At 53.5% G+C, this 58730-nt stretch overlaps 5 protein-coding genes across 5 annotated transcripts; all 5 read right to left on the bottom strand.

The window, feature by feature from the left end:
- Window positions 1-5322: 5322 nt before the first annotated feature.
- On the bottom strand, window positions 5323-10207 carry MMP15 (matrix metallopeptidase 15). The gene is made up of 10 exons (XM_061375950.1): window positions 10049-10207; window positions 8859-9007; window positions 8525-8647; window positions 8102-8409; window positions 7750-7911; window positions 7407-7630; window positions 7143-7281; window positions 6756-6906; window positions 6527-6642; window positions 5323-6300 (listed from the first exon to the last, which is right to left on the bottom strand). Exons 1-10 carry the CDS (start codon window positions 10154-10156, stop codon window positions 5858-5860), a joined length of 1923 nt encoding a protein of 640 aa, XP_061231934.1. The 5' UTR covers window positions 10157-10207; the 3' UTR covers window positions 5323-5857.
- A 1912-nt stretch (window positions 10208-12119) lies between these two features.
- Window positions 12120-18600, bottom strand: SLC38A7 (solute carrier family 38 member 7). The gene is made up of 10 exons (XM_061375879.1): window positions 17952-18600; window positions 17543-17741; window positions 17308-17452; window positions 16506-16604; window positions 15367-15424; window positions 15094-15208; window positions 14498-14645; window positions 14214-14413; window positions 13907-13961; window positions 12120-13816 (listed from the first exon to the last, which is right to left on the bottom strand). The coding sequence occupies exons 1-10, from the start codon at window positions 18216-18218 to the stop codon at window positions 13714-13716; spliced, it is 1389 nt and encodes a 462-aa protein (XP_061231863.1). The 5' UTR covers window positions 18219-18600; the 3' UTR covers window positions 12120-13713.
- A 1996-nt stretch (window positions 18601-20596) lies between these two features.
- On the bottom strand, window positions 20597-32139 carry GOT2 (glutamic-oxaloacetic transaminase 2). The gene is made up of 10 exons (XM_061375946.1): window positions 31994-32139; window positions 26787-26943; window positions 25467-25595; window positions 25048-25107; window positions 24796-24957; window positions 24479-24583; window positions 23455-23605; window positions 23052-23217; window positions 22076-22226; window positions 20597-21409 (listed from the first exon to the last, which is right to left on the bottom strand). Exons 1-10 carry the CDS (start codon window positions 32059-32061, stop codon window positions 21287-21289), a joined length of 1272 nt encoding a protein of 423 aa, XP_061231930.1. The 5' UTR covers window positions 32062-32139; the 3' UTR covers window positions 20597-21286.
- Window positions 32140-34714: 2575 nt separating this feature from the next.
- CALB2 (calbindin 2) lies at window positions 34715-40396 on the bottom strand. Its single transcript, XM_061375940.1, has 11 exons — window positions 40274-40396; window positions 37964-38040; window positions 37692-37781; window positions 37486-37566; window positions 36621-36677; window positions 36439-36516; window positions 36285-36340; window positions 35790-35829; window positions 35606-35659; window positions 35332-35403; window positions 34715-34910 (listed from the first exon to the last, which is right to left on the bottom strand). The coding sequence occupies exons 1-11, from the start codon at window positions 40362-40364 to the stop codon at window positions 34794-34796; spliced, it is 813 nt and encodes a 270-aa protein (XP_061231924.1). The 5' UTR covers window positions 40365-40396; the 3' UTR covers window positions 34715-34793.
- Window positions 40397-46888: 6492 nt separating this feature from the next.
- Window positions 46889-56348, bottom strand: PNP (purine nucleoside phosphorylase). The gene is made up of 6 exons (XM_061375915.1): window positions 56206-56348; window positions 53169-53338; window positions 52782-52885; window positions 51447-51622; window positions 47838-48028; window positions 46889-47407 (listed from the first exon to the last, which is right to left on the bottom strand). The coding sequence occupies exons 1-6, from the start codon at window positions 56226-56228 to the stop codon at window positions 47190-47192; spliced, it is 882 nt and encodes a 293-aa protein (XP_061231899.1). The 5' UTR covers window positions 56229-56348; the 3' UTR covers window positions 46889-47189.
- Between the last annotated feature and the right edge of the window lie 2382 nt (window positions 56349-58730).

Here is a 58730-nt window from a genome sequence, read left to right as displayed (position 1 = left end):
AATCTGCCTTTGTTGTGGAAAGGCTTTCAGAGGGGAAGCTGCAGCCCTCCTCCAGTAATGGAGAGCCTGGGAGCAGCTGGTGCCTTTCGTCCCTGGACGAGGCTCCCACAGCTACTCTGGGGGGTAGGTACACAAGGCAGGTCCTGATCCTTCCCTGGTGCTGGGCTGTGCAGTTATTTGGGAAGGTCTCTCCCAGGAGGAAGAGAGCCTGTTGTGGGACATCTGGGCTTAATCCTGACCACTGACTCTCCACCTGGTTTAAAGTTTTGGTATGTCTGTACCCTTACAATCAGCAGCTCCTCTGTATGCATCCTGCTTTATCTCTGTGGCACCTTTAAACCTAGATGTGCTGCCGTGTGATGCTGAGTTGCACTTGCAGAAGGCTTTCTGGAGGAGACCCTTCCCATTTTTATAGCAGCTGAATAGCGTGGTGGCTCTAAGGAGCCAAGCCAGGGAAGCCCACGTGGGAAGGCACCATACATCTTGCTTTGACATCTGTCAAGGCTTGGCTGGATTTGAGATTAAGTTGGATGGAATTGCATGGTGCTGTGTGCCAAGGATTGGCCTTAATGAAGCCCATGGCAAGGTTTTCCTGCCACATTTGCAAAGCTTGCCAGGGCTGGGACAGCTGCTGAGGGAATCCATTAGATCCCAGCAGCTTTCCCACAAGCCCTTGCTCAGGAGTGGGTGTTCCTGGCAGTCAGTGGTGGCCAAGCACTCGCCAGGAGCTGCCGCTGCCTTTCCCTGCCCCGCTGGGGTCTGCTGGAGTCACTCCTGGTCCTCGAGGAGCTGGCCTTGCTCTGAGCGAGTGACCCTAATGCGTTAAAGAGGAACTGTGCTCTCGGGGGCCCTGAGCTGGCTGCCTCCATGGAGAGATTAGATGAGCCCTACTGCCAATTCCTGCCCAGCCTCTAGGAGCTGTGCCAGCAGATTTGCTGGAGTGAACTCCTAGCCACAAACCCTTGCATCCATGGGGACCCTCTGTCTATTTTCTAATAGGAAACAAAATACTGAACCTTCCTGTTTACTTGCTGCACAAAGTGGACCATCATCACATACTGGCTCTTTCGTTCAGGGCCAGACTGTGGTGGATTTATGTGGTGGCTCATAAAGAAATCTTCCTCTCCTATTTGCCATCTCCCATCAAAACTCTAACTATCTTGCTGAAGGTGAGTGAAGTTTGGATGTTCTTCCTGCGGGGAGAAAAGGATGCTGCTTGGTGGAGAGGCCAGAAAGTCACAGGCCTCCTGTCCACAGCTGTTTCCAGAGTAAATGAACACGAGCAGAATTGCTGTAATGAAGCACCCTGTTTCTTGCTGCTTTGGTCATAGCTCTTGCCCTGACTGGGACACAACATCCTCCTCCGTGGGAAGAGTGGGGGAAGCAGGAAGGACGTGGGTGCGGAGATGGGAGGCTGCCCAATGGTGGGTACTGCCTATGTGCTCTGGGCCTGCCGAAGCATGGTATGGGTTGAGCAGAGGGGCAGTCCTGGTTGGGTGCAGGCAGCCTGTAGGGAACAAGTCTTAAATATCAACTTGTTCACCTTTCTGTGGGTGGCCTGCTCTTTCCTTCCTGCCTGTGACCTTATTGCAGCTCATGTCTAGTGGGAGAGAAAGGAACCTTTCTTTGTGGGGAGCACTGGATTCAAGCTGGGGCCTGCCCAAAGATGGGCTTTCCTTGCCTTTGCTGGCTTTTCACCTTCCTCTTCCATTGGCTGGGGCAAGGTCCTTCACTTAGGCGCTTTGATCAGGAACTCAGTGCTGGGAGCCTGCTTTCTACATCAAAGGCAAAGCTTATCTTTGAAATCCGGGCTGCTGCAGGGCCTCGGAGCAAGGCACGGGCTCAGACCAAGCTGGGGCAGCTGATGGGCACTGTGCAGGGTGATTCAAGGCTGGGGCATCCTTCGGCACTGGTGGCTCTGCTGTGCAGGTGACAGGGAGCAGACATGGTTTTCCTGGAGAGCTTCCTGCCTGTTCGCTCCATGCTGGGGCAGGAGTGGTCTGGGTGAGAGTCAGACCTTGATACAGGCTGCTGTCCCTGCCTGTGGCTGTTCTCTCACTGTCTCTCCTTCCTACCAAGTGGATCCTGACACAAAGCACGGAGCTTTGATCACAGAGGTAATAGGCAGGGATCAAAAAATATCTGAGCCCAACCGCTCCTTGCCCTCTCTGCCTCCCATCCTGCATCTCCATGGATGGCTGGGGACAGATGTGGTCACCTGTGTCGAGGGACTGCACCTCTAGGTTGATGCTGATCCTCTGTGTGGTGCAGGCACTGCTGGCTGCAATGGAAAACACTGAGTTTGAGTTTTGCCATTGGCCACTGCCCAGGAAAAGAGTGACCATAGTGGGGACTTTGGCCCTCTCTGCATGCCGGGAGGGGCAGTCTGGTGCCTGCAGAGAGAGGTGAAGCTTCCCCTGACAGCCTGCAAAACAGGATCACTCAGACCAGGTTTTATGTGGATGAGGGAGGGTAGTGTGCTGAGGGGTGCCCTGGGATGGGGTGGGGAAAGACTCAGAGCCACTAGAGGTAAGATGATGGATGCTGTGTTTTACTGAGGCAGACCTGCAGAGCATCTGCTCCACTGCACCCTGTGCTGGCCCTGAGGCCCCAGGAATTACTTTCCTCCCTGTGGGACGAGAAGGAGGCTGTGGCTGCCCCAGAGATGCACAGGGATGTGCCAGGCTTTCTGTGCCAGGCTTGGTGCCAGGCGTGTTCCCCCGCAGCAGGGCTGTGCTGACACCGGCTCCTGCCCAGCAGCACCAGCACCTCGGCTGTGCTGCAGCAGGCACAGGCAGCAGGGCTGAGCCCTGCCGGGGCCCCACTGCTCTTTGCTCCATCCCCACGGTGTTTCCTCCGGCCTTGAGGCTGCCGGTGGCTGCTTGGCGTAGCCCAGCCTGCTCTTCCTCTGCACAGAGCCCGGCTTCCTCCTTGCTTTCCGGGTCCTCTCCTCCGATGAGCACAGGGATTGTGCCCTGGCTTGCAGAGGAAGAGGAGGAGGAGGAGGAGGAAGCGCATTTTCTCCTGTGATGGGATCGAGCAGGCAGAGAGAGCCCCCACCAGCCCTGGTCACACCATCGCTCACGCTCCAGTGATGGGCGGAGCCCCATTCTGCATGGAAGCCCCTGGCTCTTTTCCAAGGGTCTTTTCCAGGTTTGGCTGCTGCAGCCTATTTTTGAGAAGCTGGGAGCTGGGGGTGGATCTGAGAGGGCTGCCAGGGTCAGGCTGAGAGGGACTGGCACGCCCCTGAGCCACCAACAGTGCTGTGCCCTGCTGTAGGTGCATCCCTGCCCTTGGGATGCTGCACCCATGGGTGCCAGAGGTGACCCCGCTGTGGGCAGAGCGGGAGCCTGCAGCGCTGTCCCAGTGCTGGGCTGTCTCCTGCAGGATCCCTCGCTGCTGTCCATGAGTGATTCCAGATGGCCCTGAAGCTCCTGGCACTGCTGCAGCATCCGGGCAACAGCAGGAGGGGTGGGAAGTGATGTCCCCACTCACCCAACCCCGGCAGCCCAGGCCTCTGCTCCCAACCCCTGCCCAGGGACGGGGCTGCCACATGTGAGGAGTGAGGCACCCTGTGAGCCCTGCGCCCTGCTGAGCCCGGCACCGGCAGGAGGCAGGGAAAACAGAGCTGCCGTGGGAAATGGAGCTGCTGCTGGAAATGCATGTGCCTGGGAAGTGCATCTGGTGTGGGAAATGCATGTGCTGTGGGAAATGCACTCGAGCTCCAGTGAGGGGGTTGGGATGTCACATCCTGGCCATGCTTTTCCTCTGGCTTTACCTCGTGGCCACGTCTGTGCCGTCCGGTTGCTTCCAGTGCTGGCTGTGGGGCTGCCCCATGGCAGGGCTATTGGGGGTTACCCACCTGGCACAAATAGGGGCAGAATGGTCAAACCTGGAGTGCGTTAAGAGCCAAGGGATGTGAAGCAGCACAGCCAGGCTGATGAACACAATCCAGATGGAGACCTGGAGACCTCCCCCATGATTCTTCAGGGTTTGTCTGTCCCTGGCTTTGCCTCTGGCTTGGCTTCAGTGATGTGCCGAGTCAGAGCCAAGCGTGTTTCCCAGGAAGTCCGCTAGCGGCTGGAATTGCTGCCCAGGGTGGGGAGGGAGGGTGGCCAGGGCAGCAGATGCATGGCCCAGGCCATGGGGTGCCCCCAGTGCCAGCAGCTCCGGGAAAGGCAGGAGGTGGGATCGATCCTTTCCTTTTACAGTGATTAGCAGTTGATGAGTGGCTCAGGGTGATTTAGTGCTGGGAAGTGGCTGCAGCTCAGTCGGGCACTGAGCCAGCAGCTCTGGATCATGGAGGGCGAAGGACGGAGAGGGGCAGGAAGGATTCATCTGACCCTCGAAGGGGAGGATCCTCTGGCATGAGGCTGGCAGTGCGGGGACGGCAGAGGAGCAGCCAGAGCCGCAGGGGGCGGGAGGAGCAGGTCACAGAAGCCCAGACTGGTTTGGGTTGGAAGCGTCCTTACAGCTCCTTCAGTTCCAACCCTTGCCACGGGCAGGGACCCCTTCCACTGGAGCAGGTTGCTCCAAGCCCCTGTGTCCAACCTGGCCTTGAGCACTGCCAGGGATGGGGCAGCCACAGCTCCTCTGGGCAAAGCCATGTCAGGTTCTTGCACCAAGCCACGTGGGGAGGTGGGGCTAGGCTTGGGTACCGGCTCCATCCTGCTGAAGAAGCCTGAGGAAGAGGACGGTGGCTGGAACCCAGTCCCATCAGGACACGCACCCCCTCCATGGGTCAGACCCACATCACCCATGTACCAACTGCCCACCCCAGAGCTGCCCCATGGCTCCAGAGCCCCAGCCCTGCTCACCACCCTGGTGAGCACCAGCAGAGCCAGGGAAGCAGATCTCCATCACCACCACAGGCCTCTGCAGTTTGGTTTTCCACCCTGCTAAAGCTGAGCCACATTTTTCCCTGGATAAAGCCAACTCCCTACCCCCGCCTCCCACTCGGTCTGATCTTTCCCACTCCGCTGCTCATTCCCAGTGTCCGCAGCTGCAGGAGCACCCAGTGGAACCGCTGGAGAAGGGGCTGCGCACTGTGCGCTGCGCAGGGAATGGCCGTGGCCACCCCGGGGCTGGGGCACCCGGCGGGGGGAGAACAAGGCGAGCTGTGTTCCAGCAGCATTCCCGCTGCCGTGGGAGCCGCTGAAAGGCGGCTCTGTTCCCTGCGGGGGGAGCTGCTCCCACCGACTGCCCCAGCAGTGGCAGCTCCACAGTGGGTGCTGCTGCACGGACACCACTGGCCTCTGTCCCGTATCTCCCAACGGCACCCAGGCCCCCCCCGATTGCCCCCAGAAAGGATGCACCACAGTCTCCACACACCCAACCCATTTAATACACGTACAAGGCGGCCATGCCCACAGGACCCAGTGTCCTGGCAGGGCCCAGGATGAGCTGAGCCCAAAGAGGAGCTGCAGAGGTGGCATCCTGCCCCCCTCACGACATCTTCAGGCACATTCCTGTATCCCCATGGTTCAAGAAGAAACACGCCCGCGAGCTCGGCATCCCCCCTCCCCTCGCGATTCCCGGCCAGTGCAGTGCGGGCAGCTGAGACCTGCCAGCTCGCAGCACGTGTGATCAGCCCCAGCCTGCTCCCCCCATGCGGCACAGCCACGGCATGACGGGGGCAACCTGAGGGGCACAGGCAAGCGGATGGCCTCCAGCCCCACCATGACCATCCCCTGTTCCCAACCCGGAGGAGGACACGACACATCCCCTTTTGAGAGGCTGGAGGAGCATCAAGCAACAAAGGGGCAGCGGGACCGAGGCCATGGGGAAGCACAAGGGGAGGGGAGGTCAGGTTCATTGTTAGCACCATGGTGGTGGGGAGGTCTGGGGAGGAGCGGGGTCAGACCCACTCCTGCAGGGAGCGCTTGCAGTACAAGAGCATCCGCGGGGTGCCCTTCCTCTGCATCTGGACGATGACGTAGATGAGGCCGAGGATGCAGAGCAGCAGCACCAGCAGCACCAGCACCATGACCACACTCATGGTGCGTGTGTACTCGTCGATCTGCACCACCACATCCACGTCCCGACCCGGCTGGTGGCCACCCTCACCATAATCCTCTTCCTCCTCCTCCTCCTCGTCCTCGTTGCCTTCGGCCCGCCCGTCCCCATCAGGGTTGAAGGGGGGCTGGTCCCCGTCAGGCCAGTGGGGATGGGGGTCTGGGACCAGCTCTGTGTGACAGCCCATGAAGTCCCGCAGGATGGATTTGGGATAACCCGGCTCCGTCTTGAGCCGCTCGTTATCGAATTTCCAGTACTTTGTGCCTCTGTAGAAGTAGGTGGAGGCTGGGAGGGGGAAGAAGATGCAGATGAGGGCTAAATGAGCAGGTTCAGGGCAGGTTCACCCCTGCAGATGCCCAGGACAGCAGGTTTTGCTCTGGTACCACTGAAACCCTTCTGCAAGGGCTGATTCCCAGGCACCCTCCCAAGCCTCCAACTCTCAAGGTCAGGCCACCAAAGGGGTGATCACATCCCCTCTCGTCCCATCCCACCCCTCTTCTCCTCTACTTACAGGCATCCGGGCTGAGGAAGGCGCCCTTGGGGGAGGGAGGTATGCCCACCCAGACAGAGATGGGCTTCGGGTACCCGGGATCCACGGCACGGGTGTCCTCGTTAAAGCGCCAGTACCTGGGGAGGTTGGTGGTGAGACGGGCAGGAGCACAGGGCCCTGCAACACCTCCATGAGCACCCCTGCCGGGGCCTGGACCCAGCAGAGCAGGGAACACCCCACGGACACTGACCTGTCCCCACGGAAGAAGAAGGTGTGGCCTGTGGGTTCCCACCACACGGCTGTGTCAATGCTGTTGTAGGGGATGCCCTGTCCGTAGGTGACCAGGGGCTGCGGGTACCCGGGCTCCAGGTTGGCTTCTCGGAAGAGCCAGTACTGGTCACCTGGATTGGGAGGAGATGGAAAAGGGAAGAGTGAGACAGCAAAGCCCTGCAGGTACACACAGAGATAGGGATGGGGATATTATGCCTGTGGCCACCCTCTAGGACCAGGCAGCAGCTCTGGCTGGGTATGTGGGTCAGGATGGGGTGAAGAGAACCTGCTCTAAGCAGCTTGGGGACGGGGAGCACTGGGTTCTCCCCCTCTCCACCTTTGCCCTCCCACACCACTCCCTGCTCACCTTTAAAGAAGACGAACCTCCCATCGTGCCTCTCGTAGGCGGCATCAATGTCCCCAGGGAGGCCCCGCCAGAAGTGCCCGATGGGCATGGGGTAGTTGTCCAGCACCCGGTTGTGCCGGACTCTCCAGAACCACCGTCCCTGGCAGGAAACAAGTGTGTTGGCAGAGAATGGGGAGGACACAGGGCCCAGCCCCAGGGCCTTTGTCCCACCCAGGGATCCCCAGCATCCCCAGGGGAGGGGAAGTCGTGGATCCTGGCAGGTACCTTGAATACAAACATTTCCCCACGCAGCACCGCCACCGTGTCGAAGTTCCCATCGCAGATGTCAGGGCCGTACTGGTCAGGCCGGTCTGGGCTGCCAGGCCTGGGGGGTCGGTCCGGTTTCCCGGGGGGGGGCGGCCTGGGGGGTCTCTGGTCTGGCCTGCCAGGTCTCCGTGGCGTCACGGTAGGCAAAGGTTTGGTGGGCTGAGGGTGCCCGTCCGTGGTACCTGGATGGGGTGGGTGAAAGAAGGGTTGGGGTGATGCAGACCAGCAGCATCCTGCCTCAGTTTCTCCACACATGGGCCCAGCATCCCACCCCTGAGCCGATCACCACCCAGCTCCTCACCGTAGAGCTGCTGGATGCCCTTGAGGTCATCCTCGGGCAGCTGGAAGTTCTCCGTGTCCATCCACTGGTAGAAGGGGGCCATGATTGCACTGGGGTTGCTGGAGTGCTCCAAGCCCAGCGAGTGCCCCAGCTCATGCACGGCCACCAAGAAAAGGTTGTTCCCTAAAGAGAAAGGCAACATCAGCACCATGAGGCGGAGGACACAAGGTGTGGGGTGGGTCCTTGGCCCAGCACCTTGCAATGAGGGTGTTCTGGTGGGAGCTGTTCTCCTGCCCATACCAGGGCATACACCCCCCTGCCCTCAAACAGGCTCCTCCAGTTGCCTTCACCACCTCCTCGGCCCTCAGCTCACCAGATACATCCGTGTTCTCCAGCGTCCAGGGCTCGTCCAAGTCAAAATGCGTGTCCCCCCCCATGCCAGGGCCCGGAAAGTAGGCGTGAGCCAAAAACCCCCCGATGCCATCAAAGGGGGAGCTGTCTCCGTGGAAGCCGGAGGCGAAGAGCACCATGATGTCGGCCTCCTTCTTCCGCTTCTGCCGGATGTCCTCATAGGGCACCTCCCGGAAAGCCAGCGGCGTGGCCTGCTCCCACACCCGGAATGCTCGGCGGACAGCCTCGTACGAGTGGTACCGACCCAGCTTCTCCGTGTAGTTTTGGATGCTGGGGGTACAGAGCTCACTGTGGGCTGGCGCGCGACAGTGCTCACTCCCGGAGGGGGCCCATGGCATTCCACGGACTGGGGGAGTGGGAAGCCCTGCCTGGAAAAGCTTGGTACCTGAAGGTGAGATGAGTCTGGCTCCAGCGCCGCCCTGTCAGCGCGTACCGCTTCCGCCGCATGTTGGACTTCATCCGCGCTCCAAACTGGTCCGGGACCCCACAGCGGGGACGTTTCATCCACCTGCCAGGAGAGCATCAACCAGGGTGAGCCCACCGTGGCCACGGAGGGCAAGGGGGTGTCCTGGCTGCAGGGGAGCAGCCCCCACAAGTGTCCCAGTTCCCACAGGAGATGGCACCCACTTTTCCGGAGGCAGGCAATGCTCTGGGGAAGAGCCAAAGGGCCCGGAGCAGAGCTGCCTGCTGACAGAGCAGGAGGACATGGAGAAACTCACGCCTTGGTCTCCTCATCCAGGACGCCGGTGACGGTGATGCCGTAGAACTTCTGCATCTCAGTGAGGGCCGCAGAGAAGGTCTGAGCCGAGCGCATGGTGGACATGTGCCGGCTGGGCTGTGGCAGGTACCCATAGAGCCGTAGCCATGCCTGCGCCAGGGAGTGAGCAGGAAGGGGGGACATGGGGACACACAGCTCCTTCAGACCCTGGCGGGGCAGCACCTCACCCATTCCCCCCCACCGTGGACCATCTGTGCCTGCACCCAGGCAGGCAGCACAGGCAAGCCAGAGCACGCAAGCAGCAGCTGGGAAACAGGGAAGAGCCCCAACCCTGTTTCATGTAATAGTGGGGGAGATCCTCCAGTTTCAGGGGGGTGCAGAAAGCAGCTGGCAGTGGCCAGAACCCCCAGGTCAACCCAGAATGCCCCTCTATTATGTGGGACAGACCGGTCTGGACTCTTCCTTCCTGCACAACCCCTGCCTCCTCCTGCCTGCTTTAACGTCTCTTTTAAAAACACCACTTTTAATTATTGTATTTTATTTTTTCCATTATTTTTTTCCAAATTTTCCCTTTTTCCCCCTTTTAATTATTTTAAAATATTTTTCCTAATTCTCACTTCATTTTTCATTTTCAAATTTATTCTCTTTTAATTCTTACATTTTATTATTTAATTCTTAATATTTTAATTCTTACATTTTATTTTTTCCTTTTTTTGCAATTATGGTATTTCCCCCTTTAATATTAAAATCTTTTTATTATTATTTTTTCTAAATCCTGCTTAATTTCTCGTTTCCTGATTTATTCTTTTGAATCTTGAATGCTTTCTTTCTGATTTTTTTTCTTTATAATCTTTTACTCATTCATTCTTTTACCCCCATCCCCAGGAGGGGTGGCAGGGCACTGACTTTTATCAAAGGCCCTTTCACCCCCTTCCCCCTACAGCGGCACAAAACTCTTCCTCTCACTTGTCGGATGCTACCCGCTGCCTCCGGGGTGACCCGGACAAGCCTCCTTCCATCCTTCCTTGCCTACACCCAGCCAGCATCCCTGCCTGCACCTGTAAATGACGGCGCTGTGTGCCCGCGCGGTCAGAGGCAGACAGCGCCGTCACCCGCAGGTGCAGGCAGGGATGCAGGCAGGATACAGGCAGGAATGGGGTATCCCACGGGATCTCCCCGCGCCCCTCTCACCTCCGCATCGATGTCCTCTCCAGCCGCCGTCAGCAGCAGCACCAGCAGCACCAGGACCGGCGGGGGGCGCCCGCCCGTCCAGCAGGGGGCGCCGCCACCTCCTGCCATATCGACGCCGGTTCGAGGCTGACCCCCCCCCCCACCGCCACCACCTCGCTACAGACGGCCGCGCGAGGCCAGGCCGGGCCGGGCGGGGCCCCGCGCGGCGGTATCGGAGCTACGCTGCCTTCATAGTCCGTGGCTGGGAGGCTGCGCACGGTGCAGCGGCAGGCGGCTCGGCTGCTCGGCCCTGCGGAGAAGAGCGGGCGCGGCGCGGCTCCGCTCGGCGGGGGGGGGCGCGGCTAATGGCAAGGGGCGTGGCCTATGCAGCGAGGGGCGGGGCTTGGCGCTCTCACATCGACACCTGCTCCCCCGCCCGCCCTCAGCCTCCATCCGGCCCCGCGCCGGCTCTTGCCCGCCCCCTGCTGGACGTTGTCCCCGCCGCTCCGCGCCCCGCTGCAGGCCCCGGCTGAGCATTGACTGGGGAGAAACCGGTTGTGGCCGCGCTGCTTCCGCTGGGCGCGCCCTGGGGACAGACAAAGCTGCCGCTGGGAGAGTGTCCCTTCCCCAGCAGAGAACTCGGGGGTATCCGTGCTCCTTCTCACGGGACCCGCAGTCAGCAACCGGCACAACTTTAACCTGCGGTGCAGACCCCCCCGTGTGCGGGGCTGCACCCCCGGAGCGTGAGCAGGAGGTGGAGGGAGGGGATGCTGCTCCTCTGCTGCTCTCTGGGGGGAACCCCCCTGCAGGCCTGCATCCAGCTCTGCGGTGGGTCTCAGAAAGCTCCAGGAGCAAGGTCCCCAACAGTCTCAAGCTGACAAGCAGGTACTCTGTATTGCGGGGGATAGCTCCTCCTGACGTGTGTCCCCGTATTGCCATGCAGGCCATCCCTATATGGTCACTGGGCACATTACATCATTTTACAGAGAGTTCCCCAGGAGCGTACAAAACCGTGGTGGTGGTCTCTGGGGGTCGTTTACTTCTCCCAACAATCTCCATCAGTGCTGCCAGCCAGCCTTTGACCACCAGCTTCATTAACACTACAGACACAGCAGTCATGCTGTCCTTCCGCTTATCAGCTGGTTTATCTGTGCCCACCCTGGACATCTGCTAGTCCCAGATACTCCCCATCCCCAGGTCCTGTTTTTCTATTCTGCTTTTCTTACACCTTTTGTACTAAGGTCCTAAGGACCTGAAACTATGTCAACTACCTTCAAGCACCGCAGTTATTTTCCATTACAAAGCCATCACACTTAACATTACTTAGAACTGATTACATTTTGTGCTTTTGTGCCTCCTTGTCTCGGGGACAACACGAGAGGGACGTGGAGCTGTTGGAGCGAGTGCAGAGGAGGCCATGGAGATGCTGTGAGGGCTGGAGCAGCTCTGCTCTGGAGCCAGGCTGAGAGAGCTGGGCTGGGGCAGCCTGGAGAAGAGAAGGCTCCTGAAGGGGAGACCTGAGAGCAGCTCCAGTGCCTAAAGGGGAAACCTGGAGAGGGGCTTTGGACAAGGGCCTGTAGGGACAGGACAAGGGGGAATGGCTTTAACCTGACAGAGGGGACACTGAGCTGAGCTCTTAGGCAGAAGCTCTTCCCTGTGAGGGTGCTGAGGCGCTGGCACAGGGTGCCCAGAGAAGCTGTGGCTGCCCCATCCCTGGCAGTGCTCAGGGCCAGGTTGGACACAGGGGCTTGGAGCAACCTGGTCTGGTGGAAGGGGTCCCTGCCTGTGGCAGGGGGTTGGAACTGGGTGAGCAGTTCCACACAAACCAGGCTGGGATTCTGTGATTCTTTCTCCCTTAGCCCCACAGAAACCACCCTGTGCTCAGCTGGTGCACCACAACATCACGTTTATTGAGTCGAGGTCCCTCCGCTTTCTGCACATATAAAATACATTATAAAATGCCATTGTCTGTAAACAGTGAGGGGAGCAGAAAGGCAGGGAAACAGCCACAGCACCTCTGTACCCCTCTGCCTCAGAGGGACTGAGGAGTCCAGTGGCTCCCAGGGTGACAGCCGAAGCTGTGGGACTCCACTTCAGACACAGGACCAAAAGCCAGAGCCACAGAACCCACCAGCTAACAAACACCACTCTATCTTGACAGAGGATGGGCACTGAAAGGCACTGTGCACTGGCAGCTGCTGCTGGTCGCTATGGGAGGTGGTGCTCTGTTCCCCATGACCAGGACGAGTAGTCTGCAGGTGGGGTGCGCACCCTCTTATTCTGCCATCCAGAGGGAGCTGGTCAGGCTGGAGAGGTGGGACAGCACAGACTTCATGGAGTTCAACAGTGCCAAATGCACAGTCGTACACTGAGTCAGGGCAATCCCAAGCACAAACACAGGCTGAGGGAGACTGGACTGAGAGCAGCCCAGAGGAGAAGGACTCAGCGGTGTTGGGTGACAAGAAGCCTGCAGCCTTCACAGCATCCCTCAAACACTCATGCTGTGCTTGCGGCTTTTCTTCCTCTTTCTCCAAGGAAGGGCCACGCCAGGTTTTGCACTGAGATGAGCTGGACCCTCATCACAGATGCAGCAGTAGATACACATGAATTCCTTGCTCCCCCAGGGTTTTAGAAGCCAAGCAAGAAACAAGGAAACTTAAAAGACTGAAAAAGAATCGTTTGCTGTTGAGGTTTAACTCCCCCAGCTGAGCCTTCAGCTGGAGGAACTGCTCAACTCAGCAAAAGCAGTTGTGAAACTATCATCCAGACAGGCAACGGAGGGACAGCTCAGAGCAACACCAGCCACAGAGAGTATAAACCACCAATGGAACGATATAAAATGAATTAATACTGAATTCTTTATCCCCAAAGCATCCCTTAAAACCTACACATGGCCCAGTGCCATTCCCTGGACACCTCCTGGAAGAACAGGATTGGAAATCTGGTGAAGAGCTTTTGCTCTTGCATAGTATCTTTAGTAGGTCCATACAGCAACAGCACCTTCTCCAGCGAGTGAGCAACCCCTGCCAAGGAGAACATTGCACTGGCATGTCCAGGATTGTCCTGATCCCCCAAGAAAGATTCAGGCTGAAGGCAACATCCCACTTAGTAACAGAAAGTGCAGCCCAGGAGGAGGGAGATACAAGAGTAAGGGCAGGAGATGGGCAAGGTGGGCCACAGGGAAGCAGAGTTCCAACCAAGCACTGCACACAAGAGGACTAGGGGAGTGGTGCCCTGTCTGACAAACATGGCTACTAGCTCCATTTATGAAGACACAAGGTCTCCCTCCAGTGTTGGGAGGAGTTGAAGCTGCGGAGAGGAGCCTCACCAGCACGGGGGTACACGGAGGAGGGCAGCACGCCTTGGCAAACCCCAACCGTGGCCCCTTAGTGATGTCTCAGGTAGTGATATCTACCCCGAAGGGCTTGATCTGGACTCCAGGTCTCCTTGTAGTGGTGCTCCGGCTTCACCAGGGAGTCAGGCCTGAGAGGAAGAGTCTGACAGCCTGGTGTGCTAAGATGATGAGATGCAAACTACCACAGGGCTCTGTCAGCCAAGCCCCAGATTACAACGTTCCTCTTGGGTCTTCCCAAGATGATAACCTGTTCTCTTCTAATTTCCCTTTGGTCCTAGGGGAAATCTGCATCCCCTCAGCAGCAGCAGTGTGGTTGAACGTGGAGGAGTCGTCAGGCTGTGAGATCCATGAAGATGGTGTTGGCAGTGGTCTGTCCAAAGATGAAGGCTCCAAGGGTGACCATAAACACCCCATAGCTGACCTGGGCCCACCAGCTGTGAACACAGGACAGGCCTTGTTTACATGGGACCTTCACCCCAATATCCAAGAGGGAATAGAGGAGAGAGGAAGCATGTTCTGTTTACCTGATTGCCCTGGTTTCTTGGATCTCAGAGAGCTTGGCTTGAATCAGGCAGAGCCCTGAAAGGCAGGGGAGTCAAATCAGACCCAGGTGAGGACTGAGCAGAAACCCTACAAGCCAGAGAGCCACAGCACATTGCAGAGCAGAGACTTTGGGCAAAATATTTGGGCTGCTAACTGACCCAACACCACAGTTTTGTCTTCCTCTAAAGACCTCCTAGTTCTTGTGTCTCCATCCTGCTCCCTCCCTCCCCAAGACACAGGGCCAGGAGATCTCCGCTGGCCCCATAGCATCCCCATAGCACCCCCTACCTGGGAAGACAAAAATGAAGCAGGCAGCCAAGCCCCCAATGACAGAGATGACTTTGCCAATGTCAGGGATGAAGAGAGCCAGGAGGAGTGTCAGCAGGAACCAGCTGATGGTCTGAAGCAGGCGCCTCCTCCGCTCCCGGACCACGTCCTCCTCCACTGTCACCCCAGTGTAGCGGAGCCAGAGACCCTCCAAGACAGCCCTGTGGGCACAGACCCATGGCAGGGGGTTTCTCTGTGCTGCCCCTCCTGCCTCCACCAGCCACTTTCCTTGTGCCAGCACTCACCGGCCGCAGAAGTGCAGGATGGGATAGGAAGTCAGCACACAGAGGATGATGAAGGCCCGGGCGAGGGCAACCGGGATGTCGTTGGAGGGGTAGGACATCAAGACATCCTGCTCCACACCAGCTCCAAAGGTCAGGAAGCCACAGACACCTGATGGGATGGGAGCAGTCAGCAGGGGATGGGGACAAGCCTCCTGCATGTATGTTTGAGGGACAAGACTTGGATGAATTTGGAACAGGGCATATTGTAGATGGACTCCCCTCCATTTCTGCTTTGCCCCTCTGCTAACCAAAGAGTCATAGAATCATAGAATGTTTTGTATTGGGAGCGACCTCAAAGCTCATCCAGTTCCAACCCCCTGCCACAGGCAGGGACACCTTCCACCAGAGCAGCTTGCTCCAAGTCCCATCCAAGCTGGCCTTGAGCACTGCCAGGGATGGGGCAGTCACAGCTTCTCTGGGCACCCCGTGCCAGGGCCTTGCCACCTGCACAGGGAAGAAGAGCTCTTCTTCCTAAGAGCTCATCTCAATCTCCCTGCCTCCAGAAGCTCACAGCCCATCCGAGGACCTTGCCACACTCAAAGCACTCCCTCACTTACCAGTGCCCGTGTAGACAAAGAGTGCGATCACCATGGCCGCTGTCACCACTGCCCCCCAGGTCTTTACCTCTGGGTGCTTCATGCTGTTAAAGACAGGCACGCTGCTCACGTGGCACTGCCGGGGACATGGAGAGAGAGCGGGGACACGGACTGAGCCAGAGTCATGAGGTGCCACGCAGGATCCCACTTATGATCCCCAGAAGGTCTGCGTGGTGAGTCCCCCACCCAGACAGCCATGGGGTGGGAAGGGGAGCACCAGGGTTGTGGCCTTACCTGGAACCCAAAGCAGATGGTGGGCACGGCATTGAAGACAGCAGTCCAAGTGGAGGGCCTGGTGGGAGGGAAACACTCACCAGTGAGACAAGGGCCCTCCCCAGTGCCCCAGGGCAGGATCACAGAATCACAGAATCAGCCAGGTTGGAAAAGACCGTCAAGATCAAGTCCAACCGTTCCCCAGCACTGCCAAGGCCACCACTGAACCATGGCACTGAGGGCCCCATCTACATGGTGTGTGGACACTTCCAGGGACGGTGACTCCAGCACTGCCCTGGGCAGCCTGTTCCAATGCCTGAGCACCCTCTGGGGAAGAAATTGTACCTAACACCCAGTCTAAACCTCCTCTGGTGCAGCTTGAGGCTGTTTCCTCTTGTTCCTTGTGAGCAGAGACCAGCCACCTCCTGGCTCCATCCTCCTCTCAGATAACTGCAGAGAGTGACAGTATCCCCCCTGAGCCCACACCCCTTTACTGGGTGTGCTCAGTGATGGGCTCAGTCCTCCCCTGTTACTGCGTGCCCGCCTGCCAGGATAACACCTCTGCAGAGAGCGAGGTTTTCTGGGTCTTGGCACTCACTGCAGACCAGGGCCTTTCACTGAGAGAACCCGTGAAAACTGAGGACTCACAAAATAGAAGTATCAGTAAATAAACAAGGAACTATTTGGGCAGTGCCAAGAACTGGTCTGAACTTTGCCTGCCCTAAAATTCCCACTGCCCGCACTGGGTGCAGAAATGTCCCCACACCAGAAAGGAGGGACAAGCCACAGGGGCTGTGGTGGCCAAAGGAATAACCAAAATCATCCTGAAGTAGGCACAGCCATTGTTTCTGGGCACAAGCACTGCACAGGGAACTCTGAACCCAGCTGTATCAGAGCTAAAAGTCAGTCTGTGCTCCTCAAAACCTGTGATGGAGCTTTGGAGATCTCCAAGAGGACTGTTCCTCCTCCATCACCTCCTGTGAAGCACCCAGTGAGGCAGCCAGTTGGGAGCTGCTGGCAGCGATGTGCAGCATCCCCAGGTGCAGGGATGGGACTTGTGAAGGATTTGTCACCAGCCTCTGCAGCCCTCGCTCCTGCACCCCTGCCTGGCTCTGCAGTGCTGTGATGGCCACCGTCACCACTGTGTTTCTCATGCTCACCTGGTGGGGATCTCCACGGGCACCAGCTCCTTGTCAGGCCAGATGTACTTGATGATGATGACTGCCGTGACATACCAGGTGCCAATCACGCTCAGAGAGCTGCGAGAGGGGACAGGAGGCCGTCAGCATGCTCCCTCCCTGCTCCATGGAGTCTTGTCCCAGCATCTCCAGCCTCATCCTCCTCCCTGCACAGCCACCCCAGCCCTCCCATCAGCACCAGCCCTGATCTCCCTTCCCACGGGAATAGGCCATCCAACATCACCCCTGTCAGAGCGGATGCTGGTACAATTCCGCTGTGCTGGGAGCAGGATCGTTGCCAGCAAGGGGACAGGGGGTTGTTGCTGGGGTTTGGGCAGGAGAAAGAGATGAACGTTAAAGAAGTGACACTCCTCGGTAGTCCTGCTCCAGCTCCAGCAGCCGGGTTACACCCATATGCTTGGTGGGGCTGGCCTGCAGACCCCCATCCCGGGGACCCTTACTGGGTCTGCTTCCTGCTGGATAGCCACCTCCAAAGACAGGATACAATGCAGCTGAAAGCAGCTCCCCTGCACCCTCCAGCGAGCAGAAGGGAGGGACACAATGCCCAGAGTACGACAGTGCGGCCACACAGTGCTCAGCAGCTTCTGTGCTTCCCAGATTAGGAAACAGACGCACAGGAATGTGAAGGAGATGTCCAGCTCCTCAGGGGCTTGTGGCAGGCAGATACAGCACTAGAACCACAGTGTTTCCACTGCCAATCCCCTGGGATGGTGCTTAGATGGATGCTGGCAGACCCCAGCCCCAGAGGGCTCTCCCCACCCACCTGGCGTATTTTTGGAAACCGATCTCCTTGGGGATGGAGAGGGGCAGAATGAGGAGGAAGGCCGTGATGCTGATGGTGAACTTGCGGTCCAGGTACCAGTGGCTGCTCCCAGCTTCCTTGGGCTCCGTCACTAGAGCAGCAATGACTGTGGGGACAACCGGAGCGGTCAGGTTGTCTCCTTCCAGCTGAAGGGACAGCAAGTGGTTGGATTTGTTCCCCCATGGGACACACTTACTCTTGTCTTCCTGGTCTCCGATGATGATGAGGAAAGCGATGCAGGTGCCGAAGGTGTAGACAGCAATGGCCACCTCACACAGCACGCCAGGCACCTTCCCACAGACAGCCCACACCACCTCCTGGTAGGTGCGCTCATTGCTGGCCTGCGAGCAGTACGCCAGGATGACCAAGCCTCCAATGATGAAGATCAGCATGCACTGCAGTGGGGCAGACAAGGAGGGGACACTGAGGCAACAGTGTGATAAGGTCCCAAAGCCACGCCAGGCAGCCACCCCTGGCATACTGAGCATCTCTGGTGCACAGCACCCCAGGGGCCAGGCCCTTCCCCAGCCCCTTCTGGGGCTCCACATGCCGCCCCAGGCCCCGTCTCAGGATGGACAGGGGACTGTCCCTTCACTACCTCTCACCATCTGCAGCGCGATGCCTGCTGCCACACCACCAGCCATGCTGAAGGCAGCAGGGAAGTTGAGCAGCCCAGCCCCAAGGGCAGCATTGACCACAATGAAGACAGCTCCCAGAGCCGATGTGGCCCCCAGACCATTCCCTTGGCTCTCTCCGCCCTTCGGCACAGTCTCCACGCTGGGGCTCTGCAGGAGCCTGGCCCGTTCCCCAGCATCAGCGCTCCACTCCCAGTCCTTGTAGTCACTGTTGATGCTCCCAGTGCCCTGAGCCATTGCCCCTCCCGGGGTGGCACACACGCCACTGTCCACGTCCCTCTAGTGCCCCTGCACCAGGCTCAGCCGGCTGCCTTGAGGAGGGTCCTGCGTCAGTGCCGGCTCCATCAGGCGGGGAAGGCAGTGCACGGGCAGGTTGGTACAGCAGCTGTGTGCGGCTTCACTGCTTCTAGAAGCAAAGAAGGACATGGTAAGTGTTAAAGTACGTTAGCAAGGGACAACCGGAGCATCAGGTGCACACTGGAAATGGGTTCCCCGGGTCTCAGCTCAGTGTCACAGCACACAGGTGTCCTCCTGCCAGCAGAGACACAGCAGAGCTCACCTCTCATTCCCTGAATGCAGGGTGAGGAGATCGCTGCCATCAGATGGCATGGAGACTGAGCTGTGGCTGTGGGGCCTGCGAGCTGCAGCCTTCCTGCGGGCACAAGACCCAGTGTCACGGCTCTTGCTTCCCCATTTCCAGCCCCAATTCCTGCAAGCACTGCAGGAGCCGCAGCGCTCGTGCTCCTGGATAAAGGTCAAGGCTGAGCTCAACTGGGCAAGCCAGGCCTGCTGCATAAGCACCGTGTCACCAAGAGAAGGGCTGGCCTCTTCCAGCGCACCCCATGCTGCCACCAGCATGAGGCGTCTTGGGAGCTTTCGGACCTGACGACCTAGTGCTTCCAGCACCGCAGCCCCCCGGGGCTGGGCAGCCCAGAGCCCGCCCAAACGCCTCCCAGCCGGAGGAGAAAACCTTCACAGCCCGGCAGAACGGGCCCAAGCGGCGGAGGGAAATCTCCTTTCTTTCTCCCGACGTCCCCAAAGATCCCTCAGACCAGCCCGCCTTCTGCCCCTAGGCTTCCCAAACACCGTGCTTGTGCCGGGAACCCTCTTCGGGGAGGGAGGGAACCCCCGCAGGCCTGTGGGGCTCCTGGCCCCGTGGGAAGGCGACGACCCCGGCACACCCCGACCCTGCGAGCCGGCGCCGCTCAGAGGGTGGCTCCGCAGCTCCCCACGGGGCCCGCGCCGGCAGTGCCAGGTCCCGGGGCCGGTGGGGCCACCCCGCGCATGCGGCATCGGGCCCCTGTGCTCCCCGCACCCCCCGCTCCGGTCCCCCCGCGCACCGGCCCCGCTCACGGACCCCGCTCACCGGCAGCTCCGCTCCGCTCCGACCCCGCTCCCGGATCAGCGGCGGCGCAGCGCCAGCCCCGCCCCGCCCCGCCCCGCCCGCGGCCCGCCGGGGATTGGAGCTGCGGCTCCGCCCGCACCGGGAAGTGAGGGCGGGCCCAGGGGGAGGCAGCGCGGCCCCGGGCATGAGCGCGATGCGAGGGCTCGGTGCAGGCCGGGGCGGCCGCAGCACCGGGGACAGCATCAACACGATCAGCACCAGCACGGAAAGCAGTTTATTGCACGAACCGAAGCAAGCGGAGGGGACGGGGCGGCGCAAACCGTCGTCAAACCGACCACGGGGACAGGAGGCTCCGGCGCTCCTCGGGCTGTGGGCGCGGCTCCTCCCGGCTCGGCGCTGGGCAGGAACGAGGGCTGCGCTGCTGAATCATGCCGTCATTCCAAGGAATGTTTGCGGTTCAACTCCCTGCCATGGGCACGGGCACCTTCCACACCTTCCACTAGAGCAGGCAGCTGCAAACCCTGTCCAGCCTGGCCTTGAACACTGCCAGGGATGGGGCAGCCACAAGGTCCCAGTGTGAAGGGAAAGGTGCCTGTCGATGGAGAAATCTAAGACAGACTCAGAGTTTATCCCCGATATTTCAACCCCTGATGAATGAGAAACTCCATCGTGCTCCATGCCCAAGTGCAGCATTGAAAGCCTTTCGGAACTCATAAAACACCTACATCAACCCTGTAGACTTCAGCTCTGTGACACCAGTTCCCACCCTGGGCACTCACAGCCCCCCCACCCCATGTTCTCCGGGCACACATAGGAGCTGCCCTCCCTCTACATGGGATCCTCAGGAGATGAGTGTTTCATTGGCCAGACCAGATCCTCTGCACTGGCTGCCTCTGAGAGGGCACATCTGATGCGTGGCAGGGACAGGATGCCACTGTGATGACAGGATAAAGTCCCAGCTCAATACAGCCATGCATCAGTTTATTTGAGTTAAAAATCAGAGTCCAGGCACCAGGCCTGAGGGACACCCAGCTTAGGACTGCATGGTTTTCCAGTTGTCAGCTCTCAGACCTCACTCACTCAGGATCTTTCCCTCCCGTTTTATAATGTCACCAGCAGTTTGACCAATCCAAGCAGAGAAGAGGGACACCCCACACCCATCATGAAGGTGGACCCCTTGGTTCATGGCTTTGGGGCCCACCAAAGGCCTCTGCTCTTCAGGGAGGTCTGCTGGGGTTGGGACAGGAATGGGAGAGGCAGAGACTGACAGTGGCTTTCAGAAAGAGTTCTTATTGGGAATAGAGGGTGAGCAAGTGTTTCACCTCGGGGTACATGACTGAAGTCAGAACTGGGCAGATTTAGAGGAGGGATGCTGCTCTGCCCCACACACCAATACCACCCCTGTGAGTTACACCTGATTCCCAGATGGAAAGAGCCAAGTAGCGACTGAGCAGATTTGATAACAAGCAGTCCTCAGAGCTTCGGTGCTGCCCAGCCCTGGGTGAGAAGGATGAAGGGGGGTAAAGGAGGATGAAGCCTGTGGGCAGCAGGGACTGTGAGGAGGTCAGAGAAGCAGGTCTGAGCAGCCCTCCCACTCAGCCTCCTATATCCCCTTCCTGCTGCCTCACAAAGCCTTCTCCTGGAGAACTGAGCATGAGGGAGCCTCTGGTGTCTCTGCTGGTAGGACGGCAGTGTGAAGCTGCAGCTTCCTCCAGCTTGTGAGGGTGCTGGGGCTGATGGACAGCAGGGGAAAATGGCTGTGACAAGCAGGAGCCAGCAACGACGTCCCTGCTCCACACTGCAGGGTGGTTTTCACTAGGCTTCTACAACAACTTATCTACAAGGTACATTCAGCAGCGGCGTCGAGTGCTGTGCTTGGAAGTATTCTGCTTTCCTTTCCCTCCCCATCTTCGAATGGTGGGGAAGGGAAAGCCACCAGCTCCAGGGCACACCTGTGTCTTTACTTGGTGACTTGATGGATGGCATGAGCCAGGTACCCTACATTGCCCGATGTAACTCCTGCCACAGATATTCGCCCATCTTTTGTCATATAGATGGAGAACTCCTTGATCAGCCGCTCCACCTGGGGTGAAAGAGCACAGGTCAAACCACAGTGCCAACAGAGGGCAAACTCACAAAGCTTGCCAGAGCTGAGCTCAGCCTGGTGCCAGCAGACATGGCATCCACCTGCTTGGAGCTACTATAGTTGCCCAGAGAGGTGGGGGAATGCACAATCCCTGAAACACTCAAGGCCAGGCTGGATGTGGTTCCGGGCAACCTGATCTAGTTGAAGATGTCCCTGCTCATTGCAGGGGGGTTTGGACTAGAAGAACTTTGAAGGTCCCCTCCAAAGCAAACCATTCTGTGATTCTACGACTCTAATGGGAAGCCAGCATCAAGCCCTGTAAACCAGGAGAGATGCTGCTCAACTCTCTGGCAACACATGAATGCTGCAGATATTCAGCCAGGACAGTCACCTCGCTTGAGCTGACTTTAAGGTCACCTCAGAGTGGCACCAAGTGACTGCTTCCTTTGACAAATAAGCAGGCTATGTTTGCTTTCAACCTCCACAAGCAAAGCAGGGAGCAGAGCGAGGTCTGGGTCCCCATGACACTCCAGTGCCAAGGGCTTGGAGCACGTTCCTCCTGGAGGAAGAACTGCTTACCAGGGCTCAATCTGGCATCTGCAGTCTAGATGTTACTGACAAGGTCTGCAAACGACACCTTGAGTCCACAGGAACTAAGTTTACCTGCTCAGGCTTCAGCCCCGTGAAGCAGAACATGCCGATCTGGTCAGTGATATGCTGCCAGTTGTGGGAGGATCCCTCCTTCTTGAGGTTGGACACCAGCTGAGTCCGCATGCTGATAATTCGGTCAGCCATGCCCTTCACCTCCACGAGCCTGAGAAGCCAACCCAAGAACAAGTCAGCAGGGCTGGGATGCACCCAGCTGGGGAGCTGCATCCTTCTCCTGCTACCTGAAGATGACTGCTATTTATTATTTACTCCATAGCTGTCCGACAATGAGCGCAGGCATCTCTCACTTTTGAAAGGTATGGGTCAGCAGGAGGCCTGATGGCAGCACTGCCCAAACCCAGATAAAATAACACCTGCAGACAGACACAGAGTACAGGGATACCTCCAGGGCAAGTAGACATTCCCTGCTCCAAGGCAACACAGCTAGGAGATGTCTCTGCTTATCCCTGGATCAGGCACAAGCATCAGCCTGCCAATGGAACTGCTACCAGTGAGGCCACAGCACACTGCCAGCCTTTGTTCCGCCAGGCCAGCTGCCCACAGGGACTGACATCAACAGAATGACGCCAGGAAGCAGGCTTAGAGCATGAGGGTTACATTCCTGGGTCCTGTTCCCAGGGCGCTTATGCTTCCACTTCCCCCAACGCCTCAGTCCCTTCCACTGCTTGGATAGGCAGCTCCTGCAGCTCTCAATCCTAAGGGTGCTTTATCCCCTTTTAGTTTTTTCTGTCTTGGCAATACAAGAGAAAACTGTTTGTGTCAGGCAGGACCAACCCCAGCTGATGCCAAGACATGAGCAGCAATGTCTCCAGAGGAAAGGGACAGCACATAGTTCTGACTGGATCCCTGGTTTTGATTGCACCCCTGAAGCTTAGAGCTGCCCAGGACAGCAGCAGGGAGTAAGCACAGCACAGGGCTGTTACAGAGACCTCACATCTTGCTGCTGTGAGCATTAGGGGCTCCCTCTTACCACTCCTTCCGTATGTCAGGGGTGTTGAGAATGATGGAGGCAATGCGGGCTCCATTCAGGGGTGGGTTGGAGTACATGGGACGGATGAGGATCTTCAGCTGTGATTCAACCCTCTTGGCTTCCTCTGCACTGCTGCAGATAATTGTGAAGGCACCGGCACGCTCTCCTGAAAGAGGTGATCAGGTCCCAGACTCAGCCCTTGGATACTCAGGATACTTATCCAAGTGCCACGCAGCTTCAGCAGAGCCCTGCTCTCCAGCAGAGCCTCCACCAGCTCCCAGCAGGTGATCTCCTGTGCCATGATCACTACTGCACAATAAACATGGGCAGCAGAAAGACAGTGGCTGCTAAACCCCAGAGGCAGCCTAGGTGAAGCCATCTCCATGCCAACTGCCCTACTCACCATACAGCCCCATGTTCTTGGCATAGGACTGCGATATGAGGACGTTGATGCCCTGGTCGATGAAGTGCCGCACAGCCCAGGCATCCCGGTTGATGTCCCCACTGGCAAACCCTTGGTAGGCCATGTCAAAGTACACGAGGAGGTTTCGTTTCTGCCAGCAGAGAGGAGAAAGAGCATCAGAGGAGCTGGACACTACTCCAGGGAGCAGGGCAGCAGGCTGAAAAGAGCCATGCAGGCATCAGCCTGCTCGCTGCAACTCCAGAATTAGAGCCATTCCCCTTTCCCACAGGGAAGCAGCCCAACATCCACAGCTACCCGTCACGCACCAAGACAGCAGGTAAAGACCCTCCTGGTGCACTTATGGGATGTGTAGTCTGGCCCAGGACAGAGCAGATTCATTAGTAATAAATTATTCCATTTCCGTGTCTCCTGTGTTACCAGTTTCCACGAAAACCAGTTGGGAGCTCTCTAGGCAGGTGCCAGCCCTTCCATTGCCTCCAGGCAGATAACCCAGCCACACGGTCCCTCTGTCAGGAGATCTGCAGCCATCTGTAGGCCATGGAGGCCACCGATACTGACCAGTGCTCAAGCTGTGACTAAGGCAGGTATCCCGAAGCCAAATTTCACTGGCTACAGCTTGGGGAAGCAGCAGGGAGGAGGAGGAGAACAACAAAGGTAGAACCTGCCCCATCTGTTTTCAGCTGAAGCTTGTGAGAGGATACCAGGCACGTGAAAGATCTTGCACCAGTTTTAATACATCAGCACTGGGAGCGCCCCTCCAGCTATCACAGCTCACTGCTTCAACCCTGATGCTCTCCTTTCAGTCTCCCTACCTGGGAAGGTGCCAGCAGAAAGTCTAATGGTCAGCTAGAAACTATATGGGTGCATTTGTGTGGCCCTTGTCTTCAGAACAGGAACAGGACACCCATCCTGGCTTCACAGAAGGGAATAGCCTTTAGCACAGCAATGACCCAGAGATGGTGTTCCCAGGAACACAGTACCCATGGGACGCTGTACTGCTCACCTTCACCAGAGCCGCCACCTCCTTCCATTGCTCCTGCCGGGGATCCACCCCAGTGGGGTTGTGAGCACAAGCATGCAAGAGGATGATGCTTTTCTCTGGAATTTTCTAAGGAAGGTATTAGAAAGCATGAATTATTAATAACATCTGAGCACTCTCCTCAGCAGCCAAGATGAGACTCTTGCCCCAGACAGCCTATAGGAGCCCTGCAGGGCTTCTAGCCTTGATCTGGGGGGGTTCACACATCACACTTAGGCTAAAGCAAGATCACCCATCTTCTCACATCTCATCCCTGCTTCCAGGCATGAAAGGCAACTCACAGAAATGTCATCCATGGCTCCAGAGAAGTCAAGGCTGCATGTCTTGGGGTCATAGTAGCGGTAAGCCTGCAGCTGCAGGCCAGCATCACGGAAAATAGGTGTGTGATTGCCCCAGGACGGTTTGGGTAGGTACACATCACGGCTCGACTTGAAGAACCGTTGCTGACCAAGACAAAGACAAAGTGTTGACTGTTAGAAAACCTCAAAGATCCAGCTCTGGTCCTTTCTCCCCTGCACCAGCCAGGGACTCACCAAAAAGCTGGCTCCAATTCGCAGAGATCCAGTCCCAGAAATACCCTGCACAGTGACATACTGCAAAGGAATAAACAAGTACCCAAGTGTGAGCAGCCACGGTACGATACAGGTAAAGGCCAGTCACTACATCAGCATTGGCACAAGCACAGCAGAACAGGGACATGGGGCTGGAGGGGACCATGGGTCAGCAACTCCAGTTGCAAGGCAGGGAACTGGGACAAGGTCAAATTCCCTCCTTGGAAAGGGCTGTTTCCCACTTCAGCTTTCAGAGGAAGCACTTACTTATCCAGGCCTAGCCAGCCTGCAACTCAGAGGCATAAGTACCCTGCTGGTTCTTCCACATTTGCTGGGCACCCACATAACCAGCCATACATCAGACAGTGCTGCCCACCCCTGCTTCCCATTCTGCTCCTTACCCGTCCGCTCTTCAGAACCTCACTGTTTTCACCCAGAGCCAGTTCTGCGGATGCCCGAGTGAAATCTGCTAGCCCCCCAATGGGCAAGTACTCCTTGTCCATCTTCTTGGATGCTATCATGGCCTCTGCCTGGGAAGGAGGACACACAAGTCAGCAAGGAAGGCACCACTGTGGGGAGGATGGTGGACAGCTCAAGATCACTTCATATCTGCTAGCTCAAAAGGTGCTAAGGTTGTTTTACAGGACCTTCCCTTCAGAGATCAGGGCAGGTTCCAAGCTCAGGGCAGCAGTAAGCATTTCAGATTAAGCCTTTTACCATGGGGCAAGGTGCCCAGTGGCTACCAGAGCCATCAGTGGGTGCCACTGTCAGTACAGCAGAGCCCAGAAACCTAACACCAGAGCAGAGCACCACTTCAAGCCCATCACAAGTCAACACTGCTACATGAGGACACGTGTTTCTTTGCCCAAGCAGGAATTGTCCTGCAGGAGGGTAACACCAGACTGTTCAGAAAACAGCCCAAGTCCCTACCTAACAAAGATCAGAGAGTGGAGGCAAGAACAGCAACAAGGAGCAACGCTCAGGAAAAACAGAGCAATAGAGATATCTGGAGCACTTTGGGAACCCTATCTGTGCTCCCAGAGCAGTGGAACAGGCACTGGCAACATTCACATACCACCAGGAAACTTCCTGTGCCATGACCCAGGTTCTCTGGTTATGACCCAGCTGCAGTACGTGCTGACATAGGGAGAGCAAGGGCAAGGGATGGCTTTAAACCTGACAGCGATGAGGAACATCGACAACACATCCTCCCTTCCTTGCTGGCAGCCCTGAAGGGCCCCGTAATCCCCTCAAGGGCAGTGTTCACATCCAGCTCCCTGGGCTGGAGTTTTAGCCTGGCTTACAGAGAAACTGCTAACAACGACTCAGCAGAATTTCTAAGACTAATCCACAGAGGGGACAGTGTCAGCTCTTTCCTCCCATGCGGGCTGGCCCAGGGAACATCAGCCTATTGAAGAAACACTGAAGTTCAGAGGACAGCTGGATTGGAGGACTCATGGACATCAGCAACAAAACAATTTACCTGGATGGACAGGCCATGCATTCCCTGTTTTATCCTCTCCTACTTAACAGCTCTGTCGTATCTCAAAAGCATTAGGACTGCTAAGGAAGACATCCAGGAACACTGTCCTGCTCTGTCAGAAACGAAGCTTATTCTAAAGGCCAACAGGCAACCCTTGTTAAGAAGCCTTCCCCATCCTTGACACCCCTAGTGTCCAACACCTGGGTCTGGCCCTGCCCAACAGCAGCACCAGGCTCACCTTGCGAACACAGTTCAGGACATATGGCTTCCCGCTGTCATCCCGGTAAGCCCCCACTCCCAGGTTCATCTTCTTGGAGTTGGTGTCGCGCTTGAAAGCTTCTGTCACACCCAGGATGGGGTCAGGGGGACCCATCTCCACATGGGACCACCATGAGCTGGAGGCAAGAAAAAGAAGCTAAGAATCAGGCTTGAGAACTGGCCAGGGACGTGCACCAACATGGCTAGGGGGAAATCTTGGTTTTAAACCCCTGGAAGAGGAACAAGAAGTGCTAAGAGAAATATCCAAGGCAAAAAAGAACCAACCCTTTGTGCTCCATGAGCCGGCACTGCATTTTATGTTGCAGAATGGTCAAAGAGCTTCAGTTCACTGTGGCTGAAGATTAACTGACTCCCTGCAAGTCATTAACATGTAGACATGGCTCCGTTTGTCTCATCTGCTGACATCAGGAAGGCCCCAGGAAACAGAAGCCTTCGCACCAATACAGGGCCACTTCCGAACTCCTGGAAGGGCTCTCGTGCATGAAGACTAATCTGCTCTTTCTGCAGAGCCAATGGAGACATTTCCCTTCCCTGCCCCACAAACTCTGCCACATGCTGTTTTCATGGAAATCAGAAAACACTTCCTGGGAGACAAGTGCAACTTCGATGTGAAGGCCCCTTCCCTTGCTGCCAAGAAGCAGCTTCGTGCCCCACTCCCCAGCAGCTGCTCTACAAGCCACCTGCCTCTGTCCTGTTGGTAGGACATCCTGAAGATGAAGAGGTTCTCTTAATGTCAAGGGCAGACCAGACCATGCTATAAAAAGAAACCTGTCATTCTCTCTTTGGCCACAGCCAAGGTCCCATTTCCAGGCCTTGCAGGCTTGTAGATAGTGCAAGAGAAGCACTGTGGTAGTTTGTAACCTGCCTGACAGACAGTCCCCTCCTGAAGGCAGGATTACTAAAGACAGTAACCCCACACCCTGGGAGCATCCTGACCTATCCAGGTGCCTGAGCTCAGCAAGGCACAAAGCACCCAGCAAAAGGTAGACTGGGTTTATCTTCTATGGGACAGGATTCAGTCTTGACTGCTGAAGGAAAAACTCATAGTCAGATGGCTTCACATACCAGCTTCACAAAGCTTTGAAGCCTGGAGGAGGCCACCTACCTCACCTGAAGATAACAACCTTTTCAACTTGAGGATGAAGCCCTGGAACTGGATCCTGCCCCAGGCAAGGCAGGCAGCCTGGAGACACCAGGGTCAGTAGAGCCAGGCAGGCTAAGGAAGCACTAATGTGATAAGAACTCACAAAGTCATTTTCTCCTTCTAATCTATCCCAATTTTGGGTCTATTTAGACCCAATTTGTTCACAGAATCCCAGAATGTTTTGGGTTGGAAAGGACCTTAAAACTCATCCAGTTCCAACCCCCTGCCATGGGCACGGACCCCTTCCATTGGAGCAGCTTGCTCCAAGCCCCTGTGTCCAGCCTGGCCTTGAACACTGCCAGGGATGGGGCAGCCACAGCTTCTCTGGGCACCCTGTGCCAGGGCCTCAGCACCCTCACAGGGAAGAGCTTCTGCCTAAGAGCTCAGCTCAATCTCCCTCTGTCAGGTTAAAGCCATTCCCCTTGTCCTGTCCCTACAGACCCTTGTCCAAAGCCCCTCTCCAGGTTTCTTGTAGCCCCTTTAGGCACTGGAGCTGCTCTAAGGTCTCCCCTTAAGGAGCCTTCTCTTCTCCAGGCTGCTCCAGAGCAGAGCCCCTGCAGCATCTCTGTGGCCTCCTCTGGACTTGCTCAAGCTAACTCCTCACTACATAAACATACTTTACACTGTCGTGTATGCAGATCACATCTCACGGAGCTTCTAACATGATTTGCTCCTTTAGATGTAGCTGCTCTTCCATCAGTACTACATTTCAAAATAAAAAGCCTCCATTTCTCCTCTCAAAAGGCAGAAAGAGCAGCAAATACGTACGAGGCTGAGCCATCACGGGTAGTTTAAAAACGGAAGATGTGCTTCACATTTCTACACAATAAACAAGTCTTAATTACCCCTCCAGTAAAGTACAGGATCAACTTAGAAAGGAGGATGAGTCAGTCTTGTCAGCAACACTCCTCAAGAAGGAAGATGGGCTGCAGCCAGCAGGGAGGGAGCAGCCTGGGAAGCCAACTTGAACAGAGCATGGGGCAAAATGCTGCCGCAGGTTCAGGCAGCAGGTTTGGGAAACCTCTCCCAACACCTTCTTGGCAATGGAGAGGTGAGGAAAGAGAAACACACTGCACAGGAGCACATCCCACTGCAGTTTACCTGGTCTAGGAGTATTTTGGTATTGAGGCATGCAGGAGCCTGGCCATCCATTTCAAACTGCTGCTGCTCTGGAGGTGGGACAGCGCCTTCTTTCTGCTCAGCTTGTCACTAAGCAGCTTACAGTGTTTGGGGTATTTAGACCCCAATCCTTCAAAAACTTAAGCAGATCACTGGTCTCTAATATACTGCTACAACTACTGCTGATCCTGTGGACGTTTACCTCAGCTGTAGCACTCCTGAGTTAAGTACTTCTGTTCTGAGATGGTCTTTCCATCAGCTTAAGGCAGCGAAGGGTTAGGTTTCGGACTTGATTTTCCCCTTCTCAGCCTGGTGGTTTTCAGGGGAAGGCTGAAGAAAGACTCTGCTGTTTCCAAAGCTTTCAAGGAGACAGGGGAAGAAAGCCCAGACTGAGATGTCCACACACATCAGGATACCCAGAAGATCACAGAGGCAAACCTTTCCAGACAGGGGTTGGGGAAAAGGGATCTACCAGGGATCCAAGCCCACAAGTCCTGACACACTGCTACCCCTATGTTACTACTGTGTTATATTTTAGTTTGAGCAATTAAAAGAGCACTGGTCTTAAATAAAGGTCAAAGTTATAAACTGCACATCTTCTCTACCAAGCTGGAGGTATTCCAGTGCGTAAAACTAACAAGAGGGAAGTTTAAGCTGGGGTTAAACTAAACAGAGGGGAGTTTGAGCTGAGGGATCCCAGGTGCAGGGCAAAGAATGCACATCCTCCATATACAGGACCTGAACAGAGTGGCCCAAGTCAGAGTTCAGATGCTGATGAGAGCTGGTATTCAAGTACTGTCTGTACTCATCAGCCAGGCTTGTCTTCTGAGCCAGTTCAATGCCCAGCTGCAAGCACATTGTGACAGATGGGACAGAGAGGGCAGGAAAATGTACCAGGAACTGCAAAAACCAGTAACACCCTTCAAAAATATATGTGAAACTTACGGCCTGAGCTGCAGAGACCCATGGGCATGCTTACACACTCAAGCCAAACCCAGAGAGCAACTACACAAGTGTTCAGAAGCCCAGTGAAGGTTTTCATTGGGAAGAGGCTAGTCCACCTTCCCTGCAGTACAGCCAGGTAAGACACTGGATTTCAAACCTCCTCCAAAGTCCCTACAGCAGTTCTGCAAGCCAGAGCAGAGCAGAAAGGGGCCAAAAGCAACTCTCTGGATAACAGATACCACAGCTAACACCAATATTTACATAAGAACAAAGCCAACAGGCTGCTGGCTGGCTCCTAAGGTCCTTTCAAGCCTAAAACTTCATTGCCCAATGAGTTGTGATAAGCTTCCCCCCAGGAAAAGCATTTAAAATAGCTGTCTGGTGATACATCAGAGCAGCACGTGAGTTATCACCTTCATTAGCATCTGTGTATCAAGGGAGCCTTTAATCATTTGGTCAGTACCTCTTCACCTCCATCCTGATTTCAGAAAGACTGTTTATAGCACAGAGCACCAAAGCTGCTGAAGATAAGCACACAGAAACTGCTAATCACTGCCTGGCATTCCCTGTCCAGGGATAATGAGCCACTCTTTGGGAACAACAGTGGCTGTGCACAAAGGTTCTTTACGTACAAAACGGATGGTTCGCATGTCTTTCAGGTGACCTCAATTTGGTAATTTATGTTTTGCTGTGTAACAAGCTTGAGAAAAGCAAAGCTATTGCCAGTGATCTTGCATACCTCTCCCAGGCCTGCTACAGTTCAAGGGGCAAAACCCACATTCTAAGCAGCTGCTCTTCCATATCCATGGAGAAGAGGCTGCTGTAGAAGAAGCAGGCACTGAGAGTATTTGTCTCACAAGGCAGTGAGGGACTGTGATTGACAGAACAGGGTTAATCAATAGCTAAAAGCCTTCTTTTCTGGAACGGAAAATCACCCACCACTTTCTGCTCTGACAAGGGGTGGAAGTTGTTCATTAGTTTTCAGAGCCAGTGTGGCCCAGGAGTCAAAGGGTTCTGCAGAGCTGCAGCAAGGCTCTTGCCCAGATTTTTCCACCCTGGTCACTGGTCCCAGCCAGTGGCCTGTGGGTCTGGGGTCAGCTGTGCTGTGTGGAGCTCTTCTGGGCTCTCTTCAGGGCTCCAGCTGCATCCTACATTCTCCTGCCCATTCCTCCCTGGCTTCAGACACAGTGCAGCTGTGCTGACCACAGGAACACCCTTAACCCGCGCCCTGCTTGCACCAGGTTTTGCACAAATAAAAGCATGTCTCTAGCAGCGGCACCCCACCCCTACTGCATGGTGCGCAAGGTCCCTTTGCTACCGCTATACGGTCCATGCAAGGTAACAGCAACCCATCCCCATTTTGCAGTGCACGGGGCCCTTCATGCCCCACTGCACACCCCCCAGCCCCATTTCTCAGTGCACAGGATGCCCCGGCCCGGTTCTTGGGGCACAGGGCGCCCCAGATCCCATTTCTCGGTGCACAGGGTTCCCGGTCCCTGCGGCACACTCGAAGCAGCGCCCGGGCCCCGTTTCTAAGTGCTTAGGGTGCACCCGGGCCCCGTTTCTCGGGGCACAGCCCCGCGCGCCCACGCGCCCTCCACGGTGGCTCCTCAAGGGCAGGCTGCAGGCGCCGGTAGCGGCCGCAGCCAATCAGATCGCGAGGAGGCCGCGCTCCCAGCCAATCGCTGCGCCGTCACCCCGGCAACCGCCGGTCTCCCCCCCCACCCCCCCCCGCGGCGCCTACAGTCTCCGCGGAGGGACACGCTTCCTCCTCGCGGAGGGCTCGCCTCGCCACCAACTTCATCACCCCCCCGCCTCACCCCCCCCGCCTCACCCCCCGCCCCCAACCCCCCCCCCCCCCACGTTGCCGCCCAACAGCGCGGAGTACGGCGGCGGGAAAGCCCCTCCACCGGCATCGCAGGATGACTCCAGAGGCTGGGCTGCCCCTCAGCCCCCACCTGGCGCGGGTGGCGGCGGCGGCGAGGCGCGGGGTGGCGAGCAGGCGGCGGGTGTGCAGCAGAGCCATGGCGGCGAACGGGCAGGCTGGCAAGCGGACACCTCACACGACGGCTGCGGCGCCTCGCCCCGCCCCGCGCATGCACCGCCCTGCCTCCTGCTGCGCCGATGTGCGCCCCCTGGCGGACGGGAGGGCTCTCTGCAGCCGTGCCTCCCTGTCCTGCGCTGCGATGGCCTATACTGGGCTGTATTGAACTGTACGGGAGTGTATCGGGCTGTATTGGTCTGCCCTGGGCTGTGCTAGGCTGCGCTGGGCTGTACTGAGCTCCACTGGGGTATATTGAGCTGTACTGGGCTGTGCTGCTGTGTACTGGGCTGTGCTGGGCTCTATTGGGCTGCACTGGGCTCTATTGGGCTGTTACGGGGTGTACTGAACTGTACTGTGCTGTATTGGGCTGCACTGGGGTGTACTGAACTGTACTGAGGTGTGCTGGACTGTACTGGGTTGTGCTGGGCTCTACTGGGCTGCACTGGGGGGTATTGTGCTGTTCTGTGGTGTACTGGACTGTACTGTGCTGCACTGGGGCGTACTGGGATGCACTGGGGTGTATGGAGCTGTACTGGGGTGTGCTGGAGTGTGCTGGACTGTACTGAGCTGTGCTGGGCTGTATTGGGCTGCAGTGGGGTGTACTGGCCTGCAGTGGGGTGTACTGGGCTGGGATATGGAAGTCTGTACTGCACTGTATTAGGCTGTACAGCACTAGCGGGCTGTGCTCACGTGTATAGTACTGTACAGCACCAGACAAGTGATGCAGGTCTGTAAAGGGTGCAGAACTGTACAGGGCTGTCCTGGCTGGACTGCATTGCACTGCACTGGACTGGACTGCACGGGACTCTACTGAGCCATATGGTGTAGTGGGCCATACTGGGCTGTACCTGGCCATATGGGGCTGTGATAAACACATACATGTGTTGGTTTTCACAAATCATAGGTGTGGTTATGTGGATATAACTGTTGGAATTTACAATAACGGACACAAAGCTTGCTAAAGACACAAGATTAGACAAGTTAAAAAGGGTCAGAACTGTTGAGCGAAATGGAGTCACATAGCAAAGGAATTTGTAAAGGTAAAAGAAACGGGGGGGGAACGGATGACTTGATATAAGAAAAGCTATTGCCTGGACAACATAGAGTTGAAGTACTTTTTAGCTTAAGTTAGGTTGTAGAAAGAGAACAGTGTTTATGTTGTTTGCCTGTGGAATTTAGTGGCCCCACTGAACATGAGTTAATTGTTTCACACTAGTGTCCTAAAGTATCTTTAGCTTTAAAGAACAATGTTTATGTTGTAAGTCTGTGGTGAGGTAACAGGATTTAGTGGTCTCACTAAACATGAATGAGTTATTTCACACCATCCTTCTACTTATCCGTTAGAGACAGAGCCTCCCAAACATCTGCTAGCTTGGGATACTCTTTGTCTGCCCATCCTGCAGTCAATTCTGCAGGAAGGTCACACTGTTTTAGATCTTTGTTATTTATCAGAAGGATTACAGCTCTGGCTGGTTTCAGCTAGTTGTGTGATGCTGGGGCATCCAACTGTGCCAAAGGTGAAAAGTACACTGTGAGGAAGAGCGCTTACTCCATCTTGGAGAGCCCTGCTCATGAGGAAGACTGCTTACTTCATCCTCAAGACTCCTGCCCACGATCACTGGAGAGCAGTGCACAGACACCAAGAGGAGGAGACTTACGGTAGTGAGTTCCTGGAGCTGGTTATAACATCCCCCGCCTATATGTGGGAATTAGGAACATGTATGTGACTAATGCAATAGTGACAGTATATAGACCTGTAACTAATGCTGATCAGTGTGCCTCTGGCTACGGTCACGCACCCAGTGCTGTTCCTTTGGCTTTATTGATTTTGTCCATCAATAAAACCCTGTTATCTCGATCAGAGGAGTGAGCTCGTATTTCACGGGGCTGTACAGGGCTGTGCAGGACTATAGGGTCTGTGCAGGTTTATTGGTCCATGGGGCTGCACTTCACTGTATAGGTCTACATTGCATGATATGGGGCTGTAATGACCCAAACTGGGCTGTACAGGACTGTACAGAGCCATATTGGACTGCACAGGGTTTTACTGCACCATATGTGTACCAGACTGTATGGCACCACCCTGGGCTGTACTGGGCTGAACTGGACCATAGTGGGCTGTACAGACCTGTAGTGGGTTATACATGGCCATATAGGACTGCACTGCACCATACTGGGCTGTACAGACCTGAACTGGGTTATCCTGCACTGTTATAGAGTTGCACTGGGTAATACATGGCCATATAGGATTGCACTGCACCATATAGGACTGCACTGCACTATACTGGGCTGTACAGGGCTTAACTGGGCCATACTGGGAGGGGCCACAACCCTTGTGGACTCTCTACCCCATCATCCAGGTAGGGGTCAGGGTACAGGACCCACCTCTCCTGTTTCCCCCAGCCCCATTGCTGCAGCAGGAGAAGGCTTTGCTGTACCAGTACTTAACTTTATTTGTAAACTCTCTTTGGTCAACCAGAGAAAACCAACAAAAGACCAAAACAATGAAAACAATCCCCTGAAAGAATATAGATCATTAATCCAACTAGGAGAATGGGATGGAATTAAGTTTCCTCCCAGAATTAGGATTTTAAAGACCTACAACAAGCCCAAGAGCTACTGAGGGAGTACTGCAGTGATGGGCGCTCCCCTGTTGTGCTTGGTTGTGGGGAGGAGGAAGCACGTGGGGTAGGGTGGGATGCTCCTACATGGTCCTACACAGGGGGCTCGCTGCAAAGCACGATCTCCAGCTCCTTGCGGTAGAGCTTTCCTGCATCGGACAGGTTCATGATGCTCTTCCTGTAGTTGGTGAGCTGCTGGATGCTCATCTCCTGCAGAGGAGCAGAGGAGGGAGGCGGTGGGAGCTGGGAACCCTGTTTCTCCCTGGGGAGCACCCCCAGGTTGTGACCACCAAGCATCTCTCCTGGGCATGGGGAGTGTGGATACAGCAGGTGGGAGATAATGAAAACCACAAAATCAGCCAGGTTGGAAAACACCTTTAAGATCTTCAACCATTGCCCAGCACTGCCGAGGCCACCACTGAACCATGGCAGTAAGGGCCTTGTCTACACGGTGTGTGAAAACTTGCAGGGACGCTGACTCCACCACTGCCCTGGGCAGCCTGTTCCAATGCATGAGCACCCTCTGGGGAAGAAATTGTCCCTGACACCCAGTCTAAACCTATCCAGATGCTTCTGGAAGAAGAGGATGTACTGGGGGGGGGAGGGCACCCGGGCTCTGTCCTCCACTTACTTTCTTATTCTTCTCATACAGGTCTTTCAGAAGTGCATCCAGCTCGTTCTCATCAATGAAGCCGCTTCCATCCTGGATAAGGAGGGAGGGACATCAGGAGGGAGAAGGACATGAGCAAGCCCCACCACCCTGGGCATGGGTGACCGTTAACCAGCACTCACACCCCACACGGAAGAAGGGAATTGACCCAACTGAAAACACATGGGTTTGGGTTGGTTTTTTTTTCCCCCAAGTTATATTTATTTGGGGCAGCTTCCTGGGATCCGGCCCCTACCTTGTCATAGAAGGCAAAGATGGCATTGAACTCCTCCGAGGACAGCTTCACCCCCTGGGAACAGCACGGGACACCAGGGCATGAGGGAGGGATGAGGTGCAAGCAGGGAACAGGATTCAATTTATTATTATTATTATTATCATTAATATCATTAATATTATATTTTTATTACGCTTTATTTTACCTGAAACTTCAGAAGGAAGTTTTCTTGCACAGGCAGAAGTCTGAAAGACAAGAGGGGCCAGGGATAAGCAGGAAGCAGCCAGGAAAAGACACTTTTTAAACCCAAATGAGTCTTGGATAGGGTGAGGGCAGATGGGTTTAAATCAAAAGAGGGAGATTCACGCTGGATGTGAGGAAAAAATGTTGTACATTTGGGGTGGTAAAACACTGGCCCAGGCTGCCCAGAGAGGTGGTGGTGGATGCTTCATCCCTGGAGACATCCCAGGCCAGGCTCCACGTGGTACGGTTGTTGAAGGTGTCCCTGCTCCCTGCAGGAGGCTGGACTAGATGAGCTCTGAAAGTCCCTTCCAACCCAAACTTCTGGTGTTCCGTGACTCTTCACTCCAAAACATGAGCGAATTAAAGAGGAGAACTATTCCCCTTGGAAGCTGGAGCCCCCACTGTGAGTGTTTCAGGGTGTCTTTCCTTCCCCACCGCTTCCTTTTCGTCACCTTACCGTGACATCTCAGAGAGGCCCAGCTTCCCGTCACCGTTCGTGTCGAACATCCGCAGCTGCCGGGACACAAGCAGCACCCCATCACCACTGCCTCCTCCTCCCCTCCATCGCACACACCGTGGTGCCAACACCCCTGGGATGAGGTCCCACTTACAATGGTCTGTGTGTACTCCTGCAGCTTGGGCTCGTCGTAGGGGCGATTGGCCTTCTTCAGCAGGTCCGACAGGAAGCCCTGAAGGGAGAGGGCTGTGCTGGCTGTCCCCAGGCCTGGTGGTCCCAGCAGTGCCATCCCACCACAAGGGACCCAGCTCAGCCCCCCTCCTGCCCGTAGCCCACCTTGAGCTCGTTGGCTTCGATGTAGCCGCTGCGGTCTGTGTCGTACCTGCGCCAAGCCTGTGAAGGAACCATCCCCAGTGCTGGTGTAGACTTGTGTCCCATGTTCCCACCAACACGTGTGAACCCCGCTAAGCCCCACCTGGAGCTTCTCCCACCACCCTGGCAGAGCTGGAGTCAGCTCTCGGCTGGTGATGGTCTCACCAGTGCCACCTGGAGCTGGATAGTTTTGTCCACAGACATGCCAAGAGCTCAAGCGCTATTATCCTCACCCCAGCATGAAAGACCAGTCTTTAATATTTAATTGCAGTCCCCAATTAAACAATAGCACCCCCTTAACTCCCTCCATGCCATTGGGTGCTCCTCTTTCGGCCATCACCTCCACCCTGGTTTCATTTTCCAAGTACAAGCTCTCCCCTCCTGAGATGCTGCACATCCCACTCCAAACCCCAGCCACGTTTCAGTCACCATGGGCAGTTTCCCTCCCACCCTGCAGATGGGATTACCCCATGCAAGGGCACAGTGAGGTTTTGGGGTGGCCCAGAGCAGTGTTGTCTGCTCCAGCACATCCCTTGGGTGCTAAGGACCAACCACCCCAGGTTGGAAGTTTACAGAAGCAGCTCCAGATCCTTGCAGGTCACCTGTGCTGGAGACTGGGATGAGGTCCCAGCTGCCCTGAGATGTGCTGAAGGGATGATGAGGACAGGGAAAACTCATCACGCTCCCCAAACCAGCATCACCTCCCATTGCTGACTTAAAGCCAAGATTCTGGGGTAGACTAGGAGAGGTTTGGGCAATACCCGCAAGCTCCCAGTTGCATCAGGGAAGCGGATCCCAAGGGAGCCCTGGCACAGCCTGCCCTGCTCACCTCCATGAACTCCAAGCTGGAGCCCACGTGCTGGCGGAAACACAGCAGGAAGTTTTCCTCCGTGGGCAGGATCTGGGCCAGCTGCGGGGAGCACGAGCATCACAGGAGACACGAGCATTGGGAGGGACACAGGCATCGGGGGGTACAAGCACTGGGGGCGGAGGGGACACGAGCACCCCGCGGGTCATGGGACCAGCTCCCCTCACCTCTGCCATCTCGATTTTGCCGTCAGTATTTCTGTCGTATTTGTGCATGAACTCCTTCACTTTGTCACCTAAGTTGTCGTTCTTTGAGTCCTGCCAGCAAGGAGCAGAGATGGGAGCATTTATCCCCCCTCCCATGCTGGTGTTTCCCCCTGTTTCCTCCTGGGGGTGCCCCAATCCCGCTCCTAGGTGCCAATCCCAGAGGAGATGGGACTGATGGGAGCCTGAACCTTCAGAAAAGAGAGAACAGGGGAGGGAGAAAGCAAACCCCTTACCACACACGTCCCCTTCCTTGCACTTTCCAGCTCCTGGAAGAAGTTTTCCAGTTCTTTGCCTTCAATGTAGCCATTTCCTGGGGAAGGGAAAGAATACAGTAATATCCCCCTGGTGTCAGAAGGATGTGTCAGGGGGATGCAGTGCTTCTGCCCCTCTGCAAGGGGACATGGCTTCATGGTGATTGTGGCACCAAAGAAGCTGAAGCCTAGTGTGGTAGAAACGTGGTAGTGACTGGATTTGCAGAGCCCCATTGGAGGGGACACAGCTCTTGACAAGTTCCCAGAGCCCAGTTGAAGGGCACAGGGGACTTTGTCCCTGTTCCCATCCCCATCCCAGTGTTTGGTGCGTTTTCTGCATCTGCTGCTTTAATCACGTGGTTTAACTAAATCTCTTCATTCACCTTGAGCATCAGCACCCTCAGGCTCCCCAGCACCATCTTCTCCCCTCTGCAATGCAGCGTCTGGGACCAACCTACCCACATCCCATCTGGAAGCGCCTGGGGAAGTCCCAGGACACCTTCCTCTTGAATGACCGCATCCCGATGGATAAGCAACATCCCTCCCAAGAGAGGATGAGGGGCTCGGGCAATGCTGGGTGCTGGTGTGAACTGCTGCGGGGCTTGGCTTTCCACTGTCCTTCCCATGGGCTTTGCTTCTGCAGGTGTGGGAGAGTCACCAGCTCCTTTCAATTCAGTGCTGGGCAGAAGGATAACACCAAGGAAAGCCACAGCAGGCAACTGGAGTTCCTCCGAGCAGCAGCTTGGACAGGTCTGGCTCATGTCTGCAGAGGGGCAGGGTGCATGGAAAAGCCTCTCTGGAGAGCTATGTCTGGTCCATGCAGCTGCACCCTGTACCCTCCCTGCCAGCAAAGGCACCCAAGGGGATGCTTCTGGAGCCTTAAGGGAAGTGAAAGCTCTATCGGAACTTAAGTAGAGGGAAGTGTTTGAGTGAGACAGCCCCTTCAGCAGGGGATGAACACCGGGTCCCTCTATCACCCCCTTCCCATCGGCAGAGGAAAGCAGCTTGGGCTGCTGGACCTCCCACCGGTGTTGCAGAGCATCCTCCTCACCAAGACCACCACCTCCTGCGACACCCGAGTCCCTCCTCACCTGGGCACCCGCCCTGCGCTGGGACACAGGCCAAGCTGGTTCCCGGCCTGCCTCTGGGTTCTGGAGGTGACGGAGCACCTCCGAGGGACACGCTGCAGGAAGGCAGCTGGACACGTACCCCAGGAGCCGCCAGTTCCCACTGGCTGCCACCATCCCACTGTCCTCAAGCCCTAACCTGCTGCAGTGCCAGCTCCAGCGGGGACAGGGTCAGCCATGCCCGTGTCCCCCAGGCTGCAGGAGGGACCCGACGGGGTGGGCAGGAGGGCACTGAGCACAGGATGAGCTTTGGCTCCAGCAGCACAGCCGGGGGCGCTGCGTGAGGCAGTTCCCAGGAGGAGTTTGGTCCCCAAACCCTTCCCAGGGATAAGGACCTGGGGAAGGAGCTCTCCCCTTGGGCTGTTCATCCCAGCCGGATAAACCTCCTTCGTGGCACTGGAATAAACTAATTTCCCATCAAAACGATGCTGCTTTTGGCATTTCTGCCCCCCTTCCCCTCTTTCGGGGGCTGGCAGCAATGGGAACCGGGAGGTGGCATGCCCAGCTGCGACTCCATGGGGAGGTGACCTCCCCGCTGGGGACACGGCCGCTGCCACAGCGTCCCCGGGGAGAGAGAGGTTTTGTGGAGCTGGATGAGGGGGAAGGAGCTCTCCAGCCATGGGGCGGCCGCTCCTCACCCAGGCCCTCTGTCACCCCCATCCTTCAGGGCAGGCGATGGTGGCCGCGCTGTCATTCCTTCCCCCCCCCACCCCCCCCGCCTACAGGCACCCCAGGTGCCAAGGACAGGGCTCCGCGGAGACACGGGGGGCACCCCTGGGAGGGCAGAACCCCCAGACCAGCGCGCAGAGGTGACACCAACCCCGAGCGAACCCCGGCTCTTGGGGGATGTGCGACGGACCCGTGGCACCCCCGGGCTCAGGGGCCCACGGGCGGGGGCCTCTCGCAGGGCCCGGTACCGGAGCGCTTCATCCCTCCCCGACGGGGCGGTCCCCGGGGGATGCCGACAGCCTCCCCCATTCCGGAGCTCCCCTCGACGTGGCTGCTCCCGGAGGCTCCGCGGGCTCTGCCCCTCTGAACTCCCCGCGGCGGGGTACCCTGGCACTCTACATCGTGTCTCCCCGCGCCCGCGCTATGAGGGATGCTCAGCCCGGTGCCCTCCGCGCCGGGGCGGGTAACGGGGGGTCCCCCGCGCCCCGGGACTGACCGTCTGCGTCGAAGTGTCGCCAGACGTCGAGGAACTGGGAGGCGGTGAGCTCGGCCAGGTGGAGGTGCGGGGCCTGCTGCGGGCCGGCCATCTCCCGCTGCCGCCGCGCCGCTGCTGCCACCGCCGCCCCTGCCCGCCTCCGCCTTTTATACCCGCCGCCGCCGCCGCCCGCCGCCACCAGGGGGCGCGCTGACCCGGGACAGACGAAGGGCAGGGGACGGGGGGGGAGTGGGACAGCGGGAGGGGAGGGGGCGTCCCGGGACGCTCCGGGACAGAGGGACCCCGGGACAGAAGGGGAGGGGAGAGAGGACCGGGAACACATCGGGACACAGCAGCGAGGGGGAAGGGGGCAACAGGAGGGGGACAGAGATAGCGGGACAGCGCGGGGGGACAGGACACCGGAACAGAGAGACTGTGGGGAGGGGGACAGGGACGTACCGGGACTTACCGGGACAGCGGGATACAGGAATACCCGGGAACCAGGACAGAGGGGAGGGAAGGGGGACCGAGACAAGGACACCGGGACGGCGAGTGGGGACGGGACAGGACAGTGGGGCGCCGGGACACCCAGCACTGCGGCGCGGAGGGACGGCAAACACCGGGACAATGGGACACCAGCACCGCGGGGCAGACGGGACTGGAACACCGGCATCGGCACGGGGGGGGTATCGGGACACCGGGACAGCACCGCTCACCATGGGAGCAGCCGGCTCCTTGCCCTGCCTTCTCACCTACCCCTGTCCGGTATCACCTGCTCTGCCCGATGTCACCTACCCCTGTACTGACACCTAGCCCTGCCTTGTCACCCTACCCTGCTGCCTCCTCCTGCTGTCTGTCACTCCATCCCTTCCCCAAGTCCCTGCATCCCTTTCTAAACCACCCAGCCCTGCCCTACCACCCAGTCCTCACCCCCATCATCCAGCCCTACCCCGCCACCAAATCTGTGTCCTGTGTCACTGCATTTGTGTGCCTTGTCACTGTCCCCCTGGGCTCCTGGCGGCAGCTTCATAGACCATGGTCACAGCAGGGCAGAGGCAGTGCCACCAAGGGACCATGCGGTGGCCACAGCAGGGCTGTCAATCCCAACCCATGGCTGGGGCAAGGACACAGAACTAGGGCACCACCCCCTGGACATTCCCCCATTATTTGGAGGAAAACCCAAGGAGCACTCAGATCAAGGTTTTGCCGTTCCTGTTGGAGGGTGCTCAGCCCAAAAAGGGACATTTCTCACATTTCTCACCCTGGCTCCCAGTTCACTGCGGGAATTCCTATTCCCAGATGGCAGGGAAATTTCCAGGCCCAAGCAAACAGCCACATTTGAGGCTTGTCACCCGCTCCAGTGCAGCCTGCCCAAGGCAAGCGTTGCCATGGCTACGGGGGGGGGGGGGGGGGGTTGGGGGGGGGGGGGGGGCGACAATTGATAAATCCATATCCAGTGTGAAGCCTCTGATGGTGGAAGTGCTTCAGGGATGTAATTGGATGCAGGATGCAATTGGCAGCAGGCAGCTGCTGTAGTATCAGCGCTGGTCTCTCTTGGCTGGGAGAAAAGGGAGTGCTTGGTGCTCCCTTGGTGTCAGAGGGAGCAGGCTTGGGGAGTGGACGGACTCACTGCCACGGAGGTGGTCCCAGGCCTCAGTCTAACACCATAGGAAGCTGCAGCAGGGCAGGATGCCTGACTCTGGGTATGGGAGGAGAGCTACGCTGAGACAAAGAGCAAGGGGATGGCTCCTTCTTCCCGACCAGCACAGCCTTCAAGCACACACAGGGACACTCAGCTGACATTTAGTGAAGTCTGGAATGGAGATGAGCCCCCAGATCTTTTTCTTACTATTGGAGCATGATTTTCCCCAGCAGAACCCATTTCTTTGCTGTCCCAGTCCCTCCAGAGCAAAGTTTTCCTGGAGCTGAGGGTAGACACTCACTGCCACTGCAGGGTTTAAGGACATGTCCCCAACTGTGCTTGGGCAGGGGAGAGAAGGGGCAGAGGGGTCCCCATTACTGGTCCATCACCCAGCCTGCAGGGAACAGGGCCCCAACCCACAGCAGGGGTCGCTCTGGGTCAACAGCCCATCACAACCACGCTGCTCCAGGACACCCAGTTCTGCTGGTGAAGACCCGAAGTTGCTTCAATTTGGCACCTAGAAGCCTGCCATCTATCTCCCTGCATGGTTGTCCAGGCATAGCGAGCGGCAGGAGGGGATGTCCCGTCTGCTGAAGAACAGGATGGATGGGTTCATCCAGCCTTCACCTGTGTCCTGGCTCTTAAACCAGCTCCTAGCTGCAACTGCCATCAGATATTGGGAAGAACAGACTATTTCACTGCTTGCAGTGTCAGGCTTTAATACAGCAACAAACCCAGACCATCTCATTGCTGTGCCCTGCATTGCTCCCCCTTGCTCTGCCTATTCAGCACGGCAGGGAGGAGCTTAATTCTTTCCAGCATACGAAATCCCAGCAGTGAAAATCTTAAGCTTTTAAAAAGAACAAAAAATAACCCCAAACCCAAAATATCTCATGACCATAGCAGAAACCCCTTGATTCAACTGCAGGTTTTCAGTAAAGAGAAACCTCTAAGGAAATTTGGTTACTTGAAGCTTAGCATATGTTCAGTTGCTGAGCTGAGAAAGATAACACTGTTTTTAAAAGCTTTCTGGTTTGCCTTTATGTAGAAACGAGTGCAAATGTGAATAAAAGAGCCTGGGAAACCAAGCTTAGGAAAGGAAATGGGATGGATCTCATGGTCACATCTTTTAGGGAGATTGCAGGGTTGTTTCTCAGGTAACAGCAGATTTTTACTTAAAAACACATGGGTGAGGGACCTGGGGGGCTTTAGTCTGGAGAAGGCTTAGGGGGGACCTTATAGCTCTCTACAACTGCCTGAAAGGAGGTTGTAATGAGATGGGGGTCAGTCTGTTCTCCCGCATAACAAGGGGTAGGACAAGAGGAAACAGCCTCAAGCTGCATCAGGGGAGGTTTAGACTGGATGTTAGGAACAATTTATCCCGCAAGGGTGCTCAGGCATTGGAACAGGCTGCACAGAGCTGTGGTGGAGTCACTGTCCCTGGAAGTGCTTACAAACTATGCAGATGAGGCCCTTTGTGACATGGCTTAGTGGTGGCCCTGGCAGTGATGGGGAATGGTTCGACTTGATGATCTTAAGGGTCTTTTCCAACCTCATTGATTCTGTGATTTCATGATATCGTCCAGCCAAGGGTTGGAGCAGATGTTTTTCCTCTTGCCATCATCCTTTTATGTGAATCACAGACAAGGGCATCACTAGAACATCTCCATCTTCTCCAGGGGACTGGAAGCAGCAGGACCCCATGACCACAGTACCAGGATCAGTCACGCAATTTGGGATTCTTTTTGCACTTTCCACTTTTATTTTAGCTTTTTATGCATCCTCCAACTTACTCCTATGACCACAACAACTTGAATTTCAGCAGTAGATAAATGGCACAGAACACAGGAATGAAAAAAACCTGAGGTTGTCTCAAAAATCCACTAATTTCAGCCATGGGTGCTGTCAGAAAGCAGCAAGAGCACTAAATAAAAGGCACAGCACCAAAGAAACTGTGTCCTGCCTCCAGCACAGATGACCTGCTGCACTGGCACTGCCACATCCCATCGCACCTTTCAGATGCTCAAGAATTAGTTGTAATCCTTTGGTCCTCCAGGGTGTTTTTTTCCCCCAAGAGTTCCTCGGCTTAGTGGGATCAGTAAGGAATACCTGTGCAAAGCAATAGGGAAATGCTGGTCCTGCTGATGCTGAGCTTTGAGCCCTGGTCTCTCAGGGCTGTCTTTCAGCATGGAGGGCGGGGGGTTGGATACAAATGTATAGCCAAGCAACTCCTTCCTTCCTAACCCATGGTACTGGCATAGCAAACAAAAAGAGTTTCAGGAGCATAGCAGGTTTTATTTCCTCCCAGTTTCTCCTCTGCCTGGCATCAGTGTATGTCAGCAGTTGAAATGCATTAGCAGTAAAAAACAGCTAAACAGTTGGATTAGGAGTATCTCCAAAGCCAGATGACCCCTCTCTCCCCCTAAACCATGGCAAGACCCCTTTCTTGAACTGTACAAGTTGCCCTTGCCCAGCAGAAAGAAGAGCCCTCAAGTGTTTAAGAGTTGAAATGCTATTTACAAAATAGTTATTTTAAATCAGACACAATTTGTCAAAGATTTCATCACAGGGCAATGTTCAGGTCAAGTTTTCAGCTGTATTTAAGTTGTATTTGGGTACAAGGGCATGGTATGGGTTCCACACTGCCTCTGGCACAGCTGCAGCAGACCCAGCAGACCAAAAGCAGGTGCTGAGCTCCTCATCAGCACAAAAGCAGATGTTCTGGATGTTTCCCTTCACATTGCAGTTCAGCCTGACTGGGTAATGAATGGAGGCTGCTCAAATCCCAGCCTCAGCTACTCTGCCTGCTCTCTAGCTGCACATCTGCCTTCCACTCAGCCTTCAGGGACTCTGTATTTACCAAGTATTAAACGAATATGAAGCACCATTTTCTAGGAACAGGAAATTACTTGCTCTCTCTCTATTCTGTAACAAGCCCACACTGGGAACAAGTCTGAAAAGGGAGCGGGTAAAAGTGGTTCCTTCTTGCTCTGCACATCTGCCACTTTTCATATTTCACTGCTTTCACAGCCACTATTGAGGAGCACTTCAGAGCTGCTAGATCTGAAAAGCTTCATGGAAAAAAGAGGTGGACTTTCTTTCTCTTCATGTACTACCACCAGAGGTCTGGGCTCTGGGACTGCCTTGACAGCCAAACCCACCAAACAGGAAGAGCTGCTGTCTCAGAGGGTTCCTGCAAGTGCCAGCAGCTGCTGATCAAGTTACTTGGCTAGTGAGTAGAGCACAGGCAAGGAATACTTCCCCTTCACAAGTCCTCAAGACTAGTCTGGGCAGATTCTTGTTGGGTCTGAGCACAGGCAGCCCTGCCCAGAAGAGACGGGAATAGAGTGGCCAATCCAAGGTTTCTCCTGTACCTGAAGTGCTACCATTTAATGAAAAACATGCATAGCACAACTCTAGTCCTCCTAGAGGCAACATCTGCATTGTTAAGACAACAGCTCACACTACTAATTGCAACATAAGGGCTTCAAGCAAATACCCATCTGGAATAAAAACTTACCAGGCCACAATGTCCTAAATAAATGTCATGGAAGGCTGAAGGCTGTGATGCAGAGCAAAGTATCAGTGGTAAACAACTGATCAGCTAGATTTAGGAAGGCAGACTGTAGCTCCCCATGACCAGTTAGGTTTCTTCAGTTCAGACCGCTGTGTCAGCTGAAAACATTTAGCTATGACAGTGATGGGCTTTACAGAGAGCTCCAAGATAAATGAAGGGAAAAAGGTTATCTAATAATTACAGTCACTGTTTTACATCCAACTGCATCCACAGCTCAGCTTGACCTTTGGGCAACAATGAATAACACACCGTCCTGCTGCTATTCACCTTTTCCTGATAGACCATCACCACACCGGTAAAAAAGATCATGGTGGCCTCTTCTGTTTGTCTTTTACTCTCTGCTAGGCTCAATTTCTCCATGTAAGGGGAGCAGGATAGTCTGAAAGATATCATACCTGTTCCAAAATAATCCCCACTGTAATCTCACATCACTAAACCCCACAAACAATTGGTGTTCCAACACAAACCTGGTGCTTCAGGGACTGCAGCAGGGCAAAACTGGGGTGAAACACTGGATCAAACTGATCTCTGCTTTGAGACAACAAAAGGTAACTGGTATCCAGTGCAAGTGGTCCATGCTGCTGGTCTCCAAGGCATTCAGAAACAGAAGGAACAAAACCAGGCCAAGATGGACCTGGATCCTGTTTCCAGGTTGGCCAATTTTACATGGTGCGTGGATAAGTCATGCTGCTTTCACCCCCTTTAAAAAGGGGCAACAAGGCCCAAAATGGAGCAGAGAGGTGTGAGGGGATGCTGGCAGCAGGCTCTGACAGCCAGTCATGAAGAGCCAAAAAGAGGGTAAAGAGAGGGCTTTTGGGGGAGGCCTTCTGGGATGGAAAGGAAACACCATCCCACCCATGGGGATGCAGTGTTTTCCCAAGCTGGAAAAATCACCTGCAATTATAGAATCATAGAATGGTTTGGTCTGGAAAGGATCACCTAGTTCCAATCCCCTGCCATGGGCATGGATGCCTCACACTAGACCATGTCACCTAAGGCTCTGTCCAGCCTGGCCTTGAACACTGCCAGGGATGGGGTATTCACCACTTCTCTGGGCAACCAGTGCCAGGGCCTCACCACCCTCACAGTAAATAACTTTTTTTCCTTATATCTAACTTGAGCTTCCCCTGTTTAAGTGTAAATATATTACCCCTTGTCCTGTTGCTGTAGTCACTGATAGAAGAATCCCTATCTGGCATCCTTCACCTGCTTTGCAGCATGGCTTCTATCCAGGTCCTCATCCAAAACTCAGTCTTTTTGTGATCTTCCACTGGCTTCAGATCAGGCCCTACTAAAACATGCCCAGCAGCACCAAGCCTTGTGACCAGCTCTCAATCCAGTCCATGACATAGGGGGAGCAAACACTCAAGGAAGGAGGCTGCTGTGCTGAGATAGGCAGTACAATGGGCAAGAAACACCAAAGAGCTCTGTAGCAAAATGATGGGAGAGCTAGAGCTGGAGCTCACAGCACCATGGGGCTCATTGCTGATGTGGGCTTGGGAATCTGCCAGAGGTCCAACTCTGTTTGTGTTCCAGAAAGCCATTTTGGTCACTGGCTGCTAACAAGGGGATCAGTCTGGCAAAATGCAAAGCAAGCCTCTGCACCTGAACAGCTAAAGCACAGGTACAAAGATCAACAGGTCTATTCAATATCAGACAACAGTCTCACCATTTGTTAGTGTTCACACATTAGGATACAAATGACAGAAGGGTGGAGGTCACAAAGGGTTTGTGCTTTCCCCCAGTTTGCCAAGGAGGCATATGACCAGTTTCTGCAAGGCTTCAGCCCGGACCACCGAGATGCGCAGCACTTCCTCATGGTTGGCTTTCTCTTGGCTGTTGTAGCTCATCACCACCTTGTTTGTGATGAGGGAGATCCCAAGAACGCGGAGGCCACAGTGCCTGGCTACAATTACTTCTGGGATGGTGCTCATGCCTATGGTAGGAGAGAAAAGGACCAGAATGAGGCAGGATTTCCACCGAACCAAGATCTCTCCAAGGCTGTAGAGGGTTGCTTTGTAGGGAGGGGACAGTTAAAATCTTCAGGATCAGGATTAAAAAAAAATAAAAATAAAAAATGACTATTTCAGATGGGGCCCACTCATTACTGCTGAAGTTGAGACATCTGAGCATGGGAAATAAAGCAACATCATGCTTGGATCCCTGTCCTGGGCAGTCATAAGCATAGGGGCTTTCTGCAGATCCACCCTAAGAGCTGCACTAAGACACTGCTAAACCAAGCAGAAACACAGAGCTCATTCTCTGGGCTCAGGAGACTTAAAGAGTCAAAGACTGAAGGAACTCAGTGTTGAGCAGAACTGTTCAATCTATGTGCCCAACCAACCTTCCCAGCCCAGGCCGCTTACCTACAGCATCTGCTCCCAGTGCCTGCAGCACACGGCACTCAGCAATGGTTTCATAGGAGGGCCCAGCCAGCTGGCAGTACACTCCTTCTCGAGTGAAGCTCACAAAGCCCAGCTCCTGAGCACTCTCCATTGCCAGGCCAAGCAGGTCTTGTTCGTAAGCATCTGACATGCAGGGAAACCTCACTCCAAACCTGCAAATCAGGAAAGGGCACAGCCATGAGATATTGCTACTGCTACCTTCCCTCCATCAGAGTTCCTGGATGCTCATCCTTTAGAGAAGTGGGAAATGTAGAGGGCAGACCTGCCATGGATGCAATCTCTCTCATTCAAGCCTCACCATCAGGTAATTCTGCCATCATGACATTCCTCCTAGATCTAATAACTTGAAACACTCAGTGTGCGGAGGTTATGACTGTTGGAAGGTCTGGCACTGCTTTCCTACTGCACCAACTCTGCTGGAATGGTCTTCCAAAAGACTTCCATCTCCAGGGAGCCCTGATGGCTAGTTCTCTCTCCCCAGTAACTGCCCATGGTGGCTTTTAAACCCTGTTCATCAGACAGATGCTGCTCTTTGCTTCTCCTGCACAAGAGCTTGCAGACAGGGCCCCTGTAGCACCAAGGCACAAAAACCAGCCCAGTGAGAGGGCTTGAGCAGGGCCTGATGGAGTATCAGTTAACACAACTAGGGCTAATGGCAGCAGGCAGATATATAACCAGGCTCACAGCAGGGATGCCCTATACCACAGCAGCAAGGGCTGTCCTGTCCCCACACTGACAGCTGTATGCTTGAAACAAAGAATTGGATGCACTGGACAAATCAGATGAGATTTGGATCTTTCCCCTTTACTGTTTACATTAGACCAGTTCAAAGCGACTTCAAGGAAAGATTTTCTTTGGAAGATCAACCAAGTTCCATAGTCAGAAAATACATCCCAGGAAAGAGCATCCACTTCTGTATTTGATTCCTGGCATAACAAAAATCACATCAAGCACAAGCTTGGAAGCTTCTTTAGGATGGAAGTACAATTAAATTGCCCATTTGAGATGCCCATCCAGAGTATGCATCCATCCTGTAGGTCTTACATTGTACTTGCCAGCCCCAGAGAATGGGTATTTGATACTCAGCAGAATGTCAGATGGTTTTAGATGTCTGTGTTTAGACTACAGCACCCCATTTGGAGTGTCATCCCTTGTAAGGAAATAGAAAGAGAAGTACATGTTGGAGCTCCAAAGCCACATTTTAGGTAGTCTCCATCCTGTGCTTCAAGGCTGGGTCTTTTGTTTCCTTTGGGTCTTTAGATGACAGCTCAGTTCTGCTCCTGACTGAGTGAATCCTACAGTTGACGCAAGGAGAGCAGAAGTAGATGGCAAAGACTGACATGCTGCTCCTGAGGAAATCTGGAATATAAGCTCCCAGCCATGTTCACCAACCCAGTTCCATAGGAGTGCACCAGTCACTCATTAGGGCTATTAAATCTCCTGCTTGTTTCCATATTTTTCCAGCTGAATGTTTAGGGCAGTAAGGTGGCTTCTTTTATATTTATATGAATTAAGTATTACATATACAAAATAAACCTTTCCTGTTTGGTCTGAGGTAGTAACTACTTATAACCATGAAAATAGCTTCTCTTTCCTGAAGGAAGACCAGCAATGCAGAAGCCAATCTCCAACTCATTAAAGTCAGTCCTCAGATTCTTGCAGTACATTCGCTTTCCACTTCATATTGTGTCTGATTTTACTCTGTTGTGCTTAAACCCTTCCTAGTAGCTGAGCTGGACTGGATTTTAGGAGAAGCTTGCTCTGCTAAAGCTCTGCAATACTTTGAAAGCTGATTCACAAAGACCTTTTGCCTATTTTGGTCAGCAGGACAAAAGTCACCTTCCAGAGCACTGCAGTCTTCACCAGGAGGCTGCTTTGGAGAGGCAATACCACAGCTACGCTTCCTTTGAATGCTGTCTGTCCAGGTGCAATTGATTGGTATTTCTACCCCTGTTCCACAGCAATTATGCAAGTCCAGACAGCTTTAAAAACACCTCCATGTGGCCTCTGTGCTTTTTATCATTTTTTCCTTCAAACCACACCAATACCTATGAAGATGTAAAGATGACCCTCTTCAGATGGGTACTGCTCTCTTGACATCTGAATCACAGAACAGTGTTTATCTCTGAGGCAGTTGCTAGCACCTTTCCTATTTCTTCAGAAATAGGAACCAGCTCTGGCATTACATCCAGGAGGAACTGATTGTAAAACAAAGCTAAGCAGACCACCTTGTTCTTGGACAGAACTTCTTGGAAAAACCCAGGAAGGTCCAGATGCCTGTCCTGCAAATACGTTCTTTTTACAAATGAAGGCAGCAACCCAGTAACAGATTTAACCATGCTGTTATTTAAATTCACTCTTTTCTCATAAACTACCACCTCCTTCACCCATTCTCTGACTTCACACACCTGGCTTCCATCTGGCTTCTCTCCTGCCAGCTTGTTAGGAAATAATCTTGCTATTCTTACCACCTTTTCACAGTCCAACCTCTTTCTTTCCTTCCGTAAGGCTCTTGACAGCCTTGGATCTTTACTGCTTACATTTTGACTTCCCTGACATTTGATGCACTCTCCTTTCCTCAGCCTGAGTCTCCAGTGGATGCATCCTCATGCTCTTTTTAGCCCCATTAGAGTGCCAAGGGCCTTCTTTTTGTAAACACTGGTCCATCTGTCCCCCCACACTGCTATGGCCTTGAGGGTACTGTTTGCCTTCCACCCTACCAGTCTGAAAGGTGCCTTTGAAAGACATTTTAGGATAATAGAGTAATTCTGGCAAAGACCTCAAGGTCATCTAGTCCAATCTTCTTCTCTAAGCAACTTTTCTGGTGGCAACAGCAGTCCAGGGGTGAGGATGTGTCACAAGACCCTCTGTGCCCCATCCATAGGGTAAAGATCCTCCTACACAGCTACTATAGGAAACCTGATTTCCCAGCTGAACCAGCAGCAGGGCAATCTCAGATCTAGAGGTCTCTTACAAAGCTGACAAGACAATTGCCCCTCAGACTGATGCCTTGTGAATATATGTTAACAAAGGCACCCCAGTTTAATGACCTCCCTACAAAGGTGGTTATCAGGATGTTCAGAATTTTTATCTTTGCTCTGAGATCAGCTTACTGCCTGGCCTTTCTTGTATCAGTTCCATCACACCAGAAATGGCTGTTGATAAATGCAGGCTGGAGACTGCAGTTCAGACTGCTCAATTATGAGGAATTAGCACAAAGAGGGATTGACAAGAAGAGACAGAAGCAGGTCTCTACAGCAGATGGTAAGGCTGGCCATGTCAGGAGAGGGATCACAAGCTTTCTTCCGTAAACCAAAACCTTCTGGAGGCTTGCTTATAAATTCCTTAGAGGCTGCAAGAGTAAGCAACAGCAAGGAAGGGTGCATGGGGAAGGCAGGGGAGGTGACACAGCACACAAACCTACTGCTTTTGCTTTAACTTTTCCCTTGTGTATACCTGGAGCCACACTCTACCTCTCAGTAAACACTTGCCAGCAGGCACAGCTGGCAGTCATAGCCTGCAGCCAGATGAAGAAAGGATTAGTTGGTAGCAGAGCTGATGCCTTCTTACCTCTCATCATTTGGCCCACGCAGTGGATTCTGTCCTCCCAAGCCAAACATGCTGATGTGATCTCTAATGAACATGATATCCCCCACTTGGAAGTTGGGATTCAGTCCCCCAGCAGCGTTTGTGACAATCAAGATCTCCACCCCCAGGAGAAACAAGACCCTGATGGGAAAAGTAACCTGCAAGAGCCAGAGGCATATATGCCATGAGTATCACAATTACTAGATAGCTACTGCTACATCAGCATTATCACAAGTTCTGGAGAGCATTCATAATGCAGAGAAGGCTCTACATAAGGCTACAGAAAGACAAAACTTTCTCCAATTTTAAATATTCCTCTAATTTTAATAGAATTTTAGTGTTTTTTAAACATACTAAAACCTGATTTTTAAATGAAAACCATTAAAATTCAAGCCCGTATTTCCTACAGTTTCATTACGGTCAAATAAACATCACACGAAAAACCAAACCAAAATGAAACCTTAACATGCAGATAGTTTTTCCTTGCTGCCAAGGTCTTGAGAAATCAATCCTCTGTGCTGACTGAAGTAACTACTTATGCACATGGACTTGTGCATAAGTGGTTAAACTCAACACTACAGCTTAATACTTTGAGTGTAATTGATAAACCAGCTTTTTACAGCACTGATGCCATTTTACAGGACCATAAAGTTTTTATTAATTTCATTTTATTCATGTGAGTGAATAAAATGCTTATCCAAAATTAAGAAACAATTGGGAACTGGAAAAAAAAGGAGAAGTTTGATTTCAAGGAATCAAGAAGGAATCAGGGTATCTGCTACCTCTGAAATGTTAACGGAGCTGTGAGCAGAAATATTTCCTAACTATGGACATCTCTTCTTTAAGAAATGAGTTAATTTTAATAGACAAACATGTCCAGTTTTGTGTCAAGTGCATTTAAACTCACAAGAAGCTGAGCAGTGACAAGTATTACAGTTTAGATCTGAATGCAAACTGACTTCAGGCACAAGTAAAATCTCAAAGCTACCAAAATAGAACAACAAACAAAACTATCAGCCAGTAAAACAAGATTATTGTGTATATTAATCTGCCTTGTCCGATATACCATTTTCCCCTAAAGTATAGCAGGGCTAGCCACTCTGCATGGCTGCACATCAGCTTCACCTAGCAGAAGCTGCCTACCTCTTGGTTTGATTTTTTGGGGGGAAGAAATCTCAAACCTAAGCACAATTACAAGAGCAATGTAAGTTTATTGCACGAGGTAACCTCCTGCAGCTAGATATCAAAGCAAGCAGTCCCTTTTGCATCTTGTACAGCACACCTCCCCCTGTGTGGATGATTTCAAGGAGAACTCACCATGCTGACAGAGTACCCTTCGTAACAGTGGAAACGTCCTTGCATACACACGCAGGGCTGTCCATTCAGCTCCCCAAACACCAATCTGCCAAGATGCCCTGCAACTGGGGATTAATATTGCCATTTCAGTTACAGGTCTCAAGGTCTTTGACTTTAGAAGCATTTGTCAGTTGACGATTATGCATTACAGCAGGGCTAAGAGCTGAAAGTCAACTAAATATCATAACACAGAAATAGGTATTTTAATTTATTTTTTTACTGTGAACACACATTTCACCAGAGACTGGTTCGCAGACCAATGCCAAGTGGTGCATGTTGACTAATCTTTCTGTAAGGCTGTTGCAGGCTCCTGATGCATGGGATTCTGATGCCCTGGAATGTACTAACCTGTGCTCTGTGGGAAGTGAGGGATCTCCTCATACAGAAAGACTGTCTTGTTATCCAACACATCAGCCAGGCCTCCCAGTCCAGATCCACAGATGATGGCAGTCTTTGGGCACTGGGCAGTGCGGGCACGCAACCAATCTGCTGTTTCCTTACACACCTCATAGCTATTTCTGCAGAAGGAGAACAGGTCAGTGAGTCTATCAACCCATCCTAAGAACAAGCTTCAAAGGATAAGAGTCCTAGAAAGGTGCAAAGAAAAAGAAGTTTCACTAAGAATAAAATAATAGGGGCTTCATTGCTATCACTGAAGAGGTTTCACTTTTAATCTCACATTTTACTCCTGAACACAGGCAAGCATTTGAATCCTCTTTACTGATTTCATCCTATAGTGGTTTCTTTCTGGGCTGGTACCACATATCAAATGTTCACCTTCTCAAACCCTTGTGGTTTCAGTACAGAAGGCTGAACAGATTTGATTCATCTGCTCCCACAGGGTGGGTGATGGATCACACCCACAGTCTGATCTTTGTCAAGAGGCTCAATGAGATCAGCTTATGTCAACACAAGTGAAAACCAGGAATTTGTGCTCCTGGGCTTATGTTGTCTGATTTAAGAGGGGGACTGCTCAAACACCTTGGCAAAAAAATTGTCTTTCCCAGCACTGAGGCACACATCTAGAAAGCAGGATAGAAGTTGGCATTGCACAGCCAAGGGAGACAACCTCAATTTTTAGGCCTGTCAGTCCAGTATGCATCAGATACATTAATCAGTTTTGAGACACAGTCAATAGCAGAATAATCCCATAATCCTGTTTCCAACAGAAAAACATAGATACTTTCCAAAGGGCAACACCAAGCTTGATTGCAAACTCTCCTCAAAAGCAAGGGCAGTGACAGCATTTCTTGTTAGTGACTCAGTCATTACCCCTGATGAGCAGAATTCATGACTGAGTGAACCAACACAGGTAGGGGCAGCATTTTCTCTGTACAAAAACCTGACCTGTTTATTAAGAAAATCAGATACTTCAAGGCTGAAGGTAATGTAAAATTGACTGGAGATGCTGACAAACTGTCACTTCATGAGTGACTTTCTTATTTTTGGAATCAAGTTTGTTTCCAGAGGTGCAAACCTTCGTCATGTTGCAATTCTGCTGTTTGCAGCCCTACAACACCTACAGGAAAGCTGTCAAAGTGCTGCTCCACACCCCAGGAGGTCTCAGACCACTGATGGAGGGGATCTGACTGTGAATGTGTTGCTGGTTCCTCTGACCGATATATCAGCTATTCAAATAAAGGACCTCAATTCTACTCGTTTTAATTTCTTTATACTGACAAGGCAGGTAGTTATTGCACAGGCATCTTCTAGCTAAGTGTTTTTTCATCTCCTAGCTGTCCATCTCCTGCTGTAAAGCCTTTCCAATGCCTGATACATCAAACGTGTGCTTCCTGTTACAAACTACAATATTAAAAATACCTGAGTATGTCATAAACCTGCAATCCAGCGAGAAGAAATACCTTCCATAGGCATCACAAAATGAAGAGTCACACTTAGCTGAAATACTTGTCAAAAGAAAAGCCTGGAAATGAGGAAGTTTATTTAGCATAAGTGTATGAGCAGCTCCTGAAATAAGCAAAAGCGACGGAAGTGACATTAGTGCAGCCTGCACTTAACTGACTATATTATCCCTTCCTCCCAGATAAAAGCTCTAAAAGAGCTTTACATACATTAGTGAATGATTCCCACCAATTTCACTGCTGAATAACTTTCAGCCTTACTTAGAAATTAGAGGGAACCAAGAGAATTTAAATGTAACATCTGAGCTTTGATGTAACTGCAGCAGGCATGAGAACTGAAGGAGGTCACCAGGATCTGCTCTTCCTCTTGATCAGTATTTTTTAAGGTGCATACACCTTTGCAAAATAACATTAAAGAAGAGATATTATTCCTGTATCCCCAGAAATTTTAGAAGTGTGGGGTGAATCCCATTCAATGCCTGCTGAAGACATTGGGATTGACTGAGCTGTGCCAGGTTTCAGAGAAATATCTTTCCCTTCTAAACAGATGATGTTAAAATATCTCTTAACCAAAGCAGTAGAATTGCATCTCTGTGTCACTCTCCCTGCCTGAAAGGAGCTTCAGCAGGCAGGCAGGGGCCTTGCAGAGCCCTCTCCATCCCAGAAACTTTGGGTACATCAGTGCTGAGAGCACAGTGATGTCAAAATTCATCTGCAGTGCCCTGCTTGCACTGTTTAGGTTTCAGAAATCTTCCAGATGCACAGCACCAAAAGAACTGGCAGGCACAGATAATTCCTGAATGTGAAGAGATACCTGCTGCTCTAGGGGAACAGAGTGGAAGTTTGACCTGTGAGTCATCAAATGCAATGTTTAGCCTGGAACTGCAAGAACCTGAGATTTATGCAAGCTTTTTGGCAGCCTGGATTAATACATGTAGCACAAAGCCCCCTATAGCTCCTCCGTTTCCAACAATGCACACCTAATAACAGTGCTCAGTTTGGATTAAATCACAGGATGAGCTGAAAACACAATCCCCTTTATTGTGATTGCTGTCATCCACTGCAGAAACACATCTGCTGCAAAACACAGGACTGTCAGCAATGACAGATCTTTTATGGCATATAAAACCCCACCCTCATTATGCTTCCAGGATGGCTGAAAGCAAATCCATGTAGAAAGCAGACATATCCAAACAAAGAAAGCAAGCATTATGTTTCAGAGGGGCACACCACCATACATATGTGCACTGTATGTCTCTCCACACCACCACATTCACCTCTTCTGGGCCATAACCTCTCCCAGAGTCACCTGCTCTGCGCTGTATTGCATAATACTAGCACCTGACACAGGCAGACAGCCAGGCTCCTCCTCAGTAATAAGATGTTTACTTCTGAGCAGCCTTGTCTGACATTTATTGAGTGCCCAGTAGGAAGAAGAGGAAAACAAGGCAAGAAAAAGCAATGTGATTTCATCAGCCCCTTCCAGCTTGGATGTCTGCATCCCCTGTTTCACAGCACCTTACCTGTCTTCCTCAGCATAGGCCATCCTCCTCCTCCCTGGTTAACCAAAAGAAGGGGGTAGTTGCTGGAACTAGAGCTGCAGGGGTTTATTTGACCAAAGAGCAGAAGCCTGTTGAACCTGCACAAACTGCTGCTGTCTCTGGTGGTGAGGTGTGTCCCAGCTTCTCCCTGCTTTACCCTGAGCATCCCTAATCCCCGGGTAGGAGGGGCATGTTCAGGACATCTGCTTTTCCGGTTTCACTGCTCATGACACGTATGTTCCAGAGCTCTGCAGAAAGCTTACACACACACACGCTTTATAATGCAGATTAAGTCTGAAAAGTTCACATGTGTGCACACACAACTTTTCCAGCAGCCACCCAGAGAGGAGCAGCTGACGGTGGATCTGCATAGATTAGAACATGCTTGCATCAACGAGGAACCAGCCTGTAAAGGGAGTCACCTGCTCCTTTGCAAGTCAAACCTCTGGGAGTACGGTGAGAGCTCTGCCTGATAACCTGTACCTGCTACTACTGCACTGAGACACTTCCATAGCTCACATCTTCCCATTCTTTCACGGTAACGAGAGGTAATGTCCTATTAGCTTCCCCCATTTGGTTCCCCCTCCCTCACATTTATTTGCCTGACCCATCACAAAAGAAAATACTGTAATGAGATATGCTAAACCTTTGTTCAGCTGATTGCATTATGGAGGACAGGAAAAAAAATATCAGGGGCCCCACTATCTGCCTCTCTTGTTCTCACATTATTTCCTATGGAAACAAAACTGGAAACACCCTTGTCATATGGGTCTGTCTGCGCAACAGCAACTGATCCTGACAGCTGATGTGAAGCACATTTTACACAGCCACAGATGTTTCCAAGACAATCAATGCCAAAATGATTTCAAGAAAATCAGTGACGAGTAAACAGACCTTACATGCCCCAGGTAAAAGGCTACAGCTACATATTGCACTAACAGCTTACTAGATGCAGAAGGGATACATGGGGCTAGAACTTATAGACAACCCAAGCAGCAAGCAAACCTCAATTAGAACTTGACAATTCTTAGGGCAAATCAGCTAGACATTGAAAACAAAAATAATTACAACATCAGGCAGCACCAGTTTCACATCTCAATATTTATTACTTTCATTCATGCTTGATTGTTAGTTTTTAAGACCACATCAAACATAGAATCATAGAATAGTTAGGGTTGGAAAGGACCTTAAGATCATCAAGTTTCAACCCCCCTCCCATGGGCAGGGACACCTCACACTAAACCATATCACCCAAGGCCTCATCCAACCTGGCCTTGAACACTGCCAGGGATGGAGCATTCACAACCTCCCTAAGCAACCCATTCAGTGCCTCACCACCCTCACAGGAAAGAATTTCCTCCTTACATCCAATCTAAACTTCCCCTGTTTAAGTTTTAACCCATTACCCCTTGTCCTGTCACTACAGTTCCATCAATTGGCTGCCCCAGAAAACTCTCTCAGAGAACTTAAAATATAAACAAGGCAATAAATGCAGCAAGAAACACCTGGATATTTTGAGAGATATACTTCATATTGGAAACCAAAAATCCACACATTGAGGAACCTCTCAATGCCAGCACTGGTGGTAACCATCAGGATTTAAACATCAAATTCTGCTTACCACAGGTATTTGCTGAAAGATAAAACTGGCACCAAAGAGAAATTGGATTTAAACAGAAACCTTAAGTGTACTTTCCCATCAAGTTGTTGAGCTTCTCCCTTTCCCCCTCATGTTTGCATTTCCACTTCTTATTTACTTTCTCTTGGAAAACTTACAATGCCTTTTCCACAAAGATCAGCAGGTAGGAGCGCTGCCACTGCAGGAACCAGTGGTACACTGCTGCTCTGGCACGGTGCATTTTGCTTTCAGTTTGCTGAGGGCAGTGAAAATCAGAGGGTCTGCTACTGCTCTATGAATCATTTTCCCTTCTATGCCTTCTCTCTCATTCCGTTTCTACCACGTTTCCCCTTCTTTTTCAGATATACCCCTTTTTTATCATTCTCTCATTCCTGTCTTTCTGAACCTTACTCATGTCCATCTCTGCCTGCTGCTACATGAACATCCTCCTTTTCCTTCAGCATCATCTTTCTATAGAAAACACAGCAGGCTGAGAGATGTTTAGGGTAGATTTAACTGCATCAAATCCTGTGTCCAAAGATGCCCCACACCTCTTTCTACATGAGCCAATCTGCCAAAGTTGCTGTCACCCCAAGCAACACCTGCTTAAAGCCAGGGTCTCAGAACCACTTCCCAGCTCCCTCAAGGCTTTCTGCCCTCTGGAAAAGCATGCCCCTCTTGCCAGCACTCAGGACTTCTTTGAAAGCCATTAAACTAAATGATAGAGCAATGTTAGGCCCTTAACACTGATTTTTCCATACAGTTCTTTGGTATCAGCAGAGTTCTAAAGCCCCCCCAGATATGTTCCCTTGTTTAGCCTTAATCTGATTACATTCATTAATCTGATTCTTTTTTTGCAAAGCAGACAGGAGAGATCAGACAGTCTGCA

The sequence above is a fragment of the Neopsephotus bourkii genome, unplaced genomic scaffold (assembly GCF_033783945.1).
Source record: "Neopsephotus bourkii isolate Nb327-2 ecotype Australia unplaced genomic scaffold, CSIRO-AGI_Nbou_v1 NB_1680, whole genome shotgun sequence".
NCBI classification, from domain to species: Eukaryota; Metazoa; Chordata; class Aves; order Psittaciformes; family Psittacidae; genus Neopsephotus; species Neopsephotus bourkii.
Note: the sequence above shows the minus strand (reverse complement) of the source record. Positions and strands in the feature narration are given on the sequence as shown.

Coding starts and splice junctions, on each gene's coding strand:
- MMP15 (XM_061375950.1), bottom strand. CDS start 10,156: ATGGCAGGAGGTGGCGGCGCCCCCTGCTGGACGGGCGGGCGCCCCCCG. Junction 9,008..10,048: donor GAGAGGACATCGATGCGGAG/GTGAGAGGGGCG, acceptor TCCCTGGCGCAG/GCATGGCTACGGCTCTATGG. Junction 8,648..8,858: donor CTGGATGAGGAGACCAAGGC/GTGAGTTTCTCC, acceptor CTCTCCTGGCAG/GTGGATGAAACGTCCCCGCT.
- CALB2 (XM_061375940.1), bottom strand. CDS start 40,364: ATGGCCGGCCCGCAGCAGGCCCCGCACCTCCACCTGGCCGAGCTCACC. Junction 38,041..40,273: donor GCGACACTTCGACGCAGACG/GTCAGTCCCGGG, acceptor TCCCTTCCCCAG/GAAATGGCTACATTGAAGGC. Junction 36,678..37,485: donor CCAGCTTGGAGTTCATGGAG/GTGAGCAGGGCA, acceptor GTTCCTTCACAG/GCTTGGCGCAGGTACGACAC.
- GOT2 (XM_061375946.1), bottom strand. CDS start 32,061: ATGGCTCTGCTGCACACCCGCCGCCTGCTCGCCACCCCGCGCCTCGCC. Junction 26,944..31,993: donor GCCGCCGCCACCCGCGCCAG/GTGGGGGCTGAG, acceptor TCTTGCCTCCAG/CTCATGGTGGTCCCATGTGG. Junction 25,108..25,466: donor AGGTTCTGAAGAGCGGACGG/GTAAGGAGCAGA, acceptor ATTCCTTTGCAG/TATGTCACTGTGCAGGGTAT.
- PNP (XM_061375915.1), bottom strand. CDS start 56,228: ATGGCCTATGCTGAGGAAGACAG. Junction 53,339..56,205: donor GCCTATGCTGAGGAAGACAG/GTAAGGTGCTGT, acceptor CTCCTTCTGCAG/AAATAGCTATGAGGTGTGTA. Junction 51,623..52,781: donor AAGGGTACTCTGTCAGCATG/GTGAGTTCTCCT, acceptor TGGCTCTTGCAG/GTTACTTTTCCCATCAGGGT.
- SLC38A7 (XM_061375879.1), bottom strand. CDS start 18,218: ATGGCTCAGGGCACTGGGAGCATCAACAGTGACTACAAGGACTGGGAG. Junction 16,605..17,307: donor GGTTTCCAAAAATACGCCAG/GTGGGTGGGGAG, acceptor CCCCTCTCGCAG/CTCTCTGAGCGTGATTGGCA. Junction 13,962..14,213: donor CTTCATTTTTGTCTTCCCAG/GTAGGGGGTGCT, acceptor CCTGCCTTTCAG/GGCTCTGCCTGATTCAAGCC.